Below are 72,089 nucleotides of genomic sequence, written 5' to 3' on the forward strand. Positions count from 1 at the left end.
CTGGGGGAATGCCTCACCTTTCACATGTGTGTGTTAAGCCGCGTTGTTGTCCGCTCATGTATTCGGAGTCCAGGCAAATGCAGCCATGTCCACTGTTGTCATGGGATATGTGACTAGATCTCCAAGATGCAACAAGGTGTCGGGACATGTGCAATGTGTTCCAATCTGTTGTGGCTGCAGGTACGTAGTTACTCGTCCATGAAGCGATTGCAGCTTTGTAGGCTAACATTTCCAACATGAGGTCGTTGTCACTTCATCAGACAGGATGGCGAGGCGATCCATTAGCAGGTCCGGACAGATGTTCTGCGTCCACCCCCTTACACCATTTAGCACTACAGCCCAATAGGGGAGCGGTTCAAAGTGGTCACTGCACATGAGGATTTGTGCAATCTCCCAGGCCAAGCTGCCAGCATGTATGCCAAGTATTAAGGCATCCCATAAACAGGGGTTTCATGGTGTCACTCCTGGTCGTGGGCTAAAAAGGGGCGCACACACGTCAAAATCCAGTTCAGCTACCGTCCTGTTGGATAGGCAGACATCCATGGACCACTCGAATACGCACGATCGACAATGCAACACAGGCTGAACGCAGGTGACGTTGACAAGGCGTAAGATTAGCCAGTAACTGATGCGCAGCACTGCCAATGGCTGTGCCCCCAGTAAATGCAGCATTCGTGCATGGTACAGCTTCACGTGACAGGGGTTGGGCATGTATCCAGGATGTTCGCCATTGCGTTAGTGGCTCTTGTTGAAGCGGCTCTATTCTGACCTGCGTTGTTTTTGTGTGCACCGGTTGTATGCCTGGGATGTTGTGGGAGTAAGTGTGAAGGCCATTCCATGCAAGATAACTTCGAGCAAGGACTCCTGTGTGTGGGGTGTGTATACGTTGGTCTCTCATCGGGCTGTGTGTAGTGTGGGAGTCGGCATCAGCAGCTATAGTATCTGTCAGGGGTTGCCGGGCACATGCAATTCCGAGGTTGGAGGTGCAGATGTGCTTCCGCCTGATAGTTCAGACAAAGGAGCTTTCATCCCTAGAGCAAGTTTGTAATCTGCTTGCATTCATGAAATGTGAAGTGGCTTGTTGGGGGTGGGGTGGGATGAGTGCGACTTTGGGATTAATTTTTTCATGTCTTGCATGTGGCATATGAGCGGCATCACTGTGTGTTACGTTGCCTCACAGCTGCTCCTCCCTCCCCCCGAACCCATTTAATCATGTGCGCTGCGCGATTGCATCACTTGCACTCCTACGGCACAGTATTTTCATGCCTGTCTACGCATGTCCACAAGCCTGACAACGACACTGTGATGTTGGCCGTTGAAGGTGGTGGGCCACTTGAGTGTAGGCCTATGGTAAGGATAGGGCAGACACAGATGTAGAGTACATGCCTGGCTGAACTGGTGCTGCTAATGTGGCTAGGAATTTGGCTCATGCTGCGGCAATACAGATATACACAACACTTGGCATGTATCATGGACCCCGAGCAGTCTTGCGCTCCTTCATTACTCCGTTCAGGTGAGCCTGCCCTCCAGGGGCATGCTACATTGCAACATTGTCACTTACAGGGGGGGACCTAGCTACATGACCAAGCTCTTACCCACTGCCTGAGGTGACATGGTTGCGTCCACTGTCCACAGCACAATGTAATGTGGTAGGGCCCAGGGCCATCATTCATACATAATGACCACACGACACACTTGGATAGATAGTGGAACTGGCTACGGGCATGTCCGCCCGGCCCCTTTTTATTACCAGGATCACATATCCAGTGACGCCTGTGCTAGATGGGTGTGGGGTGAGTGTGAGCCAGCCCTCAGGGAGTGGTTGGTGCTGGCAACAACTTGAACTGTGATCACCATTAAAGCGGAAACAGAAAACACCAACATAACACAAACAACCACAAAGCATCATGGAGGTAGCGGGAGCAAGTACAGAGGTCACCCAATATTCAATCACAAGGGGCCATGACTTGTGGCGCACTGAGGTAGGGGCACCAGAGCTGAGCGTGCTCATGTGAAGAAATTGTCAATGATTGTGTCCCTTAGGCATATGCCTGCTGCAGCTGCTGTGGGGTGTGTTACATCTGCCTCATCTTCATCATCGTACTAGGTCTTACTCACTGCCTGAGGTGACATTGTTGCGTCCGCAGTCCACAGCACGTAACTCAATCATAAAGGGTCCATGAGTTGTGGTGCACAGAGTTAGTGGCACCTGTGGCGCTCAGGGGGTGTGTGGCCTGCGATGATGCGTGGTCCGGGCAGGCCGCACTGGTAGCAATGTCTGTTGCCTACTGGACTGCGTCATCTGCAATCACGACTCAATCTGAAATGTGAGCGCTACTGACCGCAGTGTAGGCCGGAGGCAGAGGTCAGCAGGGGCCCACAGCCACGTGGCGTTGACTTGTGGTTCACAGAGTTAGTGGCACCTGAGGCGCTCAAGGGGTGCGCGGCCTGCAATGTTGCGTGGTCCGGGTGGGACGCACTGGTAGCAATGTTTGTGTCCCACTGGCCTGCGCCATGAATTAATCAAGACTGGATTCGAATTGTGAGCCCTGCTGACCGCACTATAGGTGGAAGTCAGTAGTCAGCTCAGACATAACTCTGCGGTGCTGTGCTGCTGGGGGCCTGTGTCATGGATGCCAGCGATCAGCTGAGGAGGCCGGCGGTCACGGCGGCAGCCTCATGGCAAGGTGAGGGGCGCTGCCCTGGCAGACACGTTGGCCATCCCGGAAGTGGACCACGCCCAGAGCCCCGGCCTATTTATTCACACTCCTGTGCTGGACTGGCGTACGCCGGACTAGCCCACTCCACTTACGCTTACAGGGGGGGACGACACAGCTACATGACCAAGGTCTTCCCCACTGCCTGAGGTAACATGGTTGCGTCCACTGTCCACAACACCGCAAACACCAGCAGTATGTGTCCACATGGACAGGTCTGTGCTCTACATACTGAGGTCTGTCCAGCACATCACCGCCACACTTGGCATTGTGTGCATTCTTATTCATGGGTGACTTGCCTCCTTTACACATACTTGGTTCCCACCTCTACCCACATTCTGCTATTGTGTGGCTGAGGCCCCATGCCATTTTCGGAACATCCACTGCCCTGTTCTGCGTTGCCTCTGTGGTTGTCAGGGGTGGTCTGGCGGGCATGGGGGTGGTGGCGGTGGGTGTTGTGGACCTTTTGGGTCTCCGAGCTGTACGATCAGTGTCTCCATCATATTTGTTGGTCTTCAGATGTGGCTCTGGGCTGGGCTCCCTTTCATACTGCAGGTAGTCGCCCTGCTTTACACCAGTCAAAGGCAGGTGCTAAATCTCTGCTGCTAACGCGCCTTATTGCCTGTTTTTGGATCGCATCGCAGATCTGGCTGGCCGTTGAGAATATCGCGAAGTGGTGTTTTTGTGTGTTTTTGCACGGGAACGCCTACTCTGCATATCATTAGCATTAGTTAGTTGTCGCTCTCATTCATGGCGATGTTTTTTGCGGAAGCTATCGCTGGAAAACTGGCGATTTCGTCAGTTTGCAACAGCTTGGGAATGGGGCAATAATTCTTTTGCCACTTTTGCTACGCTAAAGTGCCGATAACTCGGCGATAAGTCCTTGAGAATATGCCCCTCTTCCTCTTGCAAAGGGAGATTTACTGGATCAACCTCATGGGCACTGTTAACCCCAAGGGGTTAAATGAACGTTTTGACTTCAGTTGTTTTCTTTAACCATACTCATACACCGAGGTAAAGACTAAGGGTAATTGGATACCAGTGGTAGTTATACCGCAGAGTATAGAAGTGTGAATGGGATAAAGTCTTGCATTCACCCTCCTTGATTACACCTGCTCCATGTTTGTAACAATAGTATCCCATTCCTTCACTGTCAGTTTTAACAAGTGTCCCTTGGTTATCATCGTATTGTTTTCACACAGCATCTATTTTGTTCATCTCTCATACCTTAGACTGTTTATTGAATATGTCGTACATTCTATACTGTTCACACTCGCACCCTTTAAGCCAGTCTGTCTACACTGTTTGTATTAACATATTTTTTATGGAAATTTTTTGACCATTTTCATCAGTATTAGTTTTGGAATTCTCAGTGTATCTTTCACATTAGACACAGTTTTGTAATACTGTTGTACCTTTCACACAGCCCGCACTTGCATCCTCAGTTTTCCCAGTGCCTACCAGTCTGTTGTTGACTTTCATTACTACGGTAGTCTGGACACGCTTACACTTCCGGTCGTACGCGCATACTAATTACTAACGCTGAATCACCTTCTCGCGACTGCATCTTGTAAGAACGACCATACACGCCTGCAACTCTCTACCACGGGTAAGCGCATTTTTGCAACCAACTCTACCTTTGATTTATATCTTGGCTATCTTACCTCTAACCATCCTTCACGATGCTCAGTTTATTACTACAGTGTTCTACCAGACCACAGAGAACTGAGCCAAGTCTTTTATGTAAGTATGTTCGCGTAAACTCACTCGTGTTGACTGACACCATCAGCCTTGTTTTAAAACACTCTGTTACTATTCATAGCATGTATATATTTCCTTATCAATCACCGTTTTGTCACCCCGTGACTATTTTACTCTTTTTCACTTGGCCACTTGTTTTTCAATGCGCTATCTCGCGCTAGGTGACCTTTCCTTCTACTGCATGAGGCGAAGACCCTTCCTTCTACTGCATGACACAACGACATTGCTTAACTGCCATTGACAGTGCATACTCGTCTTTGCTCATTGGTTATTTTTCCGGTCACCGTTCCTACGAACTCATTGGCGCCTTTACTACCCCGATCTTGTGCTACTCTAATCTCTGACCCTTGCTACACCGGGATCATGGTGCATGTTTGGAAACACGATATTCTTACCCCGCTTGCTGTGCTTTGCACGCATGAGCACCTTCTATCTTTTCATAGCATTAATCTTCTGACTCCGGCCTATCGGCCTTCCTTGTATTGAACTTGAGTTTCCTCTATATTACAGCTTTACAACCCCTGAAGAAGGGCACACTGCCCGAAATGCATTGGGCATAAATAAACGTCTGTTTCTTGTAAATCATTGTTCTTAAGTAATAACGACTGTCATCAAGAAACAATGAATGACAACATTTAAAAATGAATAACGAATGACAATTTCAATAAAGTTGTTTGTGAAAAACTCACTAAGAGTGAAGAAGAGTTATACATCATCTCTTCGAATGCATGTGGGAGATGCCCCTCTCCATTGGTCAGCGCTTTTTCGAAAGTTAAACATTATCCTCACACTCAGGAAGATTCACCCTATTGCACCACCCATCTTTTTTAAAAAACATTGCTATCATCACTTAAAAAGGAGTGCGTCCATCTGTCTAAAGTTTCAGCCATTGCTATACCCAGCCAAAACCAGTTCTGTCCTCACTGGTGCAGCTTCCTGGCAGGAGGTGGAGACAGCATTGTTGAAGACAGACCATGCCTATGCAAGTGAAAGGAAATCTCCTTCCTCTACTCTAAATGCAGCCCAGATCTATTCAGCTCATCAGGCTCTCTGGAGCCACTGCCCCTCTCCAGCCCCTGTCATCAAAAATCCAGACATGTACTACAAAATCCTAGCAGAGGCAAATTAGATGGTTATGCAAGAAAATACCTACTTTCTAAAAGTGGTATTTTCAAACACAGAATGTAAAAATCACCCTCACTAAAAGATGCATTTTAGCATTCTGAGTTCAGGCATACTAAACTTTATTTTTCCACCTTGTTCCCAGGGGTAGGTAGGTTTATAAGATGTTATTAACAAATTCCCCATTCTGTCCTATGGAAACAGGTAGCCTTGCAACAGTGAAAAATGGAGTTGACAGTAATTCACTATCAGAACATGCCACCCACATCAGGGCATGTCCTACCTTTCACATACACTGCACCCTGCCCACAGGGGTACCTTGGTCCTACCTTAGGGGTGACTGATATGTAAGCAAAGGGAAAGTTAAGGCCTGGCAAGTGGGTGCACTTGCCAAGTCGACATGGCAGTACTAGACTGCATACAGGCTCTGCAATGGCAGGCCAGAGTTACATTTTATAGGCTGCTTCCATGGGTGGCACAATCAGTGCTGCAGCCCACTAGCACCATTTGATTTACAGGCCCTGGGCACACACAGTGCACTGTACTAGGGTCTGACTAGCAAATCAGATATGCCAATCATGGAATCACTAATCCACAACATCAATTTACAAAGGGAGCACTTTCACTTTGGCACTGAACAGCAGTGGCAAAGTGCCCAAAGCATCTAGACCAGCAAAACGGAGTCCAACACACAGCAGAAATACAGGAGGCAAAAGCAAAACATGCAGGGGAGACCTACGCCAATGGTGCCAGGTCTAACGTGTCCCCTCCAGCTGAAATGTGGGAAGAACTACCCACCCTCTTGGGAGGTCTCTTCACTAAGGCGGATAAATCTGGACAGACCAACAGCATTGGCGTGTTCTGTACCAGGGCGGTGTTCCACCGTGAAGTCCATCCCCTGTAGGGAAATGGACCATCTCGACAAATTTGGGTTCTCACCCCTCACCTGCATCAACCATCGAAGGGGCCTGTGGTCTGTCTGAACCCGGAAGTGAGTCCCAAACAAGTGGGGCCTCAGCTTCTTTAGCACCCAGATCAGCAAATGCCTCACGCTCAATCGCACTCCACCTCTGTTCCCATGGAAGTAACCTCCTACTAATGAAGGCTACAGGTTGGTCGTGGCCTCCATCATTTAGCTGTGAGAGAAATGCTCCCACACCATGCTCGGAATCATCCATCTGCACAGTCAATTCTCTTGAGAATTTGAGCACCTTTAGCCCGGGCGCTGTGCATATGGCAGTTTTCAGGGCATCAAAAGCCTTCTGGCAGGCATCAGTCCAATTTACCTTCTTGGGCTGCTTCCTGGAAGTCAGCTCTGTCAAGTGGGCAACAATGATGCCATAGCCCTTGACAAATCTCCTGTAATACCCTGTGAGTCCTAAAGAGTCTCTCACCTCTGTCTGGGTCTAGGGGGGTTCCCAAGCCAGAATGGTATCAATCTTGGGCTGTAGGAGCACCACCTGGCCGCTCCCCACCTGGTGTCCCAAGTACACCAAAGAACCCTGCCCGATCTGGCACTTACTTGCCTTGATCGTGAGGCCTGCCTTCTGCAGAGCCTTCAACACTTCCTAGAGGTGGTGCAGATGTTCTTCCCAAGTGGCTCTGAACACTGGGATGTCATCCAGGTAGGCGGCACTGAAATCCTCCAGTCCAGCCAATCCAAAAGTCATCACCCGGAATTGGTTGTGCCCCTCTGGCGTTGAGTTTGCTGACCTCTCCTTTGCCCCATCAGTTAAGGCAATCTGGCAGTACCCAGACATTAAGTCAAACTTACTGAGGTACCGGGCAGCTCCCAACCGGTCTATGAGCTATGGGGTGCGCATCAGTCCTGGTGACCAAATTGAGCCCTCAGTATTCCACACAGAACCAGAGTTCTGGCGTGGCACCGGGTGCGGTAGCCTGTTTGAGTGCTTAATCTTCCCTAGCGCTAACATCTTGGAGACTTCCTCCTTGATGCAAGCCTTGACCCTGTCAGTCACTCTGTAAATTTTGTGCATTACAGGAGGACTGTCCCCAGTGTCCACATCATGGACACACCACTAAGTGACACCAGGGGACAGGGAGAACAGAGCAGCAAACTGTCCCAACAGTTGGCGACAGTCACTCTGCTGTTCAGGAGTCAGGGTGGCGGAGAGTGTTACAATGTCCACTGACGTTACTTCGCAGACAGGAGGTCAGGTAGAGGCTCAGTCTCCTCCTCCATTTCAGCATATGTTGCTAGGAGCATGCCCACTTCGGACCTCTCCAAGTGGAGCTTAAGGCGGTTCCAAAACAGGACCCCAAAGGGTTCCTTGGAGACTGCAAGTCCACCAAGTAGGTGACATTACTCTTGCGCTCCACCACCTCAAAAGGTTCTGTCCACTTATCCTGGAGCGCACAAGGCTTCACTGGGGCTATGACCCACACTTTCTGTCCAGGCAGAAACTCGATCAGAGTGGCATTCTGATCATACCAACAGTTCAGCTCCTCCTGGCTGGCTTCCGGATTTGCCGGAGTGAGTTGTCTGAAGCGCTTAGCCTGGTTTCTGAAGGCCAGCATGTAGCTATATACCTCCTGGGGAGGTTTACTGGGAGCTTTCTCCCAGCCTTCTTTCACCAGACTTAGAGATCCTCTTACAGGATGCCCATACAGGAGCTCAAAGGGACTGAACCCGAAGGACTTCTGCGGTACCTCTCTGTAAGCAAACAAAATACATGATAAGAGGATGTCCCACTTATGCCTCATGTGTTCACCAAGACCCATAATCATTCCCTTCAGGGTCCAGTTGAATCTCTCAACCAGCCCATTACCTTGGGGGTGGTAAGGAGTGGTGAACTTGTATGTAACACTGCACGCCTGCCACTGGGACTTCAAATACTTAGATATGAAGTTGGTATCACAGTCGAACACCAACTCTCTGGGGAACCCCACATGTGAGAAAATCCCCATCAACGCACGACCCACCACGGGGGTCGTCACAGTCACAGTACAGAGAGGGATGGCTTCCGGGTACCCGGTGGCATGGTCCAGCAAGACCAGGATAAACCTGTTGCCCATGGCTGTCTTGGGATTCAGAGGCCCCACAATGTCAATAGCCACCCTCTCAAAGGGGGTGCTGACTACAGGGAAAGGTTGGAGAGGAGCCTTACACTTCCTCCCAATCTTACCAATTGCCTAACAAGTCTGGCAAGACCTGCAATGAGTATCAGACCTCTTACACATTTGGGGCCAGTATAAGTGGGTGACAAGCCTTTCCAAGGTTTTGTATTTCCCCAAATGACCTGCCAAAGGCACATCGTGAGCTAGACCCAGTAGAAAGGCTCTGAAGCGCTGGGGTGCCACCAGCACATGGGCTGACCCAGGCTCAGCAACCTTAGGCTTGCTATACAGGAGACCATTCTCCCAGTATATCCAATGTGATCCAGACTGATCACCTGCTGCCTGGTTTGCAGCCTGTTCCCGCAAACAACAAGAGATGGGCACTTCTGCTGCTCCTGGCAGAATTCCTCCCTGGTTGGGCCTCCTTCCTGCTGCCAATGGGTCAGCTCAGGCAGGTATCCTAGTTCAGCCACTTTTTCCCCTGTAGGCTCTAGGGCATCCCCATCAAGGTTTGCCTCCTCCTGGACCGTGGGAACTTCGGGGGGTGGTTTCCCATGCCCCCCTGCCTCTTCTCCTTCTGGCAGGTACCTGGGCCACTCTGTCAGGCTCCAGGTCCTCTTGAATGCCCTTACCGGCTGCCATTGACTGAGGGGTCACACACGCCCACTCAGGCAGAACCAACATGTCTAAATGAGACCTCCGCTCTACCTTCGCCCAAGGGGATCTTACCTAATTATTGCCTAGCAGACAGTCAACAGGCATGACTGGCCTCACATCTATTTTCAAGGTACCTGAGACCCCCCTCCACTCAAAGGGAACCTTTGTCACTTTGCAGGGGCACTCTAAATTGTCAGCAGCAACTACTGGGTAGAATGCATTGGGGACCACCTGCTCTTCAGACACCAGCTGACAACTGACAGCTGTCACACTGGCTCCGGTGTCTCTCAGAGCCTCCATACTATGGCCACTGATGGCCACTCACTGCCTGTACTTTTTAGTGTTATCAGGCAGATGAGCTCTTGGGGCCATCTCACTGTCTCCTAAAGAGACCAGGGACATCTCTGTGGGACTCCACCCCTCTGGGGCACCAGACTCCTCCCCCAAGGCGACAGTAGGCATTTCCCGCGGTGGTGCACCAGTGGATGCGGTGGTAACCTTTTTTGGACACCTATGATCCCACTTGAAAGTGGCCCACCTGACCACAACCAAAACATTCCTTGGAACCCCTAGGAACAGGCTTACCTTTCGGGATTCATGGCTTCTTTTCAGTGGGAGGCTGGGAACCCTTACCTTGGTTCCCTTGGGTATTATTTGGGGACCCTTTTTGGAACTCCTTCTGTTTACTATTGTGCCCCTCCACGCTTTGGCTGGGGACCCTGCCCACCTTTAGTGGAGTCTCCCACATGACCATTTTGGACCCTGGTACTGACCCAGCGGTCCGCCTCCACAGCAAGCTTCCTGGGGTCCATCAGCTTACTGTCAATCAAGTGCTGGCGTAGCTCTGGAAAACAATCATCTGACAAGTGCTCCCATGCAACCAAATCATAGAGCCCCTGCAAATCATTCACCTTGCTACCCTTCATCCAACCATCCAGTGTTCTGCAGAAATAGGACACATGCTCCACCCAAGTACTTGACTCCAGCTTCTTGCAGTTTCGAAATTTCTGTCTATACAGCTCTGGGGTCAAACCATACCTGGCTATCAAGGCTTCCTTCATTGGGGCATAGGTCATCTGATCCTCAGTGGGCAAATTTATCAATGTTTCCCTTCCTTCACTGACAAATCGGGCTCACAACACCGGTCCCCAATCTTTCTCAGGGACCCGCTGGAACCTCATTGTTACCTCATAGGACTTGAACCACTGACCAATGTCCTCATTCTTCATGAAATCCTCAATAACATCTTTGGGAATGTATACCTTTCCTTCTCCAGGCACTGATGGTGTGCTGAGACGAGAGGGATTTATCTCTAAACGTTTTGCTTTCAGATCTAAATCCCTCAACCCTCTCTCATGCTCTAAAATCATCTTTTTTTCCTCCATGGCCAATTTCTAGCTCTCCAACTCCAATTTCTTACTCTCCATGTCACACTACTTCCCCAGCCTGAGCTTTGCAAGCTCCATCTCATGCACTCTGCTTCTCTCCTTGTACTTCAACTCCTCTGGAGACAGACCCTTTGAAGATACACTGCTGCCCACCCTGGAAGGCAACTTTCCCCCAGTCAAGCCCAATAGCCCCTCCTGCTGCCAATCTAAATTCTCTCCCTCCACCATAGGTTCTTCGGTATGCTCACTGGCATTCCTTGATTCCAACCAGGCCCTCAGCGCCTTTTGGTATTCCTCGTTTCTAGTGAGGCCTCTCACAGAGATTTTTATTTTTTTGCAGACTGCTTTAAGTTGTGGCCCAGTATAGGTATCAATCCTTTTCTCTTCAAATTCATTACCCACAGATGCAAGTGATGCTGATTTGCTCATGGTGAAAACTGCCAGTTTATAAGGAAAATCTCTACCAAATGTATGCGGTTGCGTACTGGTCTGCACTATATTAGTAGTGTACACCAATCACTGTACGTAAGACACAAATGCAAGTCTAGATCCTCACCGCTGACCACCAATGTTAGAAATGGGGGTCTCTAGTTGGCAAAGGTAGGTACCTTTGTCCAAATAGGGGCCCTTGCTCCTAGTCAAGGTAAGTTGGATACACTTCTAAAATAACCCCTTTCTCACCCCCTTGGTAGCGTGGCACGAGCAGACAGGCTTATCTCAGAGGCAGTGTGTAAAGCATTTGGGAACACATACAGTAATACAGTGAAAACACTGCAAATGGACACCACACCAGTTTAGACAAATAGGTGATCTTTTTCTAAACCAAAACAAGAAGAAACAACAAAAATCCACAATACAGTTATCAAGATATCCTCATAAAATACGTTATTCACTCAATTAAGGTTTGTAGCAACAAATAACTCCACCTGGAGTTATTATGACGTAGTGACAGATGAAAATCCCAAAGAACGGTGCCAACCGGACTTCGGCATCGGGCGCGGAGTTAAGCAGACCCCCAAAGAACAGTACCTTGGAATTGATTAAGCAAAGACGGTGCACAGCGTCGGGGAGGTGATGCTTCTTTGGCGACGGGCATATTTTATCAAAAACAAGGGAATGCCAGTAATCTGACCAGAGGTAGTCCATATTGTAGAAATGAACACTGGTGCAATAGAGGCCACTGGAGTCCTCGGGTAGCCTGGCTACTACTACTTAAGTCATTTCTCCACGTTGTCACCAGCCGTCATTCGGCGCTCAACCACTGCGCCCGCATCATCCCCTGCCCCCCTGCGGCCACAGTATCAGATTAACAGGAACTCGGAAATTCTACTTGCTCACACCCTTTTTGTCCTGATGATGATCTCAATCAAATGAGATCGAAACACCGTCGACCCCCTCTACAACCAAAACTCCTCCATTGCACTGATTTAATTAGAGTTTTGTCTATTGTTGTCAATGTGATGTATTTATAAATGTCACCAACCCCTCACTTCACGCACCTTCACAAATCATTGGCGCCGGGCAGCATCGATTACTTACGACCCCAGGGGAGGTGAAGCCTTGGTTCCTTACTGCGGTGCAGGGTAGGTGAGACTTTGGTTCCTTACTGTGTCGGAGAGGAGACGTCACAGTGGTGGCGAGGCGTCGGTTCCTTACAATGGTGCGGTGTCGATGGATTCAGGAGTCACCCACGTCGAGTATCAGCTCCGTGGTGTTGAAGCACCAGCGTTGCTGAAGTCTGGGCTGCGGTGCGAGTCGGGACGGTGCGTCATGGACGTCACGAGCAGTGTCATTGGCTCCGGTGCAGGCAGCGGCCTCGATGACGGCTTCGGAGTCGATGCGGCACGGCATCAGCAGGTGTTGGGCCTATGGTGCAAGTCGGGGCGGAGTGTCGTGCTCTTCACGAGCGGTGCCCACGGCTTCGGTGCAGGTTACGGCATAGCTCGCCGGCATCAGTGTTGCAATTTCCTTCTGTGGCAGCTGAAACAGCAGTTCCAGATGCAGAGATACAGAAGAAATGAAGTCTTTGTGTCCCTGAGACTTCAGAACAGGAGGCAAGCTCAATTTTAAGCCCTTGGAGATATTTACCTCAAGCAGATGACAAAGCAAACAGCAAAATCCTTCTCTCCTTTCCTTGGCAGCAAGTAGCCACTGCAGGCCAACCCCAGATAGCAAACAGCACAGGGGCAGTATTTCACCTCAGCTTCTCCGGCTCTTTTCCTTGGCAAAGGTTCCTCTTGATTCGCAGAAGTGATCTAAAGGTTTGGGGCCTGGGTCCCTCTTTTTATACACAAACATCCTTTGTTCTCTGAAGGTAGAGATTGTCTGTACCCAGACAAACCCAGTTCTGTCCTCACTGGTGCAATTTCCTGGCAGGAGGTGTAGACAGCATTGTTGAAGGCAGACCAGGCCCATGCAGGTGAAAGGAAATCCCCTCTCCCTACTCTAAATGTAGCCCAGGTCCATTCAGCCCAGCCCTGACTCATCAGGCTCTCTGGAGACACTGCCCCTCTCCAGCCCCTGTCATCCAAAGTCAGACATGCAATACACAAACCTAGCATAGGCACACTGGATGGTTCAGCAAGAAAATACCTACTCTCTAAAAGTGGTATTTTCAAACACAGAATGTAAAGATCACCCTCACTAAAAGATGCATTTTAACATTGAGTTCAGGTATACTAAAATGTATTTTCCTACCTTGTCCCCAGGGGCAGTTAGGTTTATGAGATGTTATAAATAAACTCCCCATTCTGTCCTAAGGGAACCAGTAGCCTTGCAATAGTGAAAAACGGAGTTGACAGTAATTCACTATCTGAACATGCCACACACATCAGGGCATGTCCTACCTTTCACATACACTGCACCCTGCCCACAGGGGTACCTTGGGCCTACCTTAGGGGTGACTGAAATGTAAGCAAAGGGAAGGTTAGGGCCTGGCAAGTGGGTGCACTTGCCAAGTCGACATGGCAGGACTAGACTGCACACAGGCTCTGCAATGGCAGGCCAAAGTTACATTTTACAGGCTGTTTCTGTGGGTGACACAATCAGTGCTGCAGCCCACAGTCTGATGTACAGTCTGATGTACAGGCCCTCGGCAGACACAGTGCACTGTACTAGGATGTGACTAGGAAATCAAATATGCCAATCATGGAATCATTAATTCACAACATCAATTTACAAAGGGAGCACTTGCACTTTGGGACTGAACAGCAGTGGCAAAGTACCCAGAGCATCCAGACCAGCAAAACGGAGTCCTACACTCAGCAGAAACACAGGAGTCAAAGGCAAAAAATGCAGGGGAGGCCCACGCCAATGGTGCCAGGTCTAACAAGAAAGCTCTAGAAAAATCCCAAAAATGTAGTAGCCAGGAGGCCTTGATTTAACACTCTTGGTGGCAAGAGCAGTACAGTGAAAACCCTGCTGAAATCTGCCAGATAAGGCCAGAAATATCTGTCCTTATTGCTGGCACTCCCAGAGGCATAGCTGCCAAGGTTTCAGATTGCTTATGTGTGACATTTTGACAATTTCAGTGTAATTATGAGTGACATTCAAGGACTACGAGTGTCATTTTCTTCTGAGCAAAATCAAGCAATAAAGATGATGGAAACATTAAAATATCATAAATTACACCCATTTGAGGAACAAGAAACTCTAAGAAGATCTTAAAATTGCTGCAAAGCAACAGAAATGGAAGGGGACTAACCTAGTAAACAACAGTAACTCACAGCTAATCCTCTTGAAATAAGAAATACAGTTTTGTGAATATACGCGGTTCATGTCAGTTGATAGCTACGTTCCTCTCTATCAAAGAAATGTGACCGGGTCCTTTGGAAACCCAACTTTCGCCTGAAATGCAATGCTTTTCAGCTGAGCACCCTTGAATGAGGCCTGTAGACTGTTATGTTTCATACAGGTGCCTCCGATATAGGCTCAGGTAGTAACCAAACCTTTCATCTATATTTCTCCTGCCATTACAATACATACCGATTCTTGGTACTGACCTTTTGCCTGGTTACGGTACTGCTTAAATGACATGGGGTTTTCTCCGAAAACTAGCCTCATTCATTATGCATGAGGATTCTTGGAATCTTAGCAGGACTACCATCTCCTGCATAATAACTATGTATAAGGGTCATTCCTTCCGTCATCCTAGTCTGTTATGACACAACAAGTTAGATCCCCTGAGGGTACCACTGTGGGTATATAAACACCATATATTTGCTGAGGCAGGGAGAGGGAAAAAAGGACTTCCATGCTGACACACTGACGCAAGATGCTGAGGTGCCTGCATGCAGACAGTTCAGCTCGCAGTGGTCTGACATCTCTCGCGGGGTGTCCATCTAGAGACCAAAACGGGGTCCCACAGTCTATCACTTCAGGTAATGGGGTTAATTTTATCCTAGAGGGATTCTTGACTCTACACCTACATACATGCTAGGTTCACTTAGGTACATCAAGTTAGGTTTACATCGTAGGAGTACGCATTATTACTGTCATGTATTTTTATACTTGCCTGTATTCATTGTTTTAGCACTATGGTAGGTATCTACCATCCTTTTACTCTGTTGGTGCTAATAATCCTTTATCTATTTCTGTCTTATGGTTGTTTCAGCACACCTATTTTACACTAGGATGACGCTGGTTCAATAAATACTAATTGAAAACCTCCCCACCGTTTATTCTGTGTATCTCTCTGAGACAAAGTGAGCATGAGTGACTGAGCGAAAAGTGCTACACTGTTTCCACGATCCCTGATGGGACAGAGTTGTCATGTTAAATAACTGCCAGGAACTATTCTCTCCTTGGTAAGAGGAGTTTACAGTGGCACTGTGAGATAGCTGGTATACAGTCTAACATACCCGGTGGGGGTTTGGGAATCAGTCAGGACACCAATCCCAAAGTCCATGTTGTCTAAACACACAGATCCTATATAGGTTTATAGGAACTACACAACAAGACCTTTATCCCAGACTCCTCTCAGGTGGGGAGAGAGTGGCCCATTAGGTGGAAGCCGGCATCCCGTCTGAGGGAAGGTGAGAGAGCGATGGCTTATGCCACCTGGGTTTGTTTGCAGCCCAGACTACCCCAAAGCTGACCTGAGATGGCAAACAAACGGGACTCTGTAAACACGGCAATGAAGCACGCATGTGTCCCAGATGGGAGGGACAAGCTGCCGTGGGCATGTGCTTGGCACGAAGCACCCTCCACATCGCCCCTTCAGGGGAGACTTTGTTTGGAGCCAGCCTGCAGATGTGAAGTGAGCTCCCAGAGACTGCGAACAAAGGACGAGTACACTTCCAGCCTTTAGCCGGGATCCCTCGATTCAGTGCTCTGCTTGTGAGAATCATGGTAGCGCTGGCTGCCTCTTCACTGACCCTGCTCCAAAGCGCCACGTTCACAAATAACACACACCAGCAAAACGCAGCACTGCAACATGGCCACACGAAAAGGTAATTGGCGCTCATAATTAACAGCATTCTCTGCAAACAAGTAGGCGCCGTGAAACATGCCTATAATTAAAATGCAATGTATCGTAATACATTGGCAGTGCGTGCAAGTACATTAGGACAGCCAACTTCGAAATCATGATACCTCATGGGCTAGGTTGGGCACTTCCTGCGTTGAGGGCCGACGAGAGCCAGACTGGTGCTGGCCGGCCTCCGCAACCCGATTCAGACTCCGCCCGTGTCACTGCCGGCCATCGGGCATGATTGAGGCTTGCGACTCAGCTGCACAGTCTAGAAGGTTTTCTGGACACTTGTGAACCACTCTAGCCACCAGTCCGTGGTTCTGTCAGCCGCCAGGGGAGTCGGATTTGTTGATGTCGCCGGATCATGATTCCTACCGGCCCGGCGATCTGCACTAGCCTACATGATAGCCACCAGCTGAGCAGACAAACTTTCTGATTTAACTGTCGCTGCGGGCAGCTGCAGTAGGACCTACCCGCCTATTACTGTGAGTCTCAGAGACTCACGCCTTACCTCACTGTCTGACTGTCAGTGTCTGTCTATCCTTAGTAGTCTTTGGGCATTGATTGACTCCAAACGCCAGTGAAATGTATCCACAATGCCACGGCCATGCCTGTAACATTGTAGCAGTAGTAGCTTTGCTAGAAATCAGACAGCCCTCAAGTCTGCCGATCAAAAATTGTATTTTAGTAACCAGCGCTCCAGGCTGCTTTACAGCTGAGGAGTTGCTAAATATGCCCAACTTTGCATTTCAGTGCGGTAATGCTGACAACCACACTGAAATGCGTTAGTCTAACGCTTGATGCATGGTACTTGGCAGAGCTGGGGAGTGTTATTTTTTGCATCTTTTATATTGCGCGAACTCGACCCGAAGGTATTGGAGCGCTGTACATGAGCCCCGTATTTACATTAGATATTCAGGCACAGGGAGATTAAGTGATTTGACCAGAATCACAGGATGTGGACGCGACCTCGAGGCTCGACCCTGGTTTCCTGGAGCAAAGTCGGCAGTTTAAGCCGACGGACCACAGGAGAATTAGGGAATCTGAAGTGCATAGCGTACTTGGTCCTTATCATCCCAGGGAAGCTGAAGGGCCTTCGTAGGTAGCCGGTGAGGCAGGGGCTCCTTCTTACTGCACCTGCAACATTTTGCTCTCCCGGACATAAGCAGGAAGGGAGAAGTGTCGCTCCTCACCCACTGTTCTTGTGGTGGACATGGAGAAAAGTCAAAGGCGGCTCCACCTCCAGCTCTTGGCAATGTGCAGAGTAGGGAGGAGACATGACTGTGCAGGCTTGACTCCCTTGGAACCTCAAAAAATAGAACACAGGTGTTCCACGTGTGGTGGAGAGGCACCTGCCTGAAAAAAGAGAAGCACGATGGTGGGTGATGTGTTGCGGCAAACAAACTGAGATAAAAAGGGAAAAATTTAGAGTGGCAGTAGCCATATCAAAAGAAAGGCCCTGCAGGCCATAGTATCTCATGGTACATCACAACTCGTTCAAGCTGTACATATTTGCCTGATGGTGCCGAAGGGAGGGTAGTTTTTTAAAAGGTATGAAGGGACCCTCTAAACCAAAGATCATAAATACTTTAAAAAAAGAAACGTCCCTCCTTCCTTTCTCAAATTGTCAACCTATGACCAATTTTCTTAGCTTAAATACGGAACACTTACGCTACCAAGTGTCAGTTACTAGTCTAAAGTTGTGCAAACTAAACAAGAGAAGACAGAATTATATTTATAGTTGAATATCATTCTTTTTTTTATTAGTACCACCCGTAATACGTTCACTGATGTACGAAGGACGAATTATATACAATTTCTTAAACATCCTGATACAAACAACAGTATAGAAGACATGTGCATACAAAATATTAGGACATTACATGAACATATCACATTGATCATTTCTGTACCATGTCAAATCACTGCAGTAGCATAATGTGACAGGAGTGTCCTATAGTGTAACACTAAAGAGGTTTCATATTGATTAACTTTGGGTCCAAACAAATCTACTTTGCCCTTTGTGTGGTCGAACATCATTGGCTAGGTCCCGCAGGTATCAATACTCTCCTTGCCGTTTTGATAAATTAATTCTTTCGTTCTTGATTATAGATTGACTCCTGGCCACTTAGATTTGTACGCCGATGAGTTTCGACCTTCCTATGGGACCTGTATCTTTATGAATGAAAGTCTTCTTAAGGGCTAGTAGAAAATGCATTTAAGACACGCTCAAAGGAGGAGGTCCTACATCTCCATTTTGGTGAAAAGTCTGGGCCCAAACTCCGAGGCCTTCCTGATAAGTCGATAACAAACTTCAATTGCTGTGAATATTTCAGGATGATTTCTTTGTTCGGGTAATGAAGCCCTATTCTTCGTGTGGGGTTATAGCTCTCTTTCGAGAGCGGGTCCTCCGGCGAGATCAAACCATGTGTTCGCCCGCGGTCCAAAGTTTACTGATTCCGGCCCCATAGCTCCACAACACGACCACTCCTCGTTATGATAGATATGAATGGAGAGTAGTGGCAGCACCAGGAGAGTTCCAAATATGCTTTGGGGGCTGCCATGAGACAGCAGGACTCTGCAAGGTGGCTCACACACTATTTAGAACTTGCCACCCTAGGTCTCCTGGGGCGGGAAAAGAATGAACTCCAGGAGAGAATTTGTTGTTTTGCAGGAGCTCCTGGAAGTGAAACGCTTGTTTAAATGCAGTAGGGTCCTGTTGTGGTTAGGTCACTTTAGAAATGAAAAAGAAAACCAAACAATCACATATTTGAATGTTGAAAATGTTATGGATGTGACATTTTGAAAGTTAAGGTCACTCTATAGATTATTCGCTCTGTCAATGAAAAGCAATATAATCTGTAAAGTATTTTAGTATTAAATAGCATGTTATGCTGGAGATTATCCTGCATTTGCTCAGTAAGCGACATCCTGACAAAGCCAGTAGGCCTGAATTTTAGTTTTTATTAATGCACCCCTCATGTTGTGTTAGGTATGTGGGTATGGTGTTTATCCGGGTTATGGTTTGCTGGTGCACAGACCGTTAGAGGTGTCTCTAGCGCAAGGGGTCCAGGGTACATTTAAAGGGTTAATTGATGTATATGATTTTTCAATTGTGTGCGCCCCCTGCAGGTTGTGAGTCCCTTTAGAGGGTGTCTCAATAGGTTATTCTTCATGCTTTTTTGTAAATATTGTTAATTTCTTTGTGGTATTAAGTAATCCTTTTTAAAAAGGAAAATACTTTTTATGAAAAACAAATAGAAGAAACTGGACTGGGCAGTGATGTATTAAGTGTTGTTTGTTGCATTGTTCAGATTTGTGTCTCTAGCCCGCACCTGCTCTGAGTGGGTCTTGGACTGCTCTGCCTCAATACCCTGAGGGTCAAGAGTTAAAAAGGGGCAAGTGGTTCCTAGTTTGGGGGTCTACATTACTAGGTCTCTAGACACCAGTAGCAGAAGACCATATTTGTTACAAATGGGGCCTCGTACTCCCTGTCTACAATGGGGCCCTCTGTCCTGGATTTCAAACACTGTCTAACATTTCTTAGAGAGTATGTTTACCTGAAGGAAGACTTGGCCCTAACACCAGAATCAAATGGGCACAAGTATCTAACAGTGGAAGACACAGCAAACTGCAAATCAGACTCACGGGCCTACTTATAGTAATGTATAGGGCTGCCAGAGAATGTGCCTCCTCCACTGGCACCACCAGTCTCTACCTGTAAAATGAACAGATCCCCACTGCTCTGGTGGGGAAATTTCAATTAAAGTGCTTGCACCAACATTGCAGCACTACGTCTGGTGAATGCATGCCAGGCAAAGCTAGAGCACAGAAATACAATCTAGCTCGAGAGGAACATCAGGCATCTTTGTGAGAGGACAGTACTATCTGTATCCGTGAATCGGATAAGAGGAGGGAATGTAGTCATCATTAATAGCATTAATTATGACAAGGTGTTATACAGACTATTCAGTGAACCATTGTGTTACAAGAAATTGATACATAATTTATGTCATGAGGAAGTATTAGTTCATTAACATCAAATTATATCATTAGCATGAGATAGTGCTACTATCAGAGACTGAATTTGGGTTTCGTAACATCAATTGCCCATGTGACCCTTGTATTTATTTCTTGCCTAAGATTCATAAAGAGGCCCTTTTCCACCACGGTTGACCTATAATTTCTGGTAATGGTTCCATGACAGAACACTTATCATAGTTTGCGGATAACTTCTTGAAACTCCTGGTCAAAATTTAACTATCATATATTCTAGATACCATGGACAGTTTGTTTAAATGTGAAGATTTGACTAAGGGTGGGCGGACAACCCCGTTCCGCCCACGGAATGTGCGGCGATTTGCCCTTCCGCGATAATAGGCGGAGAAACAGGGCAAATCTCCGCACACTCGGGGCATAACAGAAGTTGGCCGCCCGCCTCCCGCCCTACTTAAATACATTATAAAAGCAATTGTTAAGTAACCTTACCTTATCGGCAGCGTCCCCGGGCTTCGATCCTTCTCCAGCACGTCTTCTTCTTGGAACTGCGCATGCGCGGGAGCCCGCGCATGCACATTCCTCTGCAAGAATGCGGATGCGCGGGCTCCACCGCATGCGCAGTTCCCAGAAGAAGACTCGCTGTAGAAGGATCGAAGCCCGGGGACGCCGCAGATAAGGTAAGGTTACTTAACAATTGCTTTTGTAATGTATTTAAGACTGCGGGCGGGAGGCGGGCGGGAGTCAGGCAGGAGGCGGGATGTGCGTAAGGGAACTATGCGGAGAGTGCGTAGATTGGTTTCATCTCTGTGCCTCTCCGCGTAGGTCCCTTACGCACATTACGCCCACCCTCAGATTTGACTTGGTATCTTACTAGCTGCACTGGACTACATAGTCTCTATACCTGTATTAGAAAAGAATTTGGAATGGCAGCACTTGATTATTATCTGTCAACACGAAAAGCCAATCTGTATAATCACAATTGTATGCCGACTGAAACAGTTGAATTGATTTTGTCCAACAATATATTCTTGTTTAACAATGAGTAGTGCCAGCAGATACAGTGAACAGCAATGGGTTCCAAGATTTGCTTCTTCTTATTTTACACACAAGGAGGCAAAATCATCGATCTCCTTCACAGTTCTAATTGTTCCACACTTCAAAATTGATGAAGATCAATCTACCTTCTCCAATGATCCCATTTATTTGCAAGCTATGTCCTCACCCACTTTAATGGCATACTTTGTCGTTCGGCATGCTCCTTCACACCCTGCCCCATCACTTACAGGGCTGGAGCTTGATTAGAATTGTCAGCTCTATATCAAAGAAAGGGATCGTGTAAAGAGTGGATAAAACTGCTTCCAGGAATTGATTTTGATTTTTTGATTCCCTAGACAGGATTATTAATTGTCTTAGGGCATAATTGCACTTCCATCACTAGATTCTTTATCAACATGTTTTTTTCATTTTCCATTCCGCCACAAAGGGTTGGTGGTCTTCGTCAGGACCAAGATACCTCTGCCTTATCTGAAGAGTCAGTTGCTGTTCCGTCTCAAACCAGTGTTACACATACACTATACAATTACTATACATTCTGTTTGGTTTGAATTGTAGATGATGGAGCTTTCTCTGTAAAACAGGGTTCAAACATTTTCAGTTTAGGTTCATATATAGAATGTAAAACTATCAAATCACTTTACATTTTAGTGGTACGGTTTAGCATTATGACAACATAGTTTCACTAATTCAAAATTAAGTGAAATGTGATGCACTGCAAACTGTGAAACACAGCACACTCACAGTAAAAGCACACATTGTGGGAAACAACCTTGTCAGAGAAAGAGACTCCTTACCCAGTCATCTGATAAATGATTCTTAACCCGGGGTGAGGATGAAGATGTTGCCCAGTAGTCACAAACTGTATTGTTTTAGGGAATCAAAACACATCTATTACATAGGTATGACTACTTTTCTTTGTGTCTTTTTTGTAATTTTATAATTTGACTTGTGGCCAAGAATCATTGCTGTCTCAGAGGTCCTACTTACAGATCTGAGATTGCTGTATAGACGTAGGTGGAGCCCTCCCTTAAATGAAGGAAAAACTGGGGTTGTTAATACAAATAGGCAATGTGACCAAAATCCAGAGAATCTCAGAGATATACCAAGATTCAATCCTGCTCGCCATGTCAATAAGAACTGCTGGGCCCATCAGATATCAGAGCAGCTTAAGGAATCTTTGGCTGACCTTAATCTCACACAGCTTGTCAAGGATGCTACCCATATTAAGGGTCATACCGTTGATTTGATTTTCTTTTCTTTTCTTTTAGTTACTGTTTGGTTGTGACGGGCTCATCTTTTTAAATCACAGAAACTGAAATGTTTTGTGTGCTTTTCTCTGCCAATTGCGCTATGGTCCAGCCTGTTAACTGTAAGGGTAAAGGGCCATCTAGACCTTGGCCTACTATCTCTGAGTTCAGTGTAGTCAACTTCTGTTCTCAAATAAATATTAATCCATCAATGGGAACTGGTGTTGCAGTCAAATCCCTTAATGATGCTTTGTCGTTAGGCTTTGACATCTTACAACCTTAAAAACCTGTATCAGGAAGAGATTAACACCTTTGATAGGTTGGTTCTCATCTAGCCTTCAGGCTGAAAAACACAAAAGTAAACAGTTGGAAAGCAAATGGTGGCCAAGTTATGATACTGCATTGCCCTTGAGCAGTTCAGAAAAAATATCAAGAAAACTAAACAAATAGATGCACCTGAAAATACCTCTAGATCAGTTTTAAAAATTGGTAAAGCCTTCTTAAAGCCTCAGATGTGCAAACAAATCATACCAGCGTCTTTATTTTTACACACTTAAGTGGAAACAATGTATGCAAATTTCAAACAGGCTACAGTACCTCCCCTATTGAGACCCACTTCCCACTCAAGACAAGGAATGTCTGCTGCTTAATTCATTTAAAGCAATCTCACTAGCTGATCCAGAACTGGATCCCCTCTTGATCCGTGTCCTCCTCACATATTATCTAAGGCAGCTACTGTAATTAATCCCCAGATTAGAGCTCTTTTTAATCTTTCTTTGGAATGGGATAAAGTGCTTCTATTTGGAAAAAGGCACTTGGAGTGCCACTTTTAAAAAAAATCAATGCCGATCCACTCACTATGAGTAATTATGGAACAATTTCCCTCCTGATCTTAGGAAAGATGTTGGAATCCTTCGTGAATTGCCAAATAACTAATTATGTTGAGAGGAACAATACTCTCCTTCCTTTTCAATCTGGTTTCTGTGCAGGTTTTAGCATGAAAAACACCCTGTTGGATGTTACTGTATACATTAGAATGGTCATTTTTTTTAGACCTCTCCGTTGTATTTGATACGATATCTCATAAAATCCTCAAGCAGAGATTGGAGAATGTAAGAATAGGGGGCCGGGCCCTAGAATGGCTCTGTTCCTATTTATTCGGAAGACAACAAGCAGTATTTTTGTCATTGTTTACATCCTAGTTTAGACCGATAAGTGTTTGTGACCCTCAGGGCTTAGCCTTGAGTCCTACTCTGTTTAACATCTATATGGCCCCATTGGCTCTGGTTGCGCAGCATTGGCTTCTGAACATCATATCATATGCAGATGACACACAACTTATGTTGGCATTGCAACAGCTTGACAACTCTGTGGTTGACGATTTTCAAGTTTGTCTTAATGCTGTTGCAGACCGGATGTATAACTGCTGTTTACAAATTGAATCTGAAATGTTGGCGTTTGGTACTCCCTACCCATCGATGCCACAAGACTCTGGCCTCCCAATTTGGGCCAAGCACTAACTCCCTCAACAGTGGCCAGTAATCTTGGGGTGTTGTTGGAGATGGCATTATCGTTCAAACCCCAGGTTAATACTATGGCTGCAACTTGTTTTGGGCTTCAAAAATCACTGAAAACGTTCTTAAAATATCTGCCTCTGGTCCCCGGAAGGAGAATGTACATGCTCTGATTGCCTCCAGATTAGACTACTCCAATGTTTTCTATGTGGGAGCCTCTCAAGAACTGCCTCAGCATGTTCAGAATGCTGCAACCCAGTTTCTGTTAAATATTCCTGAAAGGCATTTTATCAAGTCAGGCTTAAAGCAACTACATTGACTGCCAATCAAGCCTAGAATTATGTTCACAATACTCTTGGTCATGCACAGAACATTACATCAGACTGGCCCACTGTACATTCAGAATAGGTTAACAAAATACATCCCCACAAGGGCACTGCTTTCGGGCAAACCATAATCTGCTGTACGTTCCTAAAGTATGTAAAGCCAAATGTGGCGGAAAATCTTTTTCTTTATTAGCCCTAAGTATTTGGAATTCCGTACCACTGCATCTCTGTACTATTCCCAGTGAAATCCTGTTTAAGACTCAATTGAAGACCTTCCCGTCCATGAACTGTAGATTCTGCTCTTACTCCCATGATTCTTTTATCACTAGGACGCTTCATATGAAGCAGCAGTTACAATTTATAAGTCTCATTTCATTCATTCATTCATATCTCATTGTAAATAGGAACTTCCAGCTATTGCTGTTCCATAACCCTTCTGGTGCTTATTTAAGACACTATTCGCATTATGTCCGGGAATATCATGGTTGAGTCTCTTAGGTGGCTGCCTAACCTATATATTCAACGCTGTTCTTGTTTATAGAGGAAATGATTGATATCTCTCTGATCCGTCAGAGTGGTTGGCTACTCCAACACAACGCAACTGATATCATTTATAGTGTGATCTGTTCCAAGAAATTAGTTGTCAGCTTCGTTAGTGTCCTCTTACACTCTCTGAGATACATGTTGTGTATTCAGAAACTGTAAGAAATTGGGTTTCTGGTTGAGGGGGGTGAAACCCTACTGGAGCAAAAAGCACAATCCTTGTCAGGATAAAGGCACAAGTAAACCCTAAATTAACCTGTGCTTAAGCTTTGGGTTGCAGAGCACAGAGCAGTCAGGCTTCACTCAGAGGTAATGTGTAAAATATTTATGCAATACTTCTAACAGTAATAAAGTGAGAACACACCACAATGAAAATCCCACACTAATTTAGAAAAATAGAGTAATTTTTAATTAATAAAACAATTCCAATAACAAAATTAACCCAATCAGACGAACTGCAGACATGCAGGTCTAAATATTTCAGTGAAATTAACACCAAAAAGCCTAAAGTGCTAACTCTGTATATCTAGTTGCGCAGGACCGGGACAAAGCCCCAAGTTCATGCCGACCACGAAAAGCATGGGCCAGCTACAGGTACCGAGTCAGGCCCACTGAACAAAAGTACCTTAAGCCCTGGTTGAGGAGCGTTGCGAGGTCCCGCATCGAGGGCCACATTTATCATCAGCAGCCAGGAAATGTATACAATTTTTAGCAAAAATCGGGACCTACTCAAGGCAGCACCCAGCCTGAACACCACTATTACAGACACACTTTTGGTAACAGCCTAGCGGTAAAATCAATAAGGAAATTGTAAGCCCCAGTTAACTGTCTCCGATGGTTGATAGTCAAGAGTGATGGCTTACACAGCTAAAAAAGCTTTTTACATTTTGTGTGCTTGCTAGGAGATAATAAGAAACAGAGGTTCTATTACAACACTCAGGTTGAACATACTATTAACATATACATAAACTATTAAAGCACTTTCTTTTTCCGTTAACTGTTTTACTGATGAATTTAACAAACAGCACAGCAATGCATTTCAGCCACAACATACACAATCTGTATGAGTTGGTTTCATTACTTTGATAGCATCTTGACCCTTAGTCCGGTAGCTCCCCTACGGCAGCAGATAAGTCATGCAATCTGACGTTGCAACGTCGCAGCTCAACTGTTGGAGACAAACATATATCCCCCCTATAATTATTCTATGCTGCCCACTTACGATCCCATTTTTTGGACACCCTCTGTGTTTGAAGACACCTTTTTCAGCAATCATGGCTCTGACAACTGCCCAATCTCTAATACAGCATCACCCCCAAGCCCCTTTTTTGTGCAATATTCCGTTTTGCGATGGCCCATCCCAATGAAACCCATGTTTTCTCGGTCTGGGTAAGGTCAGTGGCATCCCATACATTTAGCAGACATAGTTTTGGGGTGGCCGTTACTTTCTTCCCCCCAGCCCTCTCCAGTTGTTTAGTGATACCGTCCCAATATGTCTGGGTGACTGGGCATTCCCAGATAGTGTGGAAAAAGGTCTCCTCCTGGTGACATTGTCAGAGACACGAAGGATCAGCCCGTCTGCCCATCTTGATCAAAACTCCAGCAGCAAGATAAACACGATGCAGGATCTTGAGTTGGACCAGTCGCAGTCTCATGGGAATGGTTGCCTCCCTGGGGGAGGTCAAGGCATCACGCCAGTCGTCCTCCTCGAGCCCACCCAGATACGCCTCCCAGTGTTGCCGCAATCGCGTAATGTACACCATCTATGGTAGAGCCAGTCTTGCCACAGTATTGTAGGTTTTTACTGCCAGCACCTGTAAACATAAATTATATATGTCCTACTTTTTAAATACCCTACACCCTACCTTAGGGGGTGACATACATGTTGTAAAAAGGATGGTTTAGGCCTGGCAAAGGGTTTTTTATGTCAGGTCGAAAGGCAGTTTAAATCTGATCACTGGCAGCCCTGGAGACATGTTTTTAAGTGCTGTTTTAGTGGATCACATAATGAGCGCTGCAGCCCACTAGTAGCATTTATTTACAGACCCTGGATACATGTAGTTCCATATACTGGAGACTTATAAGTAAAATAAATGTGCCAGTTAGGTATATACTATGTTTAAAATTTAGTGAACAAATTCTTTTCCACAGGCTAGCAGGAATAAAGTGTGAAGAGTCCGATTGCTAACAAAAACAGGTTCAGCAAAAGAAGGTAATAATCTATCTGGGGTGACCCAGGGGTGAAAGGGCAAATTTCCACCACATATTATCAAAGCAGCACATATTTCTTTAAGGTACAAGGGATGCTTTAATTTTTTTTTTATGTTTCCTGCCTGGGATTGGGAAAACAGGGATGAATGTATACAGTCCCTTCCATGCCACCATTCCTAAGTTCATAGTAAATTGCAAGGGGCTGAACACCGCAACCTGTGTAATTAATATTGATTAGGCAAGTTGTTCTGTGACCCTCTGCAAATGGGCATTTCGCAACGTGACCTACTAGTACATCACAAAATGGCAGAAAAGTCGCACAAAAATAGTATGAATTTTGCATCCACTATTTGCAACTAGACTTTTCTTATTACAGATCCTTAATGCTTTCAAGGGAATGCTTATCTCACTTTTCCGAACAGGAAAGGACATTTCAAAAATGTGTGTGCATGAGGGAAAATAACTTTCTCCAGTGAAGAAAAATAATTTCCTCATTGAGAAAAAGTTCAATTTACAACTTTGCATGACGAGGAATTCCTTTCTTCTCTCACAAGTATTTTTTTAATGTATTTCTGTTTCGAAAATCACATTGTAATAGTTCCCTTTGTAATTACCTTAGTGATTTGTTGGTGGTTAATTTTCTATCATGGTATTTTGAGTCTGCTTGCCTCCCTTATTCAATCATTTTTAGATCAGTTCCTTTCTGACTATTACAGTCATCAGTAATTAGTAACTAGCTGTGCCTGTCCAACCAAACTTGTGGACAGCATCCAAGTGCGGTCAGTGAAAGTACCAAACTGGGACTTGAAAGGCTTTAATATGTAAACAAATGTTGTAGTTAATTTCTTTTTTACCCATTAACGTAACTAGAAATACAGCAGAGACGTTATTAAAATACACTGCAGAATTTCAGAGAAACGTGTGCTGGCTGGCTTCAGCTGGGAGACATGGCAGTTTTGCACGCAAAATGGAGCAGAATGAACTTTACCCTGTGTTCCCCAACATTAAACATGATGCCAAAATAATGCCAATGACTTTCTAGATGTGGTGGACTTCCCCAAGCTCTCTGTCCTACGCTGCAATTGGCGCGGGTTGGTGCATGCACCGAGTCTTGTTCTCTCTACAGTGCGTTGTACAAGGCTAGATTACATATTTGCTGACCCACCCTGTCTGCTCTCAGCGGTGCCTATTTCCTGATGACATAACCTCTGAATAGGAACACTGAAGTGTACAGTAAACACATTACATGCCGAGTAACGTTTGATGGCTCTTCCCGTGGGAAGCCATCCAGCTCTGTCTGTGATTTCTCACACAGCAGGGGTGTAGCCAACAAAATGTGAACACTCTCTTCTGGTGCTAAAACTCTACAATGATCGGCCCCGCTTTTTAGGGTCGGCCGATAGCTCACTGTAAACCACTTGTCACGGAACCTCCCCTCAGGAACCAACAACAACTTTCCCCGCCTACCCCCGGAAAACACGTTCATCACGTGAAGTGTCATCGCAAAAAGCATCCTGCAATAACAAATGCCATGCCAGTAATTTAGCGTAAAAGGCCATTTATTAGAGCAGAAATGCAAACAGTTATTTAACATTATCAACATTTAAAGTAATAACATCAAAACTTTACAAATACAACACTCCCAATTCCCCCCGAACCATTCACACCTCACCCAAACTTACAGCCCAAACGCCTCATGCCTTGTTACATTCTGCCCCCTTCCAGTCTCCGTCCTCCTTCCATATGCGCAGTCTGTCCTTTCGTTGCTCTAACAAACACCCTCTAATGAAACACTTTGACCTGATCAATGGCTACCTCACACCATCTTCTATACCTGTGCTCCCTTTCTCTACCACCCCAAGGGGTGGTGACTCTCCAACCCCCCCAAAATACCACCTACGCCCTGCAATCTGTCCAATCTTGGCAAACGCTAGATGGAAATGACACCACCCGATGCTCGATAACCTGTAGGGTGGGACTTTGGCTTACAACAATATCCTCCCCGATGGTACAAGGAGTCAGGAAGAGGCTGAACTCACCGCTCCTGGCTCCTTTAGAGCTTCTAATTAAACCGTCCTTCCACCCATCTTAACCTATGGTGCCCAATCCTTGCATGTAGCACCCTGAGGGTTGACTAGTCTGCGACCGCGCTTCCCCCAGGGGCCTTAAATTACACAGACATATCAGACACTTCGTTTTATGTTGCTATATTTCCTATGCAAAGCTGCAGTTGAGTTGCACGTCTTGTCTGACTATAAATGTATGGGTGCCTCGAATACATTTATGTGTAAACCATATCATTGTTAGCTATTCGAAACCTGATGTATCTTTGTCACAGATTAAGTGTAATCAAGCTTTGAAATGACAACCTTTTGAAACAAGGGGTATAGAAACTGACATGGTCGGCACATTTAAGCAAAATTCTGCCTTGGCCAGTAAATCAAAAATAAGATCAGATCAGACTACAGTATTTACGTAGCAACACTTCAGAGATCATCTTCTCGCGTGTGCTTTTCTAAAACCATTATGAAACATCACAAAACGGAGCCTTGAGTGCAAATCTTGAAGCTCTAATGCATGATAAACTTTGGCACTATTAAAACATATCTACACTGTTTTTACAAACAACAAACCCATTTGGACAGACTTTTTTCACAATATAAAAAAACATTGAAAATTAGCTAATCCTCTGACATTAACCTTCACATCTACATCACACTGTTTCACACTCTCTAAGTGACAGTACCAAAGATAGTACAGTCACGACCTGTACTAACAATGATACAGTCAACTCACTGCCTCAAGCTTTCCAAAACCCATCACTTTTCCCTAATCCCCCTCACTTCTCCCTCTCAGGGTCAAACACTAGCTCAAACACAACCAGCACTACAATGATAATGACAGCTCTCCACATCACACTCCACATTTCCTTACAATTACCTAGCCACCTCTCAGAGTCTAATTATACTTCATACAGGATCAGTGTTGACAATGATACTGCTAGCTCTACCACACTGTACCCCTACAACCCAACAATTTCACTTTGTCACCAATCGGGTCCTAATCAGAGTTTAATCACCAACAGAGATAACAATGCTGATGTCAGATCACTGTTTCCTATCCCAGAAATGCCTCGACCATTATCTAGTCACCCATCAGGATCTGGACCCAGACATGTTAGCACCAATCTGAACCCCACCAGTGAAGGTCAAAACCTTTAATCACCCCAGCCCTGCACTGTTAGAGACCGGATTATGATCACTGGCCTACCTCAGCCCCTCCCCCAGACTGCCTTCAACACTCAAGAAATACCTCACTCTACCATACTTGTAAGCCAACACTCACTCATCACATCAATTCTTCCACTTTTAAATTGTAAGTCTGCAGCTTCTAACACCACAGCTGTATCCGCCTTCATCCTGGATTAGGCCTATTATGTGCTTGCTTTGACACAATTATAGCTAAATCCAACATCCACACGAATGTTTGATTTCTTTGTCCCTCCAGGGTACAACATTACTCACTTTAACAGATCTGAAAGAGTAGGGTGAGGGGTCACACTCTTACACAAAGAATGCAAAGTTTCCAACTCACTAAACCCTTCCTCTTCCAGTGCTTTACAGTTGAGATCATAAAATAATAACCAAACCTATGAGAATGAACATTCTTTACCCATGTCTGGCAGCTTTAAAGCAGTTATTGGAAGCATTTATTGAATACTGCATGGGCCAACTCTTCCGCTCATTTGAACAAAGTTTCCTAGAAGACTTCAACCTCCACTGGGATAAGGATAATATCAATCATTCAGCTACTCTCAAACCCAGTGTTGCTGGAACGATTTTCAAAGTGGGGTTGCTGCTGTCAATATTATATCACTAAACTCACTGGGGCTGTGAAAAGTCCAAGTGTTGTACAAAGAATAAGTGTGGCAAATGAGCCACACCCATTCAGCAAGAGAGCAGTAAAGGTACAGTATGTAGCTGGTGTTACATTTGGATCACACTGTCGCAAATATATTACTAAAGCATGGTATTGTAGCTCATTGTCCTTTACAAAAAGCAAATATTCATTGGAATGGCCACTAACTTTGCACATAGTTTTACTGATAAAACTACATAAAATAGTGTGTGGAAATCTAGTTGCATATTTATGAAAAGTTCACAGAACACACGGCAGCAAGCAGAGTTGCTGCTCTGCATTGCATGAACAGGAGATACCTGAAGAGCACCATATCTACTAAGATGTTGCGCACTTTAACTTTCTCCTTGTGCTGGCACACATGTGGTTGCCCAGTGCCACAGCAGGCACCCGCGTTACAGGCAGGGTTGTTTGTATGCAGGCAGTGATACCCTTGTGGAGAAAAAAAAAATCCACAGAGGCATATTCCTCTTTCTATGTGTGATGCAGATTGTCTGCATCACGCATAGAAAGAGGAAGTAACAAGGAGAAATAAACATATTTCTCTATGTTTCACCTCTATGAGGTAGGAGTACCGATTTAACATAATTCCAGCCTTAAAGACCTCAGTAAATCTGGAATTATATGAAATCCATGGATGGATGCATGGGAACGACCATGTTTCATCCATGTAACACCTGCCAATAAGAAATGTACTGCAGCGCAGTGCAAGCTGCTGCATTGAGTTACGTTTCTTTACAAAATCATGAAGACCACGCAAATCAATCCTTGTGTGGCTTTATAAATCCCAAATAAGCTTTTGTGTTGCCCTGCATCACCTTGTGTGACACAAGGGTGACATGCAGGCTTAGTAAATATGGTCCCGGGTTTCAGCACATATTTGTCATTTGGGCATCACAAAGTAAAGCGTCTTAAATTGCTTTGATGCTATTAAGATCTTTGTTTCCATCACACTTCAGAATTACCCCAAAAAATTGGTTGATTCGTGCTTTTCGAAGTGCTGAATTATTTTGACATTTTTGTACAGTTTTATATTTAGATTTTATTGTGAACGAGAAAAAAATTAACATCTTTCAGCCTTTCCTTTCGCACCAGCAAGACTCCAATATAGTTCACTTTACAAAATCCTGTCACTTTGCAGCAGAAAAGTATACATCAGACTCCATTTTGAAAGTATAAGCAGCAATTTGTCAGCAGACATAGCCTGACATGTAACCTCTATCTTTGAACCGAGTGTGACAAGATAAAAGCAAAGTTTAGAGACATCTTTATTGCTCATTCACCTTTGGAATTCAAGCATTATTAGCACCTCCCAGACACCTACTTCCAGCACCTATCTCAAATCTCTCTTACTTGAGAGTATCCTGTTCTAAAAAAGTGCTACCTTGGACCAGATCTTCACCTACTTCGAGTCTAACACTTCATACCTCAACATTTCGTCTACATATTACACTTAAACCTGACTGGTAAAGTCTGAAGACCTCAGCCACATTAACAAAAAGGTTCTAGACTCTCTGATCCACTTGGTCAAAGCACCAGCAGAGCAACCCTGCAAAGTTAGAAGAGCAATATCACAAGGGGGATCTTGCTGTGGTGGCCAAGATAATTCCTCCATCAGGGACACCATAAGGTCTAAGCTTATGGTGTCAACAACTACAAAAAACCTAAGAGCACATGAAAGGAGATGGAGAAAATCTGTATCTGTCCACCTCCTCAAACTCAAAGTAGGCAGGAAATGTATGATATACCATGCTACATCTTCACTCCTGAGATCACAACTTGCATGTGCTACAAACCACTCCAGAGAACTCTTCCAGATTGTACAGCATCAAACTACAGAAGACACCTCGCCTTCTATTGCAGAAACTAAATGATTTCCAGAGGCAACCATTACTTCAATAAAATAATCAATATTAGGTTGCCAAAAACCCTTATGCATCTCACACACAAAATCCAAGTCTGAACAAGATACACAAACATTGGCAGTGTCTATAGATCTGTCTTTTAAAGAAATTTAAATCAAAGTTCCTCCTCAGTCATCAGTGGGTTTAGAAACTTAATAAGTCACGGAAAAGGAAGATGGCGGACGGCTGTTCGCTGCCGTAGGACGCCCTACTGAAGCTCCCCTTCGCCGCTCTGACCAAGGGATTCCTGCCCTGCTTTGCCGCGCTGAATCGGATTAAGCAATCGTTAGCTGCCGGGATGAAGTTTCCTAACGCTCGATTTTCAAAACTAAGGCTATGAGGATTATGCGACGGCGGTAGAGAGGCTCCTTACCTGATGTGCCGCCTCGCGCAAGCAAGCGGAGCAGTTCTTGACGTCCGTAGTGCAAGGTGGCGTTCAGGCTCCAGACCCGCTACGCCGCGCTTCAATAGAAAGCCCGGTGAGAATCTCTACGTTACCGGGATGGCCCCCCCTAGGAGTAATCGACGAGCCCGGGGTGAGCATGTTGTTGAAAACGTCGCTCCGCCAGTAGCTGCAACGGTGGATCTTGATGGTGAGGAGGAGCCAACAACAGCAGTAAGCAGTAATCAGCACAGCCCTACCCAGGTACTTAGTCAAGCTAGGGGGGGCCGTGTTAGTGATAGCGCTCATGCGAATGCCTCACCAAACACTAATGCAAGTAATCTTGGCAAACAATCATGCATTTTTTGAAATCTGGACAAGCCTCTGTTTTGCTCCAGGCTTTTGGCACAGAGACTTCCACTCCGGGTTTTCCAATAGCCGAGGTACTCAACGCTGCAGTTGAGTGTGGGATGGCTAAGAGTGCTGGAGAGGTTGGGAAGGATGGTTTGTCTCTACACCCATTTAGTACAGATTACCTCTCAGAGACTGATGGCTTATTACCTGGGAATATCGAGAACGCGATTTCGAATTCTTTTTCTGTATCCCACGATCTTACCTCGGACTGTGTGGTTGAACCTGTCGAAACGGCTGAAACTGTGTTGTCCGAGCAGACAGAGCCACAAGATGTGCTGGGAGGAATAAGCAATACTCTGAACCAAGCCCCAACTTCAGCCGGCCCGTCAAAAATTTCTAAAACCAAAAGTGGTAAATTTTGTGGGGCTGGTAGCAGGGGTGGAAGGGGTCAAGGGCACGGGAAACTACAAAGTGTTGGCGCTGCCATCGGGGGCAAGGGCTCTTCAAGATCTGTTGTCAACGACACTACGAAGAAGGACTTGGGAGCAAGTCCCTTACGTAAATGGGTGTCTTCGAAGGGCGAAGTGAAAAATCTTGTTGCTCGATTATCCAACATCGGACTTACTGTAGGGCAGGATAATCCAACAATCGGACAGATAATACGATCCGAGAGATCAAGATCTGCCCCTACTACCCCCATTGAGCAACCGATAGCGGTGGGAGAAGGTCTCGCCCCGATGACGCAAGATAGCGACAATACGGCTGATGGTGTAGCACCCTTTATTAGTTTGGAAAGCACAGAGACTTCCTTGACTCCCATTACTCAAATTCCCTCTCTATCAAACCCGGCACTAACCATCGATGTACTACAAGAAGGGCATGATTTAATTAGCATTAGTGGGAAACAGCAGACCTCTCCTAACCCCGGCCCTCAGGGTCTTGTATCCCTGACATCTGTGGACCCGGCAGCTATTATTGAGCCAGCTAAGAAACACAGATGCGAAGTCTCAAATCATAAGGTAGCTTTGTATCCAGAACCTACTCTAACTACAGTGCTCTCTGTGTTGGCAACTCAGCACGAGGAGACACAGCACTACTTCCAGCAGGCCAGAGCGGATAGACAGGAGATCAAATCGGCACTGGAGGAGGTCGTTACAAAGGTTTCAAACTTGACCACTGAAGTACTAGACCTTCAACAGCGGGTTGCCGAAGTGGAGGAGGTTAATGCTGCTGCCTGTGCCTCAATCAAAGTCCATGACCAATGGATGAATACAATGCAATCTAAGGTCGAGGACATAGAAAATCGTCAAAGACGTCAGAACTTGAGGGTTTTTGGGGTACCTGAAGGAAGAGAGGGCGCTGATGCTAGGGGTTTTATTGTTAATCTCTTTTCTAAGATATTTCCAGATCTTGCTGATTGGGATATGGACACACAGATCCAAAGAGCGCATCGGCTCCCCTTAACGGCTAATCCCTCTTGACCCTCAAAATTTCCTCGTCCATTTTTGGTGTGTATTGGGAACTTTCTACTGAGACAGGCTATTTTTTTCAAAGCTCGACCTACGACCCCAGTACAGTTTGATTCACTATCTATTTTTGTTCGTTCTGATCTTTGCAAACAAACCATGGATAGAAGGTGGCAGCTACGGCAGCTTATGGACTCTTTCAAGGCTGTCGGTGCATCCGTATTCCTACAAGATCCAGCTCGGCTCAAAGTGATCAAGGATGGACGCTCACATATCTTCTTCAATGAACAAGAGGCAAAGATTAGTCTATCTAGATGGCAACAATTACCCAAGAAATGATAGGGGGAGTCTTTAATGGCGTTAGCAGTTGCTTGGTATCTCTATGCTTAAATTGTATACTACGCTATGCTCTTGGGAACCTGATAACTAATGTATTGTGATTTATTTTGTGATTCATCTAGAATGGCAAGGTGGGTGTAGTATTGCACTGGGGTTTTGTTTTTTTTATGAGACACTGCTGGTTGGAGGAGGGGGGGGCTTCTCCCTTGCGGGGGGTGTGCCTGGGTGGGTTGCTGTCTTATTGACAGCTGGGTTAAGGGGTGATTCCTTTTCATAGATACAGGGTTTTGGGGGGGGGTTCAAGTAGGGGTAGGGGGGTGGGGTAGGGGGTGGGGTAGGGGGGTGTTAAAAATGAAAACAAGCCAAAGGAGTGTTAAAATCTATAGTGGAATTATGCTTCAAGATTGTGGAATGGAAGGATTATGGTTAAGATTAATTTCCTTTAGAAAATGCCCAGAATTCGTATAATGTGTTGGAATGTGGCTGGGCTGAACTCATCTATTAAACGTCGATTAGTTTCCGAGGAACTAAAAGCATACCAACCACAGATTGTTGCCCTAACAGAGACTCATTTGGCTTTCAAGGACCGTAAAATTTTTTTTAAGCAAATGGGATTTGAGTTGATAATTTGTACTTCCCAGACGGATTCAATACGAGGGGTCGCGCTTTTGCAAGCACGAAACACAAAATATACTTTACTACGTTCACTTAGCGATAAAAGGGGGAGATGGGTTATTGCGCAACTTTTGGTCCTCGGACACAAGATCACAATTTGTGTGGTTTATGGCCCGAACAGCGACTGTCCTACGGATATCTCTTTTTTAAACACAGAATTGCTGGGTTGGGATGGTGAACTTTTGCTCATGGGAGATTTCAATTGCGTTTTAGATCAGAAACTAGACTCTTCAAATGTGTTAGGTCGGGTAAGAATGGTATCAACCCGAGCGGCTATTAAAGATCTTTTGCGTATACATCAATTGGCCGATCTATGGCGGGCAATCTACCCATTAGCTAACGGTTTTACATATTTTTCACAACCACATCGTCAATATTCTAGGATAGACATGGTGTTTGTCAGCTTATTTAGGCTAGTAAGTTCCAGTATTGAGGTTTGTCAAAAAATTACGTCAGACCACAATCCTTTGTTAGTTTCATTATTTCTTAGATCCCAAACATCGTTTGAGGCGAGGGGTTTTACATTTCCTAAAACTCTGCTTAAAAACCTTGACTATATTCAATTTATGCAAGGTCAGATTGTGGAATTTATAGATACTAATGCCCATACTGCTCCATGGTCTATGGTCTGGGATAGTCTTAAGGCATTCATTCGGGGTATTACCCAACAGTATCTATTTCGTCAAAACAAGGTTAGAGCACGGCTTGCAGAAGCCAGGAGAAGGGAGTGCTTGGAATTAGAACAGCGCCATACTCTAGCAATATTAAAAAGAGATTCTCGAGAAGCTGATATTTATCAGCAACTTGTAATAGCGAGAGCAAAGACTACGCGCGCGATGAGGGAGAAAATTGCTAGCCAATATCATGAATGAAGACTACGACAGTACGAATACGGAGAGAGGATTGGACGAGTGTTAGCCTATCAGCTTGCGGATTCTAGGGCCCACACGTTAATTAAGAGCATTACTGGGGAGGATGGATTGACTTATTCCCAACCTATAGATATCTTGGAGCAATTTAGGAAATTTTATTTAGATTTATATAGTGATGACACACCCTGTGATTATTCTGGGTTGGTAACTTACCTACAGGAGAGTGGGTTGAATGTTTTAGAATCTTCCATGACTTTGTCAATGGACAGGGATGTGGACGAAGCTGAAATATCGGAAGCAATTAAGGCTTTGCCCCAAAGGAAAGCTGTTGGGGGTGATGCACTACCTCTGGAGTTCTACAGAACGTTTCTAGGAACTCTGGGCCCGGTTTTACTAAAGGTGGTGAATGATATCTTGAATGGTAGAGATGCTCCCCCGTCTTGGAAGCTGACTAATATAATCGTGTTTCTTAAAAAAGGGAAACCTCAGGCTGAGAGAGGCTCTTATCGTCCAATCTCACTTATCAACCACGACGCCAACATTTTTTCTAAGATTTTGTCCTCTCGACTCGCCCCATCTATACATTCAATAGTATTGGATCAACAGCACGTGTTTGTCCCCGGGCGGGATACTACTACACATATTAATACTGCTATAGCAGTGTTTGATGCCGCCCAATTTTTGGGTGGCAATGTAGTTATGCTAATGTTGGACGCCGAGAAGGCTTTTGATCGAGTCAAATGGGGGGCATTCTGGGCTATAATGTTGGAAGTGGGGATTGGTTGTAAGTTTGTTTCGGCTATTCAAAAAATATATGAAAACTCGCAGGCTGTTATCCGGCTCAATGGTTTGACTTCGGATCTTTTTTCTATTCAGAGGGGCACCCGACAGGGATGTCCCCTCTCTCCTTTGCTTTTCGCAATTTATATTGAACCATTTATTCGACATTTGATTCGGAACCAGCAGATCAGCCCGGTTTTTTATAACCAAGTATATCTTAAAATAACCGCCTACGCGGACGATATAGCTGTTTTTACAACGGATCCGGTTCAAGCGATGGGGGAGATTGTCCTGGAAGCACAGAGCTTTGGATTGATTTCAGGATATAAACTTAATACTAATAAAACTCAAACTATCACTAACATCGTACATATCCCCCGCTCATCTATTTTGGGCGTTACTCAAAACGCCACCTATTTAGGAGTTGATCTCACTAGCCATACGGAAGAAATTGTGAAGATCAACTATGAACCATTACTTAAGAAAGTTGCTTCGGATCTGCGTAAGTGGCATCAATTACCATTAACTATCTGGGGGCGTTGTAGCGTCATTAAGATGAATATCCTTCTAAAGTTTTTATATTTGTTTAGAAGCATTCCCCTTCGGGTTCCACTCTCATTTTTTAAACGACTTGAAGGCATTATAGGCAGCTTTATCTGGGGGTTTAAAAGGGCTAGGCGGGCTATTAAGTTTCTTAAACTTCCTTACGAGAGAGGGGGTCTGGGATTACCAGATTTTAAACTATATTTTTGGGCTGCTTTCGCTACGCGTCTGCAGAGCCTGATGGATGGCTGTGGCACTTGTCAAAAGCCGATTGCGTATCAGTTGGTATGCGGGCCGGAGTATAGGTTTATACTTTCTCAGATGACTGACCCGAATTATTTTAAACGCGTTCGCTTTAAGATATTGAGGCACGCTGTTTGGATTTGGCGGGACATTTCAAAGCAGTATAACATTCCTGATTTGCATGCAAGTACTTACTTAACTGGGAACCCCAGGCTGGGGGTTATATTTGATGATTCCGCCTGGAAGATTTGGCAAAATTGTGGTATAACACAGTTAGGACAATTATACGACCAGGATGGATTTAGATCTTTTTCTTCTTTGAGAGAGGAATTTGGGGTTCCCAATCACTCCTTCTTTAAGTTTCTGCAAATTAGAGATTTTTTTATTAACGGGGAAGGCTTAGTGAGCATTAATATGCTAGGGGACTCTGCTAATTCATTGCTGCAACTCCGGGGCAGGGGCTGTATAGGAAAAATATACAAATATTTGATTATAGGCGCAGTTGATGATGCTGCTCAGGCTGCAGATAAACTAAATCGTTATTTTGGAACTAATGTTACTATAACAGATCTGCATAGGTCGTTACTGATTATCAATACCTCAGTTACGTCTATTAACTTAAAACTTCAGCAACATCGTATGTTATTCCTTCTATACTACACGCCGGAAATCATTTCTAAATGGGCCATGTCTACTACTACACCTAAAACTCAGTGCCCTAAATGCTCTCTTTTTGCTGCAGATATCAGACACATGTTTATTACTTGTCCTCTACTCTCTACCTTTTGGTCACGAATTGCTGAGGAGCTGTGTAATCTTTCAGGAATTAATATTGTCATTTCTGAGAAAGAGATACTCCTGGGGCTTATAGAAGATTCTGGTTTAATTCCAGCAGCCTTATTTTCCATCATTATGGCCTGCTGTCGCCTTTGTATAGCTAGGGTTTGGATTGAAACTAAACCTCCTACGCTGGCAGAGTTCTGGCAGTTGTTAAGGGGGGTATTTGAACTAGAGATTGCCCTAGTTCAGGCCAGGGGCCTCACCTCACAGATGAGAACTGAACGAATTTGGCACTGTCTTCAATGGGACTAAAAGCTTTTGTTGATTCTGATTTTGTGCTGATGTTTTATGCTACCTATTCTGCTATGATTTGTATTTGTCTCTTTGTTTTCTCTTTTTGGCTTAATAAAAAAAAAAAAAAAAAAACTTAATAAGTCATCATACATGCACTCTTTCACTCATCCTTGCCTTCATGCATCCATTCACCAACCCACTGACTCATTTTCCTATTTACCCACTTACCAAACCACAACAAAACATACACAAACTCATGTGCATATGCAAGATTAGTTAAAAGAACAGAAGTGTAAAAAAGAAAAATACTGCGTCCTATGTATTTCAGATATATGCTTGTAACAACAAACAAGCATTGGAAAAGCCAATAGGTCTCGATAGTGCCCAAGCTATTGGCCTTGTCAATGTGAATAGCTTTTAGCCATGATGTCTAGCAGCACATCTACTGTTTAGCATACCTGAAAGTCACTGAAAGCCCAGAATCACAGGATGTTGACCCGATGTTGAGTCTCTTCGCCCCCCCCATGTTGAGTTTACTGTCCTACCCCTAACATATAAAAGCGCTGAGACATGGCCTGCTGGCAGCATCATAGTGCTTTTTCAGTGTCTTTCAGCCATGCTGAGTGGCAGATGTGGTGCTAGACAACATGGCTAAAAGACCTTCACATTGACAAGGTCAGTAACTTGGGCATTGCCAAGATCTATTGGCTTTGCCAGTGCTGTTCGCTGTTGACAGGGTCTTACTAAACAAATTTGGGAGTGATAGTGAGAAACATCTGAGGGGTTTTGAAGTGAAGCGAGGATGTGGTGTAACGACCACAGCTGCTGATAGGGTAATTGAATGATCAGGTTAAAATCTCGGGCTCAGCTGAACAAATTGTGATTCTGAGCAAATCACTTACACTTCCCCCTGCCTATGTCAATGAATCAATGAATGTGTCACTGTTTATTGTAATTGGTGAACACTTAAAGAGCTTCTATACCATCAGCTGGTGTTAGGACTATGGCAAGATGGAGGACAGAAGAAGGGCTCCAATACCATTGTATCAGGCAAATGTATAAATACATTTTAAAAAGCAACAGTGACAAAGGAGGTAGTGGGGGACAGGTCAAGCAGGGAAGCTGGAGGGGATGTAGAGATGGGCAAGCAATGGCAGGAGGAAGCACTCCAATACCATCGGCTTGTGTTTGTGCTATGGCAAGATGGAGGCCGGAGCAAGAGCTCCAATATCATTGTATTGTGCAAAAAAAAAGTGCTGTTCGTGTTTTAACAGCCTTTTAAGAAATGCATTTGTTTATGTGCATGCTCATGCATTTTAGTGGTATGTGTGTATGTGTACAATGGAGATGCCTCAAAACACAAGTACTCATATGGAGTGCTTGCAAAACAAAGAAAGAATAGCTCTGCATACCAGAAGCAGTGTAAGGAGACATGCACTTAGTCCATGAGCTATGGGAGGGACAAACACAAGAAAAGGGCATGTCATCCGAATGGCATCAAGGAAAATGAGAGTGACATGAGAAAATGAGGTTAGCCAGGGTGTTGACTTTGTTTCCCACCCTACTTCAAAAAGGCAGCTGCGATCTTCTCCATCTCAACCTTGGTATACCGGCGCACTTAGAGAGCTTAAATTGAGCTGTAAGAAATTGGAACGTTATTGGCGCCTGGAGTACTCTCCATTAGCGAAAATTGACGTGCGTAAAGCCCAAAGTGAATACTATGCTGCCATTAAACTGGCGAAGAGTCGTTTTTACGCAGAACGTATTGCCAAAGCTTAAAAACAATGGTAGAGAGATCTTTTCCATTGTTAGAAGCTTTTTGACACCTTGCGCAGAGCAAGCGGCTTCACCTGCCTCATTGCAATTGTGTGTGGAGCTATCCTTCTTTTTCATTGAAAAGATTCAATCCATCCAAGATAGTTTGGTGAAGAGTGTTCGGGGGCCAAGTGTCCCCTACCATCTGCCTCTCACCACATTGTCCCCTGTGCCACCTTCATTTATCGTTTTTTCTCCTATAGCTGGGTCAGATATACTGGCTATTCTCAAAACCCTTAAATAGGGTTCTCCAACGGACCCATGTCCCGCCAGGGTTCTGGCAGGAGTTGCTGAGGTCGTCTACCCAGAACTAACATTGATCATTAACCTTTCTTTATGTACGGCGAGGGTTCCTTTGCTTTGGAAGCAGGCAAAGCTGCTGCCACTTCTAAAAAAACCTATGTTAGATCCGTTGCAATCTGCCAATTATCGCCCCATTTCTCTTCTTCCGGCTCTGACTAAGTTCTGCGAAAAGGTGGTTTTTCGTCAGCTCGACACCTTTATTGAAACATCCGGTGCCCTTCATCCGGCTCAGTCCGGATTTAGGAACACCTATAGCACCGAGACTGCATTAGTGGAAATGGTAGAGGCAATCAGGAAATGCCTGGACGTGGGCGGCAGGGCGGCCTTGATATTGCTTGACCTCTCTGCCGCTTTTGATACGTTACCCCACCAACTTCTCCTTACCTGTCTCTCAAACATTGGCATTGCTGGTTCTGCCTTGGATTGGTTTAGATCTTTTCTGGAAGAACGCTCTCAGCAGGTCTGGTTACCACCTTTTTCTTCGGCCGCCAGAAAAGTGTCTACGGGAGTACCTCAGGGCTCTACCCTGAGCCCTTTGCTTTTCAACATCTATCTGACGCCCCTAATTTTTCTGGCAGAGGAGCTGGAGGCTAAAATAATTGCCTATGCCGATGACACCCAGCTCCTATTTACCTGGAAGGACTCCGACTTGTCAACATCTTTGGTTCAGAACTGTCTCTCATCTGTATTTCAGTGGCTTGCTTGTGCCCAACTGAAGTGCAACGAGTATAAGTCGGAGGTCCTTTTGTGTGGCTCATTTCCACCTGCCTTCAGAGAAATTATGTGGCCGCCAGGCTTCCCTCGTCCTAGGTCAGAGGGTGTTTCTGCTAAGAATTTGGGGATCTGATTTGGCGAGGACCTTCGGTTTTCGGTACAAATTAAGAAACTCGCCGGAGTTTTCCTTTGGCACTCTCAAGTCACTCAGAAGGTTCTTCCCCCTGCTTCCCAGGCCTGCCAAGGAAATGGTCGCCCGTGCACTCATTCTTTCTCGCATCGACTATGCTAACGCGCTATACTGTGGCATCCCAGGATATTTGCTGAGAAAACTGCAGACCATACAGAATGCCATGGCTAGACTTCTATTTAACATCTCTGGAAGATCTAGCGTGAGACAGCACTTACAAGACCTGCATTGGCTTCCGGTGGCCCAAAGAGTGCAATTCAAAGTTCTCACGGTGGCCCATAGAGCCCTGCATGGTTTGGGGCCCTTGTACATTAGGAAGCGGTTTGGCTTCTACGTCCCCAGCAGAGCTTTGCGCTCAGCCTCCCAACGTCGGATGATTATCCCTCGATTTCGCAGGTCACGGTTGGGAGGTCAGTCCGTCTCTGTTAAAGTAGCTATGGCTTGGAATTCTCTCCCACTGGAATTGCGGCATATTGAGGATCTTAGACTCTTCAAGAAACAACTTAAAACTTTTCTCTTGAACTAGCTGATCTATATTCTCCACTCCATTGGGCTTTGATAACTGCACGCGCCAGGACACTCTCGAGTATTTGAGCGCGTTTTAAAACCCTCTATAACATAACATAACACTGAAGTTTACCAATGGTAGGAGATGGGCAGCTTTTAGTCCACAGATAGAACACAACACATGTCTTCGAAATAGGGCATGCTCTGTTTTATCAGACCTACAAAAATGAAGATATCAGCATGTGACGCCTCACAATGATGTTATAAATAATGTTTAATTGTTTTATGTTCCAGCGTGGCCGCACTTTTAAAACTGACATTTTGGCTTTCTTGGAATTGTAAGACAATGATACATTACTGACAATACCTTCCATGATTGTTACTTGGATTGAAGGAAATTTCTGCTTATTAGTACTGCTTCATGTATCTGCAGGCATTGATACTTTTGAGCACGATACCTTTCTCAAAATCCTGAAAAAGAGAATGGGCATTGAAAGAGCACTGTGGAACCACTAGATGTTGTGCTAGGAAAACATGGTGTATCCTTTTTACAATAGGCTTATGATACCCAACTATAAGTTAAAATTGATTGCTCTAAGATCCTCATCTCCTCCTATACGACATTCAAAATCGTATGACAAACATAAAACTATAGTTGAACCCTCTGAAGATTGTCTTCTCTCACCAGACAAAGGACAGGAAATTCAGGGTGAGTAATCTGCTGAACTCAAGGACCAAAACTTTTCATCTCTTGGCCTTAAACTAGATAAATTGCATATCCTTAATCTACATGTCAAGGGGATGCCAACGATTGCTGATTTCATGTCCAATTTTCATTAGACTCAAGCCTTTCTTTCTAAACAAGGTCTTAAATAGGCTGCCCATGCCTAAGTCATTTTACATGTGCACTGTGGAAGCATGCTTCAAACCAGACTACTGAAATCTAGCTCCCCTAAAAGCTCTTCTCCATTTGACAGCATGTCTGGTTTCAAATATAAAAAGATCTCAGCGCTTCGTACAATTTGTATCTCACTAAAATTGGCTTCCTTTGGACTGTCGCCATGCAATTAAAACCGCATGCATCTCCTACAAGGCATTTCACATGAATAAACCTCAATACTTACCTTGAAACCTTTGGAGTTCTGTCAGAAAAGGACATTTAGGAGGCCAATTCTTGCTCAAGCTGAGCATTCACACGTTCAATTAATCATCTGCCACAAACCAGTCATGAAGTCAGGTACAGGCTCAATGGGGGGAAAGTGTTGACGTTTCGACCCTAATGCATAGCGGGTAATTTGTTCCTCTGCAGGCGGGTCTTCCTCAGGACAGGGGAAGAGGGAGGTCTGGGGGGTCAAGACAAGGGTGAAGAGTCTGACTTGAGGAGTTCAACATGGATCGCCGGGCTGTGCTTGAAATACGATATGAGATGCTGTGGGCAATTTATTCACCCTTGTCTGATTGATTCCTTCTAAGACTGCAGCCTCCAACCTTCTCAATTACACTCAGCCACACCGCAGAATCAGTGCGGACCGCCGCCTGAGGGGCTGTAATCCTGACTTTACTGCATCTTAGGTTGCCCCCCTCGCCTCAGCCCCCTCTCTTCCCCTGTCCTGAGGAAGACCCGCCTGCAGAGGAGCAAATTACCCTCTATGCATTAGGGTCAAAACGTCGAAACTCTCCCCCATTGAGCCTGTCCCCGACGTCATCCCAGTCCTGCCTTTTCACAGATGAATAAACCTCTGTGTGTCATCAGAAAATAATACACACTTGTAAATACATAAGGGACAGGTCTATTTGTAAAACTGGTACCACTTCGAACCAAGACCAGTTTACTAATAATATCAGAATGTGAAACATATTGTTGTTTATCGTCTGGATTTCCCTCCTATATATCTGTCCTACTTCACAAGCACTTTCCTTTTTTCACACTCCCTTTGAAGCAACCCTCTCTTTTTATGAAGCATTCAATATGGTGATCTGTGATAGATATAAAAATGAAATGTTAGAGAAATAAAACAGACACTTACTAAGACTTTCTTTGTGCCTATATGCCTGTATGTTATTTGAGGATATACAAGTTTGAATTGTGAAGGAATTGATGGTACACGAATGATACAAAGTGAATTCTATGTGTATCTGTTATATATCTGTTATATCTATATTTATCCAATGAATACTTCTCACAACTGGAGTAGCAAACTTAAGTAGTCTAGGGCCATTGTTTCCTATACCGAACGTTACCCAGGTCCTTTGACTTCTATGGGTCGTCCCATTATTGTAATTGTGACCTTAACCATGCAGCACAGGACTGGGTGACGCTGGGCATGATGTTTGCCAAGCGAAACATAGACAAATACTGGGGATCTCAAACCTGTCCGACATACCGTAAGTGATGTGGAGATGTAGATGGAGCGATGGTAGCAGAAAGGGCAGCATATATACATTGAGAGTGCCCCAAGAAATGGGAACGAGTATGGGAAACTTAGAACACCTATAGAGGGAACATTTGCACCCCACTCCAGACGGAGTCAGACATAGATTCGAGCTGAATTGGACGTGCATGGGGCGGCGACAGGGTATGTTGTCTATTTCAAATGTGATAACTGTACAGTTGTTAACTTTGACTTACTGTAAAGAGAATTGTGCTGTGTGTGACAAGAAGCAATTTGTAACCATATGCTTTGAGTTTAATCTGTAACCAATAAAAAGTTTTTTTTTAAAAGAATTGGAAGAAAACAGCCAAGAATTGAAAGGTACGATACTTTGATTCATTCCCACCTCAAAGTGTTGCAACTGAAACGTGGGGATTTGGAAAACCACACAAGATGATACAACATTTGCATCCGCGAACTATATGAAAGAGCAGAAGGGGGAGCTCTCTTTCTCTTCATCACTATGTTACTCCAAGATGACCAGCTAAAGCTAAAATGTAATAGAATTCAAAGTGGGAACACAACGTGCTGGGGACATACATAGACCTTGAGACACCTTATGTAAATATCACGATATCCAAGTCAAAGAAAGAGGACTCTTAGCAGCAAGAAAATTTTATACTATTAAATTTAATGATTACGAGTGCTCATTATCCCAGTATGTATCGCCCTTCACTTTGGCACACCACCTTCAATTCAGGCATGTTACGGACACTCTCAGAAAAGAGTAAATTCATTATCGATTGCTAAATGTCTTCAGAATCACCTTTGAATGTGTCAAATTGACTAAATCTTACCAAGGATCCGATTCCGATTTTGGACGGAGTGGCTCCGAACAATGGTCGGAGCCCTTCTGCCCGCATCGGAACGTGCCGGCCGGATTCCTTTCCGACTGAGCCATTCCGATGAACTCGGTCGGAAAGGAATCTGACTCATATTTCTGGATGGCTGGCGACGGGCTTGAAGAGCCTGTCCACCGTCCAGAAATCCTTCAGTACTCCCCCGGCCGCCTCTTTACGACCAAGGGAGTACAATGGCAGTTTTCCACTGCCTTTTCATGCCGGTCTTTCCGGCACAATAGGGCAGTCGGAAACTGTCTATGGGGGAACCCAGTAGGGCCCCCATGGGTGCACGGCGGCCGAATAACAGCCTGGGGGCACATATGGTGCCCGTCTGTTGATCCCTGCACCCCTTGGCAGGCACCTTGGGGTGCCGGCCACAGGGTGCAGGGATGGGCTACACCCCTCCATTGCACAATGCGGGCATGCATTCCGCTCGGAATGCATGCTCCCATTGTGAAACATACAAGTGCGATCGAACAGGGTTCGGTTGCATCGTACTTGCAGGGCCGTAACCGACAACAGTAGGTCGGTCGGTCACGGTTCCTGATCGATGTCGGACGGACTCAGGTCTGTCCGACATCGGAATCAGCCCCATAGTTTCCAGATTATTGGATGCGGCGGAGTTTCTGAGTTTGAAGCTGCAGGAGACTCCAGAGGGTTCCGAAGCTGGTCATTTGAGAGAGAGGGGAAAACTGTCAGCGTCAGACAGGGCAGAGTGTGAAACACCAAGGCCTCGGTATCTCAGAATCTTGAGTGTCTGTGTTAATGTCTAGCCCGTCATGCTTTCAATGGCTATCTTGAACAGCAGAAACAATCACCCTGTTGAACAATAACATGACTTGTAATTACCAAAAGTATAGGAGAATTATGTTATGTTATGTGCATTTGTAAAGTGCACTATAAGCCGCGAGGGTATCCTGGCACTGAGTAGGTGTGTGTGCTAGTACTTGTTTGGAAGTTTGATTAATTGAAAAGCCAGAGCTTCAGCTTCTTGCGGAATTAAAGAAGAAGAAGGAGGCTCTGATGTGGATAGTTGGTGGAAGGAAATGCGACTGTTCAGGTAGGTGGGGCCTGAGTTGAGGAGTGTCTTGAATGTGTGTGTGAGGAGTTTGAATTGAGCGCATTTGTGTATCGGAAGCAAGTGTAGTTCCCTGAGGTGTGGTGTAATCTGAATTCTGTATGGAAGGTTGAGATTGACTGCCAAGTTCTGTATGTTCTGGAGCCTTCTAGGGAGTTGCTTGATGATCCCAACATAGAGGGTGTTTCTGTAGTACAATTTACTGATGACTAAGGCATGAGTGACAGTTTTTCTTGTGTTGCTTGGGAACCATTTGAAGAATTTCCTCAGCATCTTCAGGGAGTGGAAGCAGGACACAGTGATGGCGTTGACTTGTGTAGTCATGTCCAGTTTGCTGTTGATGATAATTCAGAGGTTCCTGGTGTTGGTTCGGGGTGTGGATCCGAGTTAGTCTGGCGACCAGTTGGAGTCCCATGGTGAGGTATTCTTGCTGAAGATCAATGCTTCTGTCTTTTACGTGTTGAGCTTGAGACAGTTGTCTTTCATGGAGTTAACCACTGGTTGGTCCTAATGTGTATCCAAAGAGGGGGTTGGAGTTTACCTAAGTGCCACACAACTGTTCTTTATACTGTCATAATTTTTTCTTCTACCTGTTTTAAATGCTCAATCCTTGATTGGTTGGTTGTTGTTTTGGAAAACTGCTAAGTCTGCAGGTGATTTAGGCTGCATTAGTCAAGGGAGGAGGCCCTCCATCAAATCTTCTGCCGATGCACGAAGAGTTCATGATTTTAAGGGACAAATTGTATTCCTCTCTTCCCCGAGCTCAGATGGTAACATTTTTCGCACTGAATACTAAGGGGCAGATTTATGAGCCCCTTGCGCCACTTTTGCGTCCCTTTTAACATGGGAAAAGTGACGCAAAAGTGGCGCAAGGGGCTCATAAATCTGCCCCTAAAGGTCCGACCTCCCCCAATAGGAGATCACATATCTAGAAATTCGCACACAATGCAAAATGTAGTATCCTAACTTTCCAAGTCTTCCTTACATGTTTATGATGTATGAATTAGGAAATACCTAAAAATTAATCAGTCATGCGAGATATCGAAAATGAAAATAAGCTATTTCTGAAGGAAAATGAGAACTCCATAGCATCTCCTTTGACGCTAAGGGATGCCCTAAAATGCTCCACCTGCGGTCAAACCATCAGTCCTATGGCTAAGAAAAACAGTTTAAATTAATTATAACTCCTTTGTCTACCATGCACAATGTTCTTATAAATTATGTCATTTGAGATGGCATAAGTATTTTTATGAATGCTATGATTTAACATGCTGTAAGTGATGTAATATGGTAGATAGATAGATATATAGACAGACAGACAGATATACAGACAGATAGACAGATAGACAGACAGATAGATAGACAGATAGATAGATAGATAGATAGATAGATAGATAGATAGATAGATAGATAGATAGATAGATAGATAGATAGATAGATAGATAGATAGATAGATAGATAGATAGATAGATAGATAGATAGATAGATAGATAGATAGATAGATAGATAGATAGATAGATAGATAGATAGATAGATAGATAGATAGATAGATAGATAGATAGATAGACTCACTGAAAAAAAACAAAGGGTAAAGTAAAGTAATAGTTAGGTGAAATGTTCAGTAACAGCGTACATTTTTTAATTCTAAAAACACTTAAATACACTAGTTATAGTTATCTCAAGTAACAATGGGCCATATGTATGAAGCCATTTAGCATTTACTAATGGTGGAAATCGCTATTTCTGATCATTTGGCAATGCAAAATGGTGTGTTCCTATATACAAAAGGCATTTTCCATGGTGCAATTTGCGATTTCCATCATGTAGAAATTGCAATTTTTGCATTTCTAAATTGGAAATCCCAAACTAGTTTTACCAAACAGCGATTCCCTAACACTATGTACAAATGATTCCCCTATTACAGTTAGTTGCAAAATGGGGATTTATGTAATGCAAATACCATCAATGTGGGTGGTAATCAGGTACAAACTATAAAAAGTAACATAAAACGCATCTCGTTCTTTAAGAATGGTGGCTCTGTATGTCTTGGTGAGGAGGAGGAGGATTTTGGCTGGTAGGCAGAGATGGAGAAGGGAACAGGAGAGTATATTTAGGGTCAAAGTCACCCTGTCTGAACAGACTGAGGAGATTTATGAGAAGTATAGACTGAGTAGTGAGGTAACTTTGGATATAATTTCTGAGTTCATCCTCAGCTACAAATCCCAACAGTCATAAGCGAGGCAATTCTACCACATTTGCAGGTATTGTGTTGTCCACACCTTTTAGCTTCTGGCAGTTACCATAGAAGGTGCAGAGAAAGAATATCGAGGAAGAAATATCGAATTTCACAAATATCGTGGTAAAAATATGGTGGGTCGGGAATAGCAACAAGAAAAATCAGCGTGGTCAAGAATATCGATTTTAGGTAAGTAATATCGATGTAAAAAATATCAAAGTGTTTAATATCGTTTGTACAAAATATAGGGCCTGATTCTGATGCGGTTAGGAAACCATTCCCACCGAGGGCCCGATTCCGATGTGGTTAGGAACGCCTCCTAACAGCATTTGCTCCTTCCGAATTGGATCAGGAACGTGTTTTCCCGACCAAGGGCCCAATTACGATGCAGTTAGGAACATAGGCTCCCATTTAAGTAAATGGGAGTCCAACCAAATCGTATCTGGAAGCATCTGGATGCATCGTACTCAGTCGGTCGGACTCTCCTGATCCGAGTGGGTCGGAAACATTTCCAAACTGATTCGGTTGGGAAGCTTTCCAAACCGCATCAGAATCGTTAAAAATATAGATTTTTTTATTAATGTTATGAATTTTAGTATATATTTTAAATGTGTGTGATGTTTGGTTTTTTTGTAAAAGAATTGTTTGTATTATTATTATATTTGTTAAAATTTGTAGTAGTTAATCATTTCTTTTTAATTTAATTTTGTGTTTTTAGTTCCGTAGCGGGATGTGGGTTTATAGGAGAATAGGGTGGGAAGTAATTTAATTATATAAAATGTATTGATTATTTATAGTAGTTATTACTTTTATTTTATTTGAAATTTGCATTTTTAGTTCCATAGCGGATTGTGGGTTTATAGGGGAATAGGGTGGGAAGTAATTTATTTATATAAAGGTGCCGATTCCGATCCGTTAAAAAAACTTACCGTATTCGTATATTTTTACGTACGAATCGTACAAGTACCGTACAAACTGCGAAGTACGATTCGTACGTGAAAAATACATACGAATTGCGTCGGGAAAATGGTCCGAGAGGGAGCTGTAAAATTTTACGTCCGAATAGCATCGCTAAAGGTGTCCGATAGGGAGCCAGACATTTTTACGTGCAAATCGTAAAACAGAAGTCCGAGCGCGCTAGTACGATCCGTACCGCCCGTCCGAATACACAACCGCATGTAAAAGGCCCCGTACGGAGCGAACGCTGTAGCCTACATGTACACGGGTAAACTTGTGCCCGAATACGAGTCGTACAGCCGCCCTCACCCCGCACATGTCAGCACCGTACCCCCGTATGTCAGCACCGTACCCTCCTCCGCATCGTACCCCAACACCGTATCCCAGCCCGCATCTGTACGCGCCGCACCCCAACACCGTAGCACAGCCCCGCACCTGTACGCGCTGCACCCCAACACCGTAGCACAGCCCCGCACCTGTACGCACCGTACCCCAACACCGTACCACAGCCCGCACCTGTACGCGCTGCACCCCAACACCGTAGCACAGCCCGCACCTGTACGCGCCGCACCCCAACACCGTAGCACAGCCCGCACCTGTATGCGCCGCACCCCAACACCATAGCACAGCCCCGCACCTGTACGCACCGTACCCCAACACCGTAGCACAGCCCCGCACCTGTACGCACCGTACCCCAACACCGTAGCACAGCCCGCACCTGTACGCATCATACCCCAACATCGTAGCACAGCCCGCACCTGTACGCGCCGCACCCCAACACCGTAGCACAGCCCGCATCTGTACGCACCGCATCCCAACACCGTAGCAAAGCCCGCACCTGTACGTGCCGCACCCCAACACCGTAGCACAGCCCACACCTGTACGCGCCGCACCCCAACACCGTAGCACAGCCCGCACCTGTACGCGCCGCACCCCAACACCATAGCACAGCCCCGCACCTGTACGCACCGTACCCCAACACCGTAGCACAGCCCGCACCTGTTCGCGCTGCACCCCAACACCGTAGCACAGCCCGCACCTGTACGCACCGCACCCCAACACCGTAGCACAGCCCGCATCTGTACGCGCCGCACCCTAACACCGTAGCACAGCCCCGCACCTGTACGCACCGTACCCCAACACCGTAGCACAGCCCGCACCTGTACACGCCACACCCCAACACCGTAGCACAGCCCGCACCTGTACGCGCCACACCCCAACACCGTAGCACAGCCCCGCACAAGTACGCACCGTACCCCAACACCGTAGCACAGCCTGCACCTGTACGCATCGTACCCCAACACCGTCGCACAGCCCGCACCTGTACGCACCGTACCCCAACACCGTAGCACAGCCCGCACCTGTACGCGCCACACCCAAACACCATAGCACAGCCCTGCACCTGTACGCGCTGCACCCCAACACCGTACCCCAGCACCCTCACCCAGCATCGCGTATGTATGGACCGTACCTACGCGAAAAAGACTCGTACAGCACCAGGACACAGTAAAACAGCATAAGGAAGGTCAATTCGACTCGCACAACACCACAAAACACGTCAACATGACAAAATACATCTCTATGACTGACCTGCCACATCCTAACTGCCAAACAGAGGACCAAATCACAACCACCTCTTATAACACACCCACCACAAATTCAAACACAGCCACACCCAAAAATTGGACCAATAAAAAGGGCCCACACACACAACCCATGAGCCATTGCAACAGACCCACTGCTCACAGACACCACAGACAAACAACTGCACCTTACTCGCACCTTACTCACACCTAAACTACACCTTCAGTTACACACCTTCACACAACCTCCTTCACAAACACCCCCTCTTCACCTTCACACACACACCCTCACATTCACACCTACACACCCACAACCATCCACACCCACACCCCACACCATGCCCACTGACAAGAATCCAAAGTTCACTACGGCGGAACTGGAGCTCCTTGTCAACTAAGTCATCAGAGTCGAGCCACAGCTGTTTGGAACATTGGTCAGACAGACCAGCATAGCCCAAAAAAACAGCCTGTGGCAGAGGATCGTCGATAAGGTGAATGCTGTTGCGCCCATCCGAAGGACCAGGCATGAATGCCAAGCCAGGTAGTACGATCTGCACAGGGCAGTCAAGAGAAAGATGAATGAGGAATACGCCCAGAGTAACATCACTGGAGGCGCGCTGCCCCGCAGACCCGTACATTACCATCCCTGGGAGGAGAAGGTGATGGCTACGCTTCCGCCGGTGGGAGTACACGGAGTCGAAGGAGTCGCAGAGCCTGGTGAGTACACAAACAACTCACGTAACATGGGGGGAATGGCTTCCACACCCCAACTACAACAAATGCACGCACCTACCCCCAAGCCCTCACCGCACACAACCACACCCTAAAAACCACGCTCATGCCACTAACGTCTCCATGCCCCATTCACAAATAAAGGCAATGCCACGTCCCAGGCCACACCAACCACAAACCCAAGACTGGATGCCTGGGATGCTGGGAGGGTGGGGCTCACACAACACATTGTGCAACTCTGAACCAGACACCAATGCCCACAGCTCATATGGCCTAGGTACATACCCATGCACCATGCCCAATGCACAGGGACTGGCAAAGGAATGACAAGGTAGCTGACACTTGGCCCTGCTGTAGGCAGCACAAGGCCCTCCTGTGACCACTGTACACTCAAACAACAACTCCACTAGCTCACATACCCAGCACAGGAACTCACACACACTGTCATGCCAGCATGCACCATGAGGGGACAGACACATCACCTGGGAGACCCAATGACAAATCACACTACACACAACAACAGGCCTGGTCACACACCCCCCTCACACAAGCACACACCCCCGGGGCAGGTAACGGATTTACCCACTCTCACAATTGTCATGTGACACAACAAGACCAATCCATAGCCAAATAAGCATCCCAGCAAAAAAACTACTGGCAAACACTCAGGAGCACATACCAATCTGTCCCCCGCAACATACCCATCCCCAAGTGGACATTGAGAGGAATGCTAGACACATCCAACCACCTGGAGGAACTGAGACTACTTGAATATGTATGAAACATGGATGTGGCATGAAACAGCATTAACATTGTCTCTCTCTCACACACAGGGCAACGTCATCGACCTCCCCCCAACAATGGGGGGGAACAATCACAGTCCGAGGCTCAGCGTGAAGATGACCCCACCGGCAGCGACGACTCTCACCACTCCGTGGATGACCCCGACCAACCTGGTCCCTCTGGTGCCCAAGCCCCTGCAGCACCTGCGTCAGGTACATCTGTGCCAACCACCACCCCCATTCCTGCCACATCCCAGGAGACACCCAGGAGCCCTGCTCGCACCGAATACAGCCAGTCTGACCAGGAGGGACAAGGTTCTCCGGGCACCCCGGAGGAGGCAGACGACCACGCTAATGCCATCCCTCAGGGGTTCCGTAGACCCGATGTACCCACAACGGCAGGCCCGGCTCATGTGGGCAGGGGTGGTGGGAGTGGAGGCAGGCAGAGGCGAGAACCTGACCAGCCAGCTGAGGGAACCGGTATAGCACACATGCGCCACATCCTGGACACATACCGGCGTGACACCAGGGGCATCAGCCAGGTAGTGGCGACCCTCAACGAGATTAAGAACCTGCAGGCCGAGCAATATGCCAGTCAACAACAACACCAAGGACGGATGGAGGCAAGACTGGCTGAGCTCCTGGCGGTGCAAACGGACATGAGCCGTTCACTCCGTCGGATTGCCGACAACATGGGCAACCCTCCCTGTGACACCAGGCGAAGACCAGCACCAGCCACAGGGAGGGAGGAGGAGGATTCCTCCGACGGAGCATCACAGACATCGTCAAGGCCTGCATCTGAGGGTCCCCAGAGGAAGGTGGGTCGTCCACGGAAAAGACCGTGAGAGTCAGCGGACCATCCACATCTCCCAGGTCACCTGGCCTGGCACCTGGCCCTCTGGCGCAACAGCACCACCTCACCCAATGACATTCTCTGCCACATGGACTTGCTGGTCACAGTCTGACCAATGATGACCAACACTGTGGTCTGGACTCTGATGACTCCAGCTGACAAGGATGCCATCTCCCCCTGTGAACTTTGGATTCTATGCACCCGGTAGAGCACCTTACTTCATCCACCAAAAGACTTCCCCCACCAAAAATAAATACTTAAGTTTGTCATGAGATGTTGCTGTCATTTGGCATTATTCACCAACATATGTGTGTGTAAATGTCAAACTATGCCTGAGTGTTGAACTAACTCCACACATCCATACCCTGGGAACGGAGTCTGGTACAGGACACACATGGGTCACAATGTATCATTCAATGCAGACATGGAGCACAATACTCACCTGTGATGGCCTCAAGCTGCTGAGGGGGTGCTAGGGAAACTGTGAGGACACACCTATTTGGAAGAGTAACATTAAGGCGTAGAGGTCATGCCTCATTAGGAGGTTGCCGGGGAGGGAGTCCCAGGTATGTGTACCCAGGTGGGAGAACTATGTCCTGCATGCAGGAGTACGGTGGATCAGAAGAATGGTGGCCAGGTCAAGGTTGGATGCACGGAGATGGCCCTACGGGGTCTCGGATGACAGTGGTACAAGGTTGGTTTTGGGTCAGGGTTGTGGCCTGCCTCCTCAGTGAGGGTGAGGAGTCTGAAGGTCATCCTGCAGCACACAGTGATCCATTGCAGCTATCTCTGCTGGATGGTGATGTGGCTGGGGCGCTGGATTTTGACGCTGAGGTGTGCAGATGCAGCCTGGATGTGGACAAGTGTCCCTGGATTTTGGATGTGGCTGCTCCGTAGAGGGCAGGGCAGTATTTGACACGGATGTTGTCGTGGACCTGGGAGATGGTCCGTCTTACCTTGGAGTGGATCTATCTGGGGATCATGTGCATAATGCTGAGGGTGTTGCAGTGTGAGGTACAGATGCTGGTGATTACCATGGCAAATTAGAGCAAGCAATCCATGATGCACAACATCTTGTGTGCGTGGACACTGGGTGCCTGTGCGGGGCCTCTGTGGGCGGGACACAAGCAGTTGAGCCAGCTGTAAGAGGACAATCCTCAGATGTTGACCTCAGTCCTGTACAAGTCCAGCCTCAGATGGCTGCTGTTCTGCCATTCATCTATGGATCCCATGCAATCTTGAATATTGGAACTGGAAATGTCTGCGTCCTTGGTGAGGGTGAGGAGCGCCTGGCTGTCAATGGCATACGAGTTGATGATGAGGGCGTGTGCGCATGTGATGGTGGATAGGGGGGTCCTGGACACATTGTAGATTGACACGCTGAAAGATGATACCTGTGCCATGTGCCTCACGATGAAAGCATACTACATGCAGAAGCCTTGAGTCCCACTCGCATGGCCTTGCAGGGGTACAGATCCGGTGGGGAGTAGGAGGGACATGACCTGGTGGGTGTGACAGGTCCTGGAAGGCGTGGCAGCGCTGTGTAGGCAGTCAGAGTTGCACACTCATCATGCAAAGGTGTTGTGTGTGCGCTCAGTGCATGCCTGAGAGCAGGCGGGAGATGTCTGGATTGACCTTGCTTGGAGGGTGGCTGCAACATCACACTGTAGTGTGATGTGGGTCATGCAAGGACATGAGGGTCGTGCAATGTGCACATTGCATGTGCAGACGGTCCAGTCTTTGGTACCGCGTGGCCGCAAGTGTGGCACAGACAAGCCGAAGACAGCCAAATTAATGTGTTGAGGGAGGAAGGGAGGAGCACCTTTGATGTGTGTGTGTTGCCAAATCTGGAAACTACGTGTGCCCTTGCTGCAGTGGCTGCAACAGCAGGCGGCATGTCCTGGCAATTATGCCACAATATCCACACAAAGACTAGGATGTCAGAAAGGAATACTGCAACAGGTGTATGTCAAGGAAGGAGTAACCGGTTTGCAATGGCACACCCAGAGACAAAGGATGCACAATCACCAAAGATGACTGACACCGGATCATGAAACTGAAGGCTGAGCTGCACACAGGAAACACACCCCAGAAGGTGTTGACAGCCCGTGGGGGGGACTAACATGCCAAAACACATACACAGCCATGGACATCATGCACAATAGAGAATCAAATACATGAAGAACAGCATGCAGGTTGCTAATCTACACATAGACTCATATGCACAATCCTTGACAACCATGCCAGAGATGCCGCATGCACAGTGGCAAGAGACCTGCATTGACAGAGATGAGGCACCTTGGAGGCTGAGGAACACCTTTATTACTCAGGCTCACACCTATGCAAAAGCATCAACATTAACAGACTCACAGGTCTATTGGATTAACATGTGGGACCTACACCGGACACCCCCTTTGCACCACAGATGCTGAAAATCCATTGTACTGGCACACAAGTGAAGGGGTTGAGCCAAACAGCCCCTGATGCACACGGAGAGGCTGCAATTCCCCATTGAGCATCATATGGGGATGTCCCGCAATATGTCCACCCGTAGCCTCCCGTATGTTTCAGAGGGAAGTTGTACACACATTGATGCCTTCATAACAAACCACAATCCCATAACAGATGACTGTCACGAAGTGTGACTATCAATTCATGTGAGTCATGCCACATGCCATGTGCCCCATGGTGAGTCGACATGTATGCATAGTAACATAACCTGCACAGGAGCAGTGCCCACACATTACAAACAACTACCACACCCAAAAAGCCTTGCTGCAATCCTTACCCAAAGGAGAATTTTCACCATGTCCATGCATGTAACGCTGATTCAGCACACTTTGCATTACTCATGAGGAATAGCAGGAGCACAACGATGCCACGAGCAGACAGCATGCGCAAATACCTGGGGATGAGAGACACACAAGAAGTCAGGAAAAACATAGTCATCCGCATGCATGGTCATGTACTCTACATGAATAAGGTTGACACCATGCCAGTTGTCAATTGAGTGTGTCAGCTAAAATGTGTGGAATGAAATCAGCACTCGAGTGACACATCAGCACACACCTCAAAGTCACTTAGCATACAGTCAGCTGGACACACACATTGCAACACATGCCACACAAGGCTCAAAGCGTACACACTCAGACCCAGGGACTCACCATTATGAGAAGAAGTTGCGTATGAGCTGACTCCGGATGTCCTCCTCCTCCTCACTTGCCTCGTGACCAAGGCCGTCATCCTCCACGGGTGGATGTTCTTGCTCATCGGGATCCAGGATGAGTGGCACAGCTTTCTCCACTGCTATGTTGTGCAGCATGCAGCACACGAGGAAGATTTTTCAGACCTTCACCGGTGCATATGGGAGGGACCCGCCGGTCTTGTGGCGGCACCGGAATCGGCTCTTCAGGAGGCCAAACGTCCTCTCAATCACTCGCCTGGTCTGCCCATGGGCATTGTTGAAACGGTGATCTGCAGCTGTTCTCGGGTTGCGGAGAGGCGTCACCAGCCATGGCATGTTGGGATAGCCAGAGTCCCCTACATGGAAACATCATGTAAAGAAGTGGATCAGGAGATGCCGTCACATACTAAGATAATGCTGAATACTGGACAAACAGAGTCTACTCACCAACAAGACATTCTCGTTCGTTTTGCAGCTGCAGCATCATTTCTGGCACCCTGCTACGCCTCATGATGTAGGCATCGTGTGGTGTCCCAGGAAAACGTGCACAGACATGGGAAATCACCATGTTAGCAAGACACACCACAAGGGCATTAATGGAGTGGTAATGTTTACGGTTACGGAAGGCTACCTCCTGTGCCTGTGGTGGTACCAAAGCCACGTGTGTCCCATCAATGGACCCAATTACATGGGGCATCCCTCCCAGGGCATAGAATTCACCCTTGATACCTGTCAACTGCTCACGAGTTGGAAAATGGATGAATTCATCCAGGTGCTCCAACATGGCTTCCAAAACATCATGCAGGACACGGCTGAACATGGTCTGAGACATGCAACCCACATCAGCAATGGTCAATTGAAACGTACCGGTGGCAAAGAAATGTAGGGCTGCCATCACCTTCATCTTGGGGGTCAGCGCAGTCGGATAACTGTGTCGCGGTTGGAGGTGTGGTGCCAGCCTGTTTGTCAGGTCTACAATTCACTGTTGGGGGAATCGGTAGCAGCGTATGCAGTCACGTTCCCTCATGGCAACCAAGTCTGGCATTGGTCGGGGGAGAGGCGGTGCCCTGCAGAAAATTGGAAGGAATAACGAAGATTGAGTACATTGCTACACCAATGTCAATGAACTGAGCACATGTTCAACAGCTAATACACATATGCCACATACAGAGTCTGGTCTGTGCAATACATCCTGCACACGTATGCCAGCCAGGTGCTACTCCTACCAAGAGCCAGCTACAAACATGGATTGTCAAGGTCTACATGACATGCCATGAAAGTAGCTGTGGGCCAGTGTGAGTGAACAGCCAGACACATTACAGGAGTGACATACATCCACATATGTGCATTTGAAGGATGTCATCTCATACAGACAGCTGCCGGCAAGCTAGACGCACAGGTCACATGTAATGGAAAAAGGACAGACCACACACCTTGCCATGAAGGGGTACATGTCAAATATGATCACACAGACATTGAGACTACGCAGATATGTCCTAAGCTCGCAAGTCCCTGTTAGATGCATACAGACACACGTCACGTATTATTCCACATGTGTCCTGGTGTGCGTAATAGTGTGACATGGGCATCTACACACAGACACATGTTGGATGCAGCTACAGCAGATGCCGTTGACGAAACACCAACAGCAAGATCATGGGAACACATGACACACACATGACATAGTCACATCGTGGCACGCTGGTAGTGAGATGTCAGGTGTCATCATCCGTGTACCTGGCATCAGGGGACATTTGCGGGTGTTGGGGACTGTGCCATCCAAGTGATGCAGTGCTGGACAAGCTTGAAATACATGCACACATGTAAAAGGTGTGAAGGGGAAGTGCGCCACATGGTGCCCCATCACACATGACATGTGTACACAGGTCATCACACAACTATTGGGTTAAAACATGAGGAGACATGTGCCAGCTCACTGCCTGACACACCTAGGCCCTACACATGATGCACTGCACTGACAATGACTTGATGTCCATCCTTGTGCGAGTCATACACCTCCATTCCTTTCCTGTGCGCCTCCTATCACCAGTGTAAGCTGTGAAACGCACTGTACACACGCTCTGAGGGCGTGTGTACGGTCGTATCACAATATGGGGTTTGGGTAGGAGTACACGTGTGTGCAAGGACCGTACACACGTACGTGTACACACTGGTCCTTTCCCCATGGTAGTGTTGGCATAGGCGTACGCCATAGAGATACGGCTCGTACCCACGTATGTATGTCCCGTAGCACTATGGCGTACGCCTACGGCAACACTACCCTAGTGCTACGGGCCCTACACACGTGGGTATGGCCCGTAGCACTAGGGTAGTGTTGGCGTAGGCGTACGCCATAGAGATACGGGCCGTACATATGCGGGTACGAGCCCTATCTCTATGGCGTACGCCTACGGCAACACTACCGAAGTGATACGGGCCCTACACACGCGGGTACGGACCGTATCACTGGAGTAGTGGTGCCCTAGGGGTATGTGTGGAACGCACCGTACCTGTGTGTGGATAGTGAAATTACATAGGGGACACATGAGGGACAAGTATAAGGGCCTAAATGCATGCTGGTTGTCATGGAGACCGAGTTTCCAGTTCAAATTTTTGCATCAGGTGGCCAGCAAAAGTCGGTTGGAGACAATATACTATGTTGCAAAGTGGTTGTTGACTTGACATCATGCTCAAATTTTGAACCATGCAAAGGCCCTCACTGGGGTAGGTTTAAAGGGATTGGAGGAAACGTAGGATGCAAATGAGATTGACCAATCACTCTGTACTCCTGTAAATGAAACAGCCCAGCAAGGGAGATATGAGGCAGCCAGGACCCATGAGAGAGCACTTGCCTGCACAACCTTTCATTCCACAATACTGCTGCTGCTCGTGATTCCTCTGGCACCATGTCCGGGTCTGTGGAGAGGGCCCAGCCATTCACCCAAGAGGAGAATGAGGCGTTGCTGGACGTCATCCTCCCACAGTACCCCTGCCTATATGGGAGACCAGGGGAGCAGGTCAGTGCTGACTCCACTAGCTGTGATTGTACCCCTTTTTTGTGTCTGTCACTTCTGGCATTGTGTCCAGGTGTGACAGACATGCAATGTTGTTCATGGTGGGTCCCAGGGGGGGAATGCCTTATGTCTCCCATGCAGAGCCTGATGTGGTTCATATCTGCACTCCTCACTTGCATTGTGCTTACTGTGACAATCACTGCATGGTGCATGCCACATTCAGCCTGGCTAATCTCCTTGGGAATGTTGTTTCCATAGTCCTGATGTGATTCTGTGGTCCCCCCAGTGTGACAGGTGACTGTACCCACAGATGTGTGTGAGTTGAGTGTACCTGTGGTGATAGTGTCCAAATGATGTGTACGGCCCCTGGACATTGGTGTGTGTGTAAGTCCCCTGTCATGTGGGTGAGTGTCTATGTGGAGTGTTGCACCCCAGCTGCATGGAGGATGCATATGCCCTACCCATCTGATGTGAGCAGGGAGCCGTGCTGTGTTTCTGACGTGCTGAGCTAGGCCCACACCTGTGACTCCCCCCAGTCAAGTGGCACATGTGCAGAGTGATGTTTGTACCCGCAGTTGCCAATGGCAGGTGATTGTCCTGTGCCTGTGTGTGTCTGTGTACTCCGCTGAGGTTGCGTCAGTGGCCTGGGGCATGTGACTGCTTTGAGGTGCTGTCCATTATCCTGGTGTTGCTTGTGATGCACAGTGTGAGCCATGATCATTGATTCTGTCGCACCCCTCATGCCACCTGTGTACTTTAAATGCCACGTAGTGCATTTGGCCTTCCCCATAGGATAATGTCCCTATGACAAAGGTGCAATGAGTTTGCTGCATACTATGCCCTGTTCAAACAAGCCCAATTGTTCTAATGTGTGTCTCTGTGGCATGGAGCAGGTGTATTGATGTTGTCTCACTTTGTCATCCTCACAGGTAGCCACCTACGCCAAGGGGGAGATTCGGAAGCGGGCCGTCAGGGCCGTGAGGTCGGTGGAGGGTCGCAGTCGGCACCTGGCCCAGGTGAGGAAATGCTGGCAGGATATCCGGTGCTGGACCAGGAGGATCGCCCGGGTCCTGCTGGGGGACTCACCAGAGGGCAAGAACCGCGGGTGCCGGCGCCTGACCCACCAAATGAAGCGTGTCCTGGCGGTGGTCTTCCCTGACATGGATAGGCAGCTACAGGAGAAGCAGAAGCAGGAAAGGGGTAGGTACATGTGTGTTTGTTGTGTGTCACCAGCTTTTGGAAGTGCTCAGTTGCCTGGATACACTGCCATGGTTTATATGTGCAGTGCATATCCTGTTCCCCAAAGTCAACCGGTCCTGTTCTTCCTCCCTTTCCCTCCTTGACATGGGTTCCCTGGTCTGTGTGTAGTCACTCTTGCACAAGGTAATCTAGGCAGGCGGTTAATCCAAGTGGCCAATGCTTGCAGCATCATGTGTGGGGGTGGTCTGTGACATGTGTTGGGACCTTGCCTGTGCCCTGTCCAGTTCAGTCATTTGGGGGTCCATGATTGTTGGCACTGATGCAGAGTCTCAACATAGGAGTGTGAGGCTTAAAATGAACTGCCTTGCAGCATGCATGACCGATGTTGTGGCCTCAGACAAGATGTGCAGGGACGGTTGTTCCTGTTGCAGTCAGATCTATCCAGGACCATGGAGCAGTGTGGCCACTACAGTCCCCTGAGACACCTTTTCCTAGGAATCATGTGTGTCATCCAACACTGTGGACATTCTCTGTGTCTTCAGCATAGGTTAGCCTCTTTGGCATTGTACCCTGGCCTCATTTGTATTTACGTAAAGTGTGCTACATGTGTACACTGTACAGGGTGACCCAATGTGGCTTGTGCATCCTCACACTGGCCAGTGCCTGTGTGTCTGTCTACAACTATCTGATGATGGTTGTTTGTCAATAATATGTGTGGTCAGCCCCACGAGGGGTAGTTAGAGTGCAATTAGGCTTTAATGGAGCCCATTAATGTGATCCCTGATTAAGAGGTGTAAGTCCTTCCTCTGTCTCAATGACATTGTCTCAGGTGGGGGGGGTTTGTGCGGGCAAGGCCGACATGTCCAAAGCATATGTCTCCTTGCCAGGTCTGGCCTGTGTGTGATGATAGTCGGAACAGACACTCAACAAGTATTGACCCAGTCATGTTGTGCAGGGTTTAATGTTTGTGCTTTGCAGCATGTGTCAAAAGTTAAAAGACATGGTTCCTGCTCATCCATTTTTGGCAACAGTGTGTGGTCCAGATGCTGTGCTCGACTGTCCCCAGACACTAGCTTCTCTGTATAATTCGATATCAAGTTCTTTGCTGTTGTGTCATGCTCTCCATTGTTTCAAAGTGGCATGGTGGCTCAACCAACTGTGTAGTGCATGGCCTACATATGTGCGTAGTATTGTAGATGTTACTCATGATGCTTTTCATGCTATGCACTGTGACCTATGTAGTTTGGACTCATGTGTCATATGTATGCAGGTGTCTGATTATTTCCTGTCTCTTCACCTTGCCCACAGCATAGTCGGGGGACACCGAGGGATACACCGGCACGGACGTGGAGGAGGGATCCAGCACCGGTTCCACCAGTGCTGGGGAGTCTGGCGCAGCAAGTTACACGGAGGGCGAGGGGAGTGAGGCGGAGGACCTGTCCAGTCCCAACACCGACTATGACGCTGACGGGTCCGAGGCTGAGCTCCCAGGGGGGGCGGAGGCTGCTCCCACAGCTGAAAGCAGCAGTACATCTCTCGCCGCCCCCTCCATTCCCATCACCGCCCTCCCACTTGCTCGGGTCCCTTCTGTCCGTGCTAGGCAACCACATGTCTCCTTCGTGCCAGGCACCGCACCCCCTGCCCCTGTCTCCCCTGCTGCCGTCAATGCCGAGTCTGTGGATATCCTGCGGCAGTTGCAGGTTGGTCAGACATCGCTGCTTAATGTCCTCCATGGCCACACCAGACTGCTGACACAGATGGTGTCGTACATGGAGGGCATGTCATCAGCGATGTCTGACCAACGGATGTTGCTGAGGTCTATGGACTCATCACTGACGGCAGCAGTGGGTCTCCTGCAGCGCTCCGTCCCCCCCTACCCCTGCCCCATCCACACTTCCCACTCCCATGCCTGTCCCAAGCACACTCAGACATCCCCATGCACGCACCCCACTAGACACAGGCAGCACACCAACAGGGAAGGCCAAGCGCACTCCTCCAGTCACGCACACACAGGGGGAAGTAGGCACACCCACTGGGTCGGGGGGCAAACGGCAGCCACGCAGCCACAGTGGGAGTCCGCAGTCCTCACGACCCACTTCCTCCAAAACCACTCCCCTTAGCTCCCCTGCCCAACAGTCGGGCAAAGAGTCCTTCATGGCCAGTCTGTCCCTCAGCCCCAGTGTGACACCACCCCGCAAGCGGTCGAGGAAGTCCCCAGGCAGGGGAGTTGAGTCCCCCCCTGTCCACACCCTCCTCCACTAGCGCTGCAATCCATCCCTCCGACCCCCCCCCTCCTTGGGGCTTGTGGTTCCTTCGGGTGCAGGGGAGACGCTGGCAGACCTTGCAACCGTGTGCAGCGCCATCCTAACCACCACCTTTGGCGCTGCCCCACCCCCTGTGGTGGAGTCGTCCGTCCCTGCACCCACAACACCTACCCTTGCCCCTCCTGTCCCTGCGGTGCCTGGTCCTTCCCCCCCACATGAGGCCCACCCACCCTGTGGATGGAAAGGAACTGTGAACTGTGCAGGCAAGCTAGGGGAGACGCGTCCCAATGTGTCCCCCCCCTCCCCCCCCCCCCCCCCCGGAATTCGCATATGGACTGGCCTATGGGCCTTGTATATAGTGTACATTTCAAGGCCAATAATTTTTTTATGCTGAATAAAGCATTTTGTTTTTCATTTGCACACAAATGCTTTTCTGGTATTGCTGTTGGTGCTGCTGCTCCCTGAGTTGGGGTGGTGATAATGTGTTAGGTGTCTGGGAAATGTTGTGGTGTGCTGCTCATGGGGAGGACCCTGGTATCTGCGTGCCATCACAAGGTCTCTGCAAATAATCTTTGGTCATGTAAGCTCTTACTGTCCCAAGGAGTGTTCCTTCCTCTGTGGCACCTGACTTCTTCCCTGCAGGGTGATTCCCAATTGTTGTGCTGACCTGTGTCTACAGTTCCTTGCTGTGTGAGGGATCCCTTCAACTTTGCCTATGCCTGCTCAGCAATGTCTCCGCCTGCATCGTCTGTGCCATCCTTGGTAGTCACTGTACTTGTGTATGGAGTATGTTGCCATGGCTTAATGTGGACATGGTCCCTTTTCCGCACTATGCATGTGTGTACACCCTGCCTAGCACACATGTGTTACTTGTTCTGCAGGGTATTTGGGCACCTGAGTGACAATTGTGGGCATTGTATCTGTGGGGACTCCACCCTTTTCCTTCCATGGGAGGCAACAACTTGTTGGCTGCCCCAGCACCTGTACATTCCTATCAGTCCTTGAATGTGGGTGACAGTGTGTGTTCCCTTAGGCTCTCTTAGTTTAGTGGGGTTTCACATGAGGATACAGTCTTGTTGCATGATCTCAGTGTGTGTATTGTGCTGCCACCGCCAGGGGTGGGTATGCATGTGTAATTTGTCATCACACCCACATGTGGTGTGTCATGCAGTGGGGGAAGGACATCCATCCTCATGGGAGTGGGACACTGCTGTCAGTGATGTGTTGTCATGGCACTATCAACATAGTCGCACATTGTGGATGCCTTCATGCACCCATGGAGTTTTGCTAATGGGAGGATGATGTACACACCCCCATGTCTCTGTCCACTGCTGGGAGGCCTCTGCACCCACCCCTCATTTGTCTGGGCACTGCTGGGAGTGATAGGCACCCACCCCTCATTAGTCTGGGCACTGCTGGGGGTCCTCTGCACCCACCCCTCATATGTCTAGGCACTGCTGGGAGTGATGGGCACACACCCCTCATATGTCTGGGCACTGCTGGGAGTGATAGGCACACACCCCTCATATGTCTGGGCACTGCTGGGGGTCCTCTGCACCCACCCCTCATATGTCTGGGCACTGCTGGGAGTGATAGGCACCCACCCCTCATATGTCTGGGCACTGCTGGGAGTGATAGGCACCCACCCCTCATATGTCTGGGCACTGCTGGGGGTCCGCTGCACCCACCCCTCATATGTCTGGGCACTGCTGGGAGTGATAGACACCCACCCCTCATATGTCTGGGCACTGCTGGGAGTGATGGGCACACCCCCCTATGTCTCTGTCCACTGATGTGGATCATTGCACGACACCCACCCACCCACCCACACGCTCTGAAGCCCTGGGTACGGGCCGTACCACCATTGTTGGGGTGACGTAGGGGTTTGGCCCGTACCCAGGCCTGAAGAGCGTGGGTACGGGTCACACCATGCGTACCCCTACGTCATACCAACAATGGTGGTACGGCCCATACCCAGGCCTGAAGAGCGTGGGTACGGGCCGTACCACCATTGTTGGGGTGACATAGGGGTACGCGTGGTGCGACCCGTACCCACGCTCTTCAGGCCTGGGTACGGGCCGTACCACCATTGTTGGTGTGACGTAGGGGTATGCGTGGTGCGACCCGTACCCACGCTCTTCAGGCCTGGGTACGGGCCGTACCCCTACGTCACCCCATCAATGGTGGTACGGCCCGTACCCAGGCCTGAAGAGCTTGGGTACGGACCGTACCACCATTGTTGATGTGACGTAGGGGTACGCGTGGTGCGACCCGTACCCACGCTCTTCAGGCCTGGGTACGGGCCATACCACCATTGTTGGTGTGACGTAGGGGTACGCGTGGTGCGACCCGTACCCACGCTCTTCAGGCCTGGGTACGGGCCGTACCACCATTGTTGGGGTGACGTAGGGGTAGGCGTGGTGCGACCCGTACCCACGCTCTTCAGGCCTGGGTACGGGCCATACCACCATTGTTGGTGTGACGTAGGGGTACGCGTGGTGCGACCCGTACCCACGCTCTTCAGGCCTGGGTACGGGCCGTACCACCATTGTTGGGGTGACGTAGGGGTAGGCATGGTGCGACCCGTACCCACGCTCTTCAGGCCTGGGTACGGGCCATACCACCATTGTTGGTGTGACGTAGGGGTAGGCGTGGTGCGACCTGTACCCACGCTCTTCAGACCTGGGTATGGGCCGTACCACCATTGTTGGGGTGCCGTAGGAGTACGGCCCGTACCCAGGCCTGAAGAGCGTGGGTATGGGTCGCACCACGCGTACCCCTACGTCACACCAACAATGGTGGTACGGCCCGTACCCAGGCCTGAAGAGCATGGGTACGGGCCGTACTGACATTGTTGGGGTGCCGTAGGGGTACGGCCCGTACCCAGGCCTACAGAACATGGGTACGGGCCGTACCACCATTGTTGGGGTGACGTAGGGATAGGCGTGGTACGACCCGTAGCCACGCTCTTAAGGCGTGGGTACGGTGCGTACCACAATTGTTGTGGTGACGGGACGCGTCCACGTCCACTTCCGTTGTGGCGGGACGCAGGCCTTGGTGGACACGACCCCCCCGAGTGACCAGTCCTTGGAGGTACGGTATGTACAGGGCATGTGTACATTTTGCTTTGGGTGGGGGTTATGTTTCCTGCCCCTGCCCCCCACCTTTGCCCCTCGGTGTTGTTCTGACCTTCTGTGGCGTCTGCGTCGGTTCCTGTGCACCAGGTCGTAGGCTATGCGGGCCGGGATGACACGTTGGATGGGGTCCATGGCTGTCCGTCGCGTACAGGTGCTCCTTCCTCGTGTCGTCCTCAATTTCCCGGCAGTTTTTGGCTCCCGTAGAAAATGCTACGTGGGGAGTGACGTAGGCACGAATCGTACTTGCTGGTTCGTAAAACGCTGCCTGACTCCGTCCGGACGTCACGTACGCGGTGTCCCGGATCGGAATTGTGGGTATATTTTAGCCGGTCGGTGTTTTGTACGAATCGTATGGAAATGGTATTTCTGTACAAATCGTACTTGCGGGTTTGTAAGGTGGTTTTCCCGGGTACGAGTCGGACGGAGAAAACGCTCCGTACGACAGTTCGTACCCGGGTTTTACAGGATCGGAATCGGCACCAAAATGTATTGAATTATTTGTATTTATTAATATTTGTTTAATTGTCATGTTATAGTGTTAAATGTGTCAATTAATTTATGAATAATTGTTTAATTATTAGTGGTAATTAATTTAAATTAATTAATTAGTAATTAATTACGGTAATTGTGTAATTAATTTTAGGTGTGTTTTGTGGTGTTTATAGGATAGGTGTAAATGGTGTGAAGGGTGGGAAGTAATTTATTTTATATTGATACATTTTTAATTAGTTGTTATCCTGCGGCAGTTGCAGGTTGGTCAGACATCGCTGCTTAATGTCCTCCATGGCCACACCAGACTGCTGACACAGATGGTGTCGTACATGGAGGGCATGTCATCAGCGATGTCTGACCAACGGATGTTGCTGAGGTCTATGGACTCATCACTGACGGCAGCAGTGGGTCTCCTGCAGCGCTCCGTCCCCCCCTACCCCTGCCCCATCCACACTTCCCACTCCCATGCCTGTCCCAAGCACACTCAGACATCCCCATGCACGCACCCCACTAGACACAGGCAGCACACCAACAGGGAAGGCCAAGCGCACTCCTCCAGTCACGCACACACAGGGGGAAGTAGGCACACCCACTGGGTCGGGGGGCAAACGGCAGCCACGCAGCCACAGTGGGAGTCCGCAGTCCTCACGACCCACTTCCTCCAAAACCACTCCCCTTAGCTCCCCTGCCCAACAGTCGGGCAAAGAGTCCTTCATGGCCAGTCTGTCCCTCAGCCCCAGTGTGACACCACCCCGCAAGCGGTCGAGGAAGTCCCCAGGCAGGGGAGTTGAGTCCCCCCCTGTCCACACCCTCCTCCACTAGCGCTGCAATCCATCCCTCCGACCCCCCCCCTCCTTGGGGCTTGTGGTTCCTTCGGGTGCAGGGGAGACGCTGGCAGACCTTGCAACCGTGTGCAGCGCCATCCTAACCACCACCTTTGGCGCTGCCCCACCCCCTGTGGTGGAGTCGTCCGTCCCTGCACCCACAACACCTACCCTTGCCCCTCCTGTCCCTGCGGTGCCTGGTCCTTCCCCCCCACATGAGGCCCACCCACCCTGTGGATGGAAAGGAACTGTGAACTGTGCAGGCAAGCTAGGGGAGACGCGTCCCAATGTGTCCCCCCCCTCCCCCCCCCCCCCCCCGGAATTCGCATATGGACTGGCCTATGGGCCTTGTATATAGTGTACATTTCAAGGCCAATAATTTTTTTATGCTGAATAAAGCATTTTGTTTTTCATTTGCACACAAATGCTTTTCTGGTATTGCTGTTGGTGCTGCTGCTCCCTGAGTTGGGGTGGTGATAATGTGTTAGGTGTCTGGGAAATGTTGTGGTGTGCTGCTCATGGGGAGGACCCTGGTATCTGCGTGCCATCACAAGGTCTCTGCAAATAATCTTTGGTCATGTAAGCTCTTACTGTCCCAAGGAGTGTTCCTTCCTCTGTGGCACCTGACTTCTTCCCTGCAGGGTGATTCCCAATTGTTGTGCTGACCTGTGTCTACAGTTCCTTGCTGTGTGAGGGATCCCTTCAACTTTGCCTATGCCTGCTCAGCAATGTCTCCGCCTGCATCGTCTGTGCCATCCTTGGTAGTCACTGTACTTGTGTATGGAGTATGTTGCCATGGCTTAATGTGGACATGGTCCCTTTTCCGCACTATGCATGTGTGTACACCCTGCCTAGCACACATGTGTTACTTGTTCTGCAGGGTATTTGGGCACCTGAGTGACAATTGTGGGCATTGTATCTGTGGGGACTCCACCCTTTTCCTTCCATGGGAGGCAACAACTTGTTGGCTGCCCCAGCACCTGTACATTCCTATCAGTCCTTGAATGTGGGTGACAGTGTGTGTTCCCTTAGGCTCTCTTAGTTTAGTGGGGTTTCACATGAGGATACAGTCTTGTTGCATGATCTCAGTGTGTGTATTGTGCTGCCACCGCCAGGGGTGGGTATGCATGTGTAATTTGTCATCACACCCACATGTGGTGTGTCATGCAGTGGGGGAAGGACATCCATCCTCATGGGAGTGGGACACTGCTGTCAGTGATGTGTTGTCATGGCACTATCAACATAGTCGCACATTGTGGATGCCTTCATGCACCCATGGAGTTTTGCTAATGGGAGGATGATGTACACACCCCCATGTCTCTGTCCACTGCTGGGAGGCCTCTGCACCCACCCCTCATTTGTCTGGGCACTGCTGGGAGTGATAGGCACCCACCCCTCATTAGTCTGGGCACTGCTGGGGGTCCTCTGCACCCACCCCTCATATGTCTAGGCACTGCTGGGAGTGATGGGCACACACCCCTCATATGTCTGGGCACTGCTGGGAGTGATAGGCACACACCCCTCATATGTCTGGGCACTGCTGGGGGTCCTCTGCACCCACCCCTCATATGTCTGGGCACTGCTGGGAGTGATAGGCACCCACCCCTCATATGTCTGGGCACTGCTGGGAGTGATAGGCACCCACCCCTCATATGTCTGGGCACTGCTGGGGGTCCGCTGCACCCACCCCTCATATGTCTGGGCACTGCTGGGAGTGATAGACACCCACCCCTCATATGTCTGGGCACTGCTGGGAGTGATGGGCACACCCCCCTATGTCTCTGTCCACTGATGTGGATCGTTGCACGACACCCACCCACCCACCCACACGCTCTGAAGCCCTGGGTACGGGCCGTACCACCATTGTTGGGGTGACGTAGGGGTTTGGCCCGTACCCAGGCCTGAAGAGCGTGGGTACGGGTCACACCATGCGTACCCCTACGTCATACCAACAATGGTGGTACGGCCCATACCCAGGCCTGAAGAGCGTGGGTACGGGCCGTACCACCATTGTTGGGGTGACATAGGGGTACGCGTGGTGCGACCCGTACCCACGCTCTTCAGGCCTGGGTACGGGCCGTACCACCATTGTTGGTGTGACGTAGGGGTATGCGTGGTGCGACCCGTACCCACGCTCTTCAGGCCTGGGTACGGGCCGTACCCCTACGTCACCCCATCAATGGTGGTACGGCCCGTACCCAGGCCTGAAGAGCTTGGGTACGGACCGTACCACCATTGTTGATGTGACGTAGGGGTACGCGTGGTGCGACCCGTACCCACGCTCTTCAGGCCTGGGTACGGGCCATACCACCATTGTTGGTGTGACGTAGGGGTACGCGTGGTGCGACCCGTACCCACGCTCTTCAGGCCTGGGTACGGGCCGTACCACCATTGTTGGGGTGACGTAGGGGTAGGCGTGGTGCGACCCGTACCCACACTCTTCAGGCCTGGGTACGGGCCATACCACCATTGTTGGTGTGACGTAGGGGTACGCGTGGTGCGACCCGTACCCACGCTCTTCAGGCCTGGGTACGGGCCGTACCACCATTGTTGGGGTGACGTAGGGGTAGGCATGGTGCGACCCGTACCCACGCTCTTCAGGCCTGGGTACGGGCCATACCACCATTGTTGGTGTGACGTAGGGGTAGGCGTGGTGCGACCTGTACCCACGCTCTTCAGACCTGGGTATGGGCCGTACCACCATTGTTGGGGTGCCGTAGGAGTACGGCCCGTACCCAGGCCTGAAGAGCGTGGGTATGGGTCGCACCACGCGTACCCCTACGTCACACCAACAATGGTGGTACGGCCCGTACCCAGGCCTGAAGAGCATGGGTACGGGCCGTACTGACATTGTTGGGGTGCCGTAGGGGTACGGCCCGTACCCAGGCCTACAGAACATGGGTACGGGCCGTACCACCATTGTTGGGGTGACGTAGGGATAGGCGTGGTACGACCCGTAGCCACGCTCTTAAGGCGTGGGTACGGTGCGTACCACAATTGTTGTGGTGACGGGACGCGTCCACGTCCACTTCCGTTGTGGCGGGACGCAGGCCTTGGTGGACACAACCCCCCCGAGTGACCAGTCCTTGGAGGTACGGTATGTACAGGGCATGTGTACATTTTGCTTTGGGTGGGGGTTATGTTTCCTGCCCCTGCCCCCCACCTTTGCCCCTCGGTGTTGTTCTGACCTTCTGTGGCGTCTGCGTCGGTTCCTGTGCACCAGGTCGTAGGCTATGCGGGCCGGGATGACACGTTGGATGGGGTCCATGGCTGTCCGTCGCGTACAGGTGCTCCTTCCTCGTGTCGTCCTC

Source organism: Triturus cristatus, chromosome 3_2 (genome assembly GCF_964204655.1).
Source record: "Triturus cristatus chromosome 3_2, aTriCri1.1, whole genome shotgun sequence".
NCBI lineage: Eukaryota > Metazoa > Chordata > Amphibia > Caudata > Salamandridae > Triturus > Triturus cristatus.